The following is a 72,089-nucleotide window of genomic DNA, read 5'->3' on the forward strand; positions in this document are numbered from 1 at the left end:
TGACCTTCAAGAAGGCCTTGTGTGACTTAGGGTCAAGTGTAAACCTCATGCCCCTCTCTGTAATGGAGAAATTAGGGATCTTTGAGGTGCAAGCTGCGAAAATCTCACTAGAGATGGCAGACAATTCACGAAAACAAGCCTATGGACTTGTAGAGGATGTTCTGGTAAAAGTTGAAGACCATTACATCCCTACTGATTTCATAGTCCTAGAGACTGGGAAGTGCATGGATGAATCCATCATCCTTGGCAGACCCTTCCTAGCCACAGCAAAGGCTGTGATTGATGTTGATAGAGGAGAGTTGATCATTCAAGTGAATGAAGAATCCTTGGTGTTTAAGACCCAAGGATATCCCTCTGTCATCATGGAGAGGAAGCATGAAGAGCTTCTCTCAAAACAGAGCCAAACAGAGCCTCCACAGTCAAACTCTAAGTTTGGTGTTGGGAGGCCACAACCAAACTCTAAGTTTGGTGTTGAACCCCCACATTCAAACTCTAAGTTTGGTGTTGGGAGGTTCCAACATGGTTCTGAGCATTTCTGAGGCTCCATGAGAGTCCTCTGTCAAGCTAGTGACAATAAAGAAGCGCTTGTTGGGAGGCAACCCAATGTTTTATAATTAATTATTTTCTTTTGTTATTTTATCTCTTTTGTAGGTTGATGATCATAAAAAGTCACAAAATCCATGAAAAAAGCAAAAACAGAATGAAAAACAGGAAGAAAAACAGCACACCCTGGAGGACGCACCCACTGGCGTTTAAACGCCAGTGAGGTTAGCTGGTGGGCGTTTAACGCCCAGTCTGGCACCATTCTGGGCGTTTAACGCCAGAAAGGGGCACCAGACTGGCGTTAAACGCCAGAAAGGGGCAAGATGCTGGCGTTAAACGCCAGAAATGGGCACCAGCCCGGCGTTTAACGCCAGAATTGGCTCAAAACGTGTTTTTGAATGCCACTTGGTGCAGGGATGACTTTTCCTTGACACCTAAGGATCTATGGACCCCACAGGATCCCCACCAACCCCACCACCCTCTCTCTTCTTCACCCATTCACCAATCACCTCAACACCTCTCTCCCAAAAACCCCCCACCTATCAAATCCCACTATCATCTTCACTCCTTCATTTTCACACACCTTAAACACTACTTCTTCTCCCTTTTGGCCGAACACAAAGCCCTCTCCATCTCCTCCATTTCTTCTTCTTCTACTCTCTTCTTTCTTCTTTTGCTCGAGGACGAGCAAACATTTTAAGTTTGGTGTGGTAAAAGCATAGCTTTTCGTTTTTCCATAACCATTTATGGCATCCAAGGCCGGAGAAACCTCTAGAAAGAGGAAAGGGAAGGCAAAAGCTTCCACCTCCGAGTCATGGGAGATGGAGAGATTCATCTCAAGGGTGCATCAAGACCATTTCTATGAAGTTGTGGCCTTGAAGAAGGTGATCCCCGAGGTCCCTTTTTCACTCAAAAAGGGTGAATATCCGGAGATCCGACATGAGATCCGAAGAAGAGGTTGGGAAGTTCTTACCAACCCCATTCAACAAGTCGGAATCTTGATGGTTCAAGAGTTCTATGCCAATGCATGGATCACCAAGAACCATGACCAAAGTGTGAACCCAAACCCAAAGAATTATCTTACTATGGTTCGGGGGAAATACTTGGATTTCAGTCCGGAAAGTGTGAGGGTGGCGTTCAACTTGCCTATGATGCAAGGAGATGAGCATCCTTACACTAGAAGGGTCAACTTTGATCAAAGGTTGGACCAAGTCCTCACAGTCATATGTGAAGAGGGCGCCCAATGGAAGAGAGATTCAAGAGGAAAGCCGGTTCAATTAAGAAGGCATGACCTCAAGCCCGTGGCTAGAGGATGGTTAGAGTTCATACAACGCTCAATCATTCCCACTAGCAACCGGTCCGAAGTTACCATAGACCGGGCTATCATGATCCATAGCATCATGATTGGAGAAGAAATAGAGGTTCATGAGGTTATAGCCCAAGAACTCTATAAGGTGGCGGACAAGTCCTCTACCTTGGCAAGGTTAGCCTTTCCTCATCTCATTTGTCACCTCTGTTATTCAGTGGGAGTTGACATAGAGGGAGACACCCCCATTGAGGAGGACAAGCCCATCACTAAGAAGAGGATGGAGCACACAAGAGATCCCACTCATCATGAGATCCCTGAGATTCCTCAAGGGATGCACTTTCCTCCACAAGACTATTGGGAGCAATTGAACACCTCCCTAGGAGAATTGAGTTCCAACATGGGACAACTAAGGGTGGAGCATCAAGAACACTCCATCATCCTTCATGAGATTAGAGAAGATCAAAGAATCATGAGGGAGGAGCAACAAAGACAAGGAAGAGATATTGAGGAGCTCAAGCACTCCATAGGATCTTCAAGAGCAAGAAAGAGCCGCCAACACTAAGGTGGACCCGTTCCTTGATTTTCTTGTTCTTTATTCTTCTGTTTTTCGAATTTTATGCTTATGTTTATCCATGTTTGTGTCTTGTGATCATTAGTGTCTTAGTGTCTATGCCTTAAAGTTATGAATGTCCTATGAATCCATCACCTTTCTTAAATAAAAATGTGCTTAATTGATAAAAGAAAGAATTGCATGAATTTTGAATTTTATAACAGTTAATTATTTTGATGTGGTGGCAATATTTTTGTTCTCTGAATGTATGCTTAAACAGTGCATATGTATCTTGAATTTGTGGTTCATGAATGTTGGCTCTTGAAAGAATGATGAAAAAGGAGACATGTTACTGAGGATCTGAAAAATCATCAAAATGATTCTTGAAGCAAGAAAAAAAAAAGCATTTCTATTCAAAAAAAAAAAAAGAAAAAAATCGAAAAAAGAGAGAAAAATCGAAAAAAAAATTAGAGTGAAATAAAGAGTTGTGATCCAAGGCAAATAAGAGTGTGCTTAAGAACCCTGGACACCTCTAATTGGGGACTTTAGCAAAGTTGAGTCACAATCTGAAAAGGTTCACCCAATTATGTGTCTGTGGCATGTATGTATCCAGTGGTAATACTGGAAGACAGAGTGCTTTGGGCCACAGCCAAGACTCAATAAGTAGCTTTGTTCAAGAATCATCATACTTTACTAGGAGAATCATTAACACTATCCGGATTCTAAGTTCCTAAAGAAGCCAACCATTCTGAATTTCAAAGGATAGAGTGAGATGCCAAAACTATTCAGAGGCAAAAAGCTAAAAGCCCCGCTCATCTAATTAATACTGATCTTCACAGATGTTTTCAGAATTCATTGCATATTCTCTTCTTTTTATCTTGTTTGATTTTCAGTTGCTTGGGGACAAGCAACAATTTAAGTTTGGTGTTGTGATGAGCGGATAATTTGTACACTTTTTGGCATTGTTTTTAGTATGTTTTTAGTATGATCTAGTTAGTTTTTAGTATATTTTTATTAGTTTTTAGTTAAAATTCACTTTTCTGGACTTTACTATGAGTTTGTGTGTTTTTCTGTGATTTCAGGTATTTTCTGGCTGAAATTGAGGGACCTGAGCAAAAATCTGATTCAGAGACCAAAAAGGACTGCAGATGCTGTTGGATTCTGACCTCCCTGCACTCGAAGTGGATTTTCTGGAGCTACAGAAGCGCAATTGGCGCGCTCTCAACGGCGTTGGAAAGTAGACATCCTGGGCTTTCCAGCAATATATGATAGTCCATACTTTGCCCAAGATTTGATGGCCCAAACCGGCGTTCAAAGTCACCCTCAGGAATCCCAGCGTTAAACGCTGGAACTGGCACCCAAATGGGAGTTAAACGCCCAAACTGGCATAAAAGCTGGCGTTTAACTCCAAGAAGAGTCTCTGCACGAAAAATGCTTCATTGCTCAGTCCAAGCACACACCAAGTGGGCCCGGAAGAGGATTTTTATGTCATTTGCTCATTTCTGTAAACCTTAGGCTACTAGTTTTCTATAAGTAGGACCTTTTACTATTGTATTAGTAGACTTTGGTAGCTATCTTCATTTTTATGCTATCTTAGATCACTGGGAGGCTGGCCATTCGGCCATGCCTAGACCTTATGCTTATGTATTTTCAACGGTGGAGCTTCTACACACCATAGATTAAGGTGTGGAGCTCTGCTGTACCTCGAGTATTAATGCAATTACTATTGTTCTTCCATTCAATTCCGCTTGTTCTTTATCCAAGATATCACTTGTTCTTCAACTTGATGAATGTGATGATCCGTGACACTCATCATCATTCTCACCCATGAACAAGGTGACTGACAACCACTCTTGTTCTACAAGCGATCAAGGCCCTAGTGAATATCTCTTGGATTCCTGATTGCACGATGCATGGTTGATCGCCTGACAACCGAGTGCTCGTCTGACAAACGAGCCAACCATTCCGTGAGATCAGAGTCTTCGTGGTATAGGCGAGAACTGATGGCGGCATTCAAGAGAATCCGGAAGGTCTAACCTTGTCTATGGTATTCTGAGTAGGATTCAATGACTGAATGACTGTGACGTGCTTCAAACTCCTGAGGGCGGGGCATTAGTGACAGACGCAAAAGAATCACTGGATTCTATTCCGGCCTGATTGAGAACCGACAGATGAATTCCGCTATGCTGTGACAGAGCATATGCAATCGCTTTCACTGAGAGGATGGGAGGTAGCCACTGACAACGGTGAAACCCTTGCTTAAGCTTGCCATGGAAAGGAGTAAGAAGGATTGGATGAAGACAGTAGGAAAGCAGAGAGACGGAAGGGAAGGCATCTTCATGCGCTTATCTGAAGTTCCTACCAATGAATTACATAAGTATCTCTATCTTTATCTTTTATGTTATTTTCGTTCATCACCATTACCATTTGAGTTTGCCTGACTAAGATTTACAAGATGACCATAGCTTGCTTCAATACTAACAATCTCCGTGGGATCGACCCTTACTCGCGTAAGGTTTATTACTTGGACGACCCAGTGCACTTGCTGGTTAGTTGTGCGAAGTTGTGTAATGCCATGATTTTGAGCCACCAAGTTTTTGGGGCTCATGACCGGGGATTATGAGAGTTGTGAAAAAGTATAGTTCACAATTTCGCGCACCAGCTAGGACTTTTCTTCTTCCGCTATTGACGGGTTCTGTAGTACCTCCTGGATGAGGCTTCTGTTGTTGCCCCCTGGTTTGGTGCTGGCTAATTTTGAAAAGGCATCAGCTCGGGCATTTTGCTCACAAGGTATGTGTTAAATTCTATATTCCCCGAGTTGTCTGAACTGTTCTTTGGTTTTATCCAAATATTTTTTCATGGTCGGATCTTTGGCTTGGTAGCTTCCTGTTATTTGTGAGGTTATGACTTGTGAGTCACTGTAGATGTTGAGTTTTTGAGCTCCAACCTCCCTAGCCAGCTTCAAACCAGCTAATAGTGCTTCGTATTTTGCCTGGTTGTTTGAGGCCGGGAATTCGAATTTAAGGGAGAGCTCAAGTTGAGTTCCTTGGTTGCTTTCGATTATCACACCCGCACCGCTTCCTGTTTTATTCGAGGATCCGTCTACGTATATGTTCCACTCTATGGGGATTTCCGGGGTGTCTGTGAATTCTGCGATGAAGTCGGCCATGTGTTGTGATTTGATGGCTGTCCGCGCCTCGTATTGGAGGTCGAACTCAAACAACTCGATTGCCCATTGTAGGATTCTTCCTGCTAGATCTGTTTTCTGCAATATCCCTTTTATGGGTTGGTTGGTCCGAACTTTAATGGTATGCGCTTGGAAATATGGGCGAAGCCGCCGTGATGTGAGGATCAGAGCGTAGGCAAACTTTTCTATTTTCTGGTAGTTCAGCTCAGATCCCTGTAGCGCTTTGCTAATGAAGTAGACGAGTTTTTGCCTTGTTCGTCTTCTCTGACTAGTGCTGAGGCTATTGCCCGGCTCTCTACTGTGAGATATAATATGAGCGGTTCTCCTTCTCGTGGCCGAGATAGGATAGGTGGCCGTCCTAAGAACTCTTTGAAGTCTCGGAAGGCTTGCTCACATTCCGTCGTCCATTCTAACTGTTTTCCCTTTCTTAAAGTAGCATAGAAGGGGAGAGATCTTATCGCGGCTCCTGCTAAGAAGCGGGATAGAGTGGCCAGCGTCCCGTTGAGTTGTTGTACTTCTTTGACACAAGTTGGGCTCTTCATGTTGAGTATGGCTTGACACTTGTCTGGATTTACTTCAATCCCCCTTTGTGTGAGCATGAAGCCCAAGAATTTGCCTGCTTCTACTGCGAAGGTGCATTTTGCGGGATTGAGCCGCATGTCGTGTTTCCTAATAGTGTAAAACACTTGAGCCAGGTCGGATAATAATGTATCTTCGCTTTGTGTCTTTATCAACATGTCGTCTACATAAACTTCCATGGTTTTCCCGATGTGATCTGAGAAAACTTTATTCATTAGCCTTTGATAAGTAGCTCCTGCGTTCTTGAGACCAAAAGGCATCATGATGTAACAGTAGTTTGCTTTCGGCGTTAGGAATGAGGTCTTTTCTTGATCTGGCGGATACATGGGGATTTGGTTGTACCCTGAATACGCGTCCATGAACGAGAGATACTTATATCCTGATGAAGCATCTACTAGAGCGTCGATGCTTGGGAGAGGGTAAGGATCTTTTGGGCAGGCTTTGTTGAGGTCAGTGTAGTCGGTGCACATTCGCCACTTCCCATTTGACTTTTTCACCAAGACGACATTTGCTAGCCATAGTGGGTATTTGACTTCCCTTATGAACCCGGCCTTTAGTAGCGCCTGTACTTGTTCTTCCACAGCTTGAGCTCGTTCTGGTCTGAGTTTTCTTCGTCTTTGTTGTACCGGCCGGGATCCCGGGTAGACTGCCAATTTGTGGCTCATTAGTTCGGGATCAATACCTTGCATGTCGGCAGCTTCCCATGCAAAGAGATCAACATTATCTCGTAGGAACCGTATTAGTGATTCCTTTGTGTCTCCTTTCAGGATCGTGCCAATATTAGTTGTTTTATATGAGGTGTCTCCAATCTGGACTCTTTCTACTTCTCCATCGGGTCGTGGTCGGAATTCTTCTCGCCTCTGAACTCCACCGAGCTCGATTGTGTGGAACTCTCTTCCTTCACCTCGGAGGTTTAGGCTTTCGTTATAACAACGACGTGCCATCTTTTGATCTGCCTTTATTGTAGCTATCCCTTCCGCAGTTGGGAATTTCATACATAGATGTGGAATTGAAACTATTGCACCGAGTTGATTTAACGTTGTCCGACCTATTAAGGCATTGTAGGCTGAGCTTACGTCGACCACGATGTAGTCTATCTTGAGTGTTCTGGATTGGTTCCCCTTTCCGAAGGTTGTATGCAGCGATACGTATCCCAGCGGTTGAACTAGGGCATCTCCTAGTCCAAACAGGCTATTCGGGTACGCTCTTAGCTCTTTTTCTTCTAGACCGAGTTTGTCGAAGGCAGTTTTGAATAAGATGTCGGCAGAGCTTCCCTGGTCAATTAGTGTACGGTGAAGGTTGGCGTTTGCCAGTATGATCGTAATGACCATGGGGTCGTCATATCCCGAGATGATTCCGGATGCGTCTTCCTTGGTAAACGTGATTGCTGGGATGTCTTGGGCTTCCTTTTTTCCTTCGACGTGGTACACCTCTTTGAGGTGTCGCTTACGAGATGATTTGGAGATTCCTCCTCCAGCAAATTCGCCGTGTATTATGTGAACGTGTCTTTCCGGTGTGCGAGGTGATCGTTCAGATTGTCCAACATCCTCATCCCTTCTTCTTTTTCTTGGTTCGTCATCCCGATTAGCCAAAAACCGATCTAACTTTCCTTCTCGTACTAATTTTTCTATGACGTTTTTCAAGTCGAAACATTCGTTGGTGGAATGCCCTCGAAGTCGGTGATATTCACAGTATTCATTCCGATTTCCCCCTCCTCTTTTGCCTTTAAGTGGCCGAGCTGGAGGGATTTTTTCCGTATAGCAGACTTCTTTGTAAACGTCTACTAAGGATACCCTAAGAGGGGTGTAGTTGTGATATTTCTTGATTTTCTCTCCGGAGCGATCTTCCTTTTTCTTGGATTCTTTGTCTCGGTAGGCAGAACCGGACCTTGAGGTTTCGCCAAGTCGAGAATTTTTCTCCATGTTAATGTACTTCTGCGCTCGTTCTTGTACTTCATCTAGGGATGTCATGTATCTTTTTGATATAGATTGGCTAAATGGTCCTTCTCGCAGGCCATTTATGAGGCCCATGATGGCAGCTTCTGTTGGTAGATTTTGTATGTCCATGCATGTTTTGTTGAATCTCTCCATGTAGTTGCGAAGACTTTTTCGGTCTCCTTGCTTGATCCCGAGTAAGCTGGGTGCGTGTTTGGCTTTGTCCTTTTGTATGGAGAATCGAGCCAGGAATTTTTTGGCCAGGTCATCGAAACTCGAGATGGATTTTGGAGGTAGGTTGTCGAACCATTTAATGGCTGTCTTGGTGAGGGTTGTTGGAAAGGCTTTGCAACGAACTGCATCTGAGGCATCGGTGAGGTACATTCTACTTCTGAAGTTGCTGAGATGATGGTTGGGGTCGGAGGTACCGTCATATATAGTCATATCCGGAAGCTTGAAATCTTTCGAAATTTTGGTTTTCATAATTTCTCTGGTAAATGGATCTTGATCTTTCTGAGAACTATCCTCCGTGGATGGTCTAGTAGCTTTGGTTTTGAGATCAGCTTCGAGTTTTATAAGCTTATCTTCTAATTCTCGGCGCCACCTTATTTCCCGGCGTAGATCTTCTTCTTTTTCACGTCGATGTTGGGCTTCTTTCTCAAGTTGCTCCAATCGATTTTGAAGTGTTTCTATTACTCCTGGATTTGATGAATTTTTGTCTCCGTGGGTTTCTGGAGTAGCTTTGAGTATTGTGTCCGCGTTTTTATGCGGCGTTCTGTCTTCCAAACCTGAATCGTGGTCGTTGTCATGGTCATCCGCCATGTTAATGGGATGACTTCCAGGTCCTCGGCAACGGCGCCAATGTTCCGAGGGTTACCTGAAACTGTAGGTCGATCTCGGATGAGATCTTCTGTGTTGATCGGAGCCGACGCGTCTGGCAGGTGTACGGCGGCCGGAGCTGGTGTGTCTGACTTGTTGGACTTGGTGGTGGTGCTGATCCTTCGTCCCCAGAGGGTGGGGGGTACCTGCAAGGGACTCCGATGCTTAAGTTAGCAAGGATATTAAGCAGGTATTGAGTAGAATCAGAGTATGAGTTATACCTGGGTGCTCCAGTGTATTTATAATGGTGAGATGTGACCTTCTGTGGATAAGATAAGTTAGTTATCTTATCTTATCTTTATCTTATCTATAAATGAGGTCATCTTTAAGGGAACCGCCTTTATCTCTATGGGCTTGGGCTGTCCTTGGATTTGGGACGTGTTCCTCTATTTGGGCCCTTTGTTTGGGCTTTCCTGTGACTTGGCCGAGATCTTTGAGAAGAGGTCGGGTTGTCCTGACCTGAAGAGGTCGGTCGCTTTGTCTGTAGAACATCCCGGGTCGGACAACTCGACCCAGGGTATGAACAGGCTCTTTATAAATTACTAGGCCTGGCCTATTATTCAGCCTGGCCTGGCCTGAAGCCTGTTAAAAGGCCTGATAATTTTTTTTTACATAGATAAAAATATTATTTAAAGAAATTATTTTTTAATAAAAATAGTTATATGTAATGTGTCATATATTTAATATTTATAAAAAATTTTAAACTTTTAACGTATTTAAAATATACAAAAATATTTATAATAAAATATAATAAATTTAAAATATCTCATAATTTTATTAATAATAAAAATTATTTATATATTTAATTATATTTTAACAGGCCCAAGCAGGCCTGACAGGCCTATAAGGCTAATTAGTAAGCCTGGGCCTGGCCTATTAATGTATTAAGGCTTATAAAAGAGTCTAGGCCTGTACCTATTTTATAACAGGTCAGGCCAAACACAGGCCAGACTGCAGACCCCTGGCAGGCCGCCTGGCCTTTTTCCACCCCTAGCTATGTTATATAAGGAAAATTTTTGTTAGATATCATGAGTCTCTAAAATGGTCTGTTTGTGTTACGATTGTGGAGTGCATCGAAATATTTATCTCTCAAAAGTCTCCAAACTAATTATCTTTGGTATTATTTTCATTACAATCAAATAATATAATACAAAAAAATAAAATCTTAAATTTCTAATGAAATAAAAATATCAAAATTTATTAATGTAAACAGTGTTGATCATACAGTAACATTTAACATGTAATGTTGATTTAAAATAAAATGTTAACTTTTTATTTATAACTGATATTACTACTAGTTATACTATAATTTTCATTATTATAAAAATAAAATAATGCATGAAAATATATGAGAAACCAAATATAATTCAGTGTAATATTGATTTAAATATATTAATGTAAGAAAAAAGTTTCAAAGAATGATGAAAATGGGTGTTGAACCCAAGTATATAAGTTGGAAGCATATCATTTTAACCAATTGAGTTAACTTGTTTTTCTTTGAGATAGAATGACTTACAAAAGCTTCCATTGTCCCAACAAAGCTCCGCCAATGATTGAATCGAACCAAAAAAATGTATGTAAATAAAATAAAAACTTATATAAATATTACGATTGGTAGAAAGAAATTAAATATTTGAAATTAATATAACTCAGTGTTACTTAGTGAACACAAAAGTACACTAACAAATTTTAATAATTTTAATAACATACATCGAAATATCAAATTTCAAAAGTATACTAACAAATTTATATATTGTATAGTTGAAGTTAAAGAGGGTGACGGGACCATGACCCACTCAAATTAGGAATTGTTCCGTCACCGGAGGTGGGTTAGACCGTTAGACAACAAAATTTCATATGCGTTTGCAAGTTAGACAATTTAGACAATTTAGGCACTATAAAATTCACTTTGAAAAGATATAAACTTCATTCAATATTAGTATTTTCACCTGTAATAACATCAATGGAAGATTAATATTTTAAAACTACGCTAGCTTTATCCTGACGTTATATGATATGGTACAAAAAATGATAGAATCAAACTTTTTTAACGAAAATATCGACAGAGGGAGAACATCACGGTCTTCGTATAAAAAATAAATAAAAAAAATACGATTTTGAAGTAGTATTTTTAATAACAGAACGTCATCGGACACATTTTGGTTATAAAATTAGTTAATAATATATAAATATATAGCACATAATATAGCATATTTTAATGTTAATAAAAAATGTCATGTTGCATATTTTGATTGTCAAGTTTGTAATTAGTCATTAATAATGATATATGAGACATATAATCTGGGTGAAGGAATGAGAGAGATAGGAAAGAAAGAACGCAGGAGGGGAGGATTCTTTAATTTTGGACGATAATATTTAATTCCAATTACAATAACAAATTGAGTAACATGTGGCACATTTTGGTTGTAAAATTATTAATATATAATGCATTTTTAGGACGTTTGTATCCATCGCATTAATAAAAATGAATATTTAAATTTAAGGGTACGCGGGAAAATTTCTTGAACGAAGTTCACAGGTATTAGATGCATGGTTTTTATTTATACATTCAAATTCAAATTAAAGGCCCCAACCTTAACTCTACAACATCTAGGGTGAGCATATTGGAAGTTTGTATTTTGACATTTTAGGTGATCATGGCAGTTGGAAACTCTCCGAACAAAGAGAAAGATTTCACAAACCCTTTGCAAAATGTAGAATAGTGCCCCACTACAATATTTTTGTTTAGTTGTGGTAGTTTTTTCTTTTATTTGTGGAGGTTTATAACCCCCACCACATGGTTTGTGGGGTTTTTAAAACCCCCCAAAATTTGAGGTTCCACGAAGTCTTTTGTGGGGGGTTTTATGTGTTTAGTGGGGGTTTTATATTGAACTTTTGTGGCAGTTTAAAACTCCCACAAATTGATTTTTTAATTTAACAAAAATTAACTATTTTGTGAAATTTTTAAACCTCCACAAATCCTGTAATTATTTATTTAATTTTAATTTAAAATCATTCATTAATCTCATCTCATTTACATACTCTCAAATTAAAAAAAAATTTTAACATCAAAATTTAAAAACTAAATCTTTTATAACACAATTCCTCAATATAAGACATAACTCTATATAACAACTCTCAATATCAATAGTTCCAAACATAATTACATATGATATTATTCTACATAACTACAAGTGAATAAGGTGATCTTCGTCCCATTTAGGGTAGTACCCTGCCATCCCAATAATACAACAAATGCACCATTGAAACTATGAAAAAATACAAAGGAAGCAAAACAGGGTGCGGTACAGAAAAAACAAGAACAAACTAAAAAGCATTGAATGAATGAATGATCTCTCAAACCTTGTTAATAGATTCTTCCAAATTGAGAGTGTCCACAAGCCTTGTTGTGCTCTTCTCCATAATCAACTTGGCCACCGTTCAAATAATAGAACAATTCTCGTGCCCTGAAATAAATAAATAAATAAATAAATAATCAGAATTAAAAAAGAAATTTGTTAGAAAATCACATGCAAACCGATTAAGAAGAAAACATATGAATGAACATCAGACATAAATTATTAATTTTTTTCTCTTAAGTCTTAGAACCTCACCTATCATTGACGCTGGTTAAAGACCCCAAATCTAGAACCAGAACCTTTTCATCTTTCTTCTTTGCCCAGCAAAGTATGACAAACTATCCAATTTCTAAATGAGAAAACAACAATTATGTACAATAAGAAACCCAGCTTCAGATACTTCATCCAAAACCTCAAAATTTTATCAAACACATTGTCTACAAGAAGATAAAGAAAAACGAAGAAGAAGAAGAAGAATAAGTTTTAAAAAATTCAAAGAAGAAGTTAAACAACTAAATAAAAAATAAAATATGGTTTGAATTTTAAAAAAAAATGTATTAAGATTAAAAGCCACCATTTCAAGTTAGTTAGATGTGAACTAAAACTACTAATTAGTCACAAATCTTGTAGTGTATAAAATTATGTATTGCATTGCACTTCAACACTTTGCTATTCACTTTAGCTTTTGCACAATCAGCAAAAAATAATCTTCTGTGATTTTCATGACTCTAATATTTCCTGATTCAAAAACCAAGCATTTTAAGGAATGTTGTTGGAAGAAGCAGGATACATGTGCTATTAATCATGTGAAGAAACTTCAATATACAGAGAGAAGTCAAAACACTTGAGTTAACAAGATTAATAAAGTGATCAATATACATAAGCAATCATACACTAACAATTATATATAAAATGATCAATTTAATTTATCATAACTTTGGTCACAACCTATCAAGTCATCGTTATAGAACTTCTACACATTAATAAAGTGATTCAAGAAAGCAGAAAGAAGGTATTTAGAATAAGAAAAGAGGAGAATAAACAGCAAACGTTTACTGTATTATTTAGTTTAAGTGGATCTAACCAGTGTAATCATATATGATTCTTAGATTTACAACATTTTCTATGCAAAAAAAAAAAAGATGAGTGGATTAATAATAACCATTTATACTAACAACTAACAAGCAAGCGGCTACAAAGTAGGGAGTAAAAATTCAATAATTTTCTTCAATAAATAACTAGAAATCTGAGTATGCCCTATTCTTCTCAAAAAACAAAATAAGTAGTAACAACTTACTTGAACAAAATCAAATTGGCATATACCAGCAACAAAGTAATTGTTAAATTGACCGAAATCAACATAGCTCTAAATAGCCTTGGGCGTCAACTAACAATAAAAATTATAAAACAAGAATTTCAAGTACTAAACAAGGATTATTTACCACAACTGTATATACTTATATCAATTTATAACCAAATTGGAATTTAAAATTAAGCAAGGATCCATGACTATCGATGGCTTTACTAAATAAGTGTATGAGAATTGAAGAGTCTTACATATATTAACTTATATAAGAAACATATCAAGGTAACAATAATGTGCATGCCTAAACCTATTATTAAAAAAAAATTAAAGAGATGGATCTTTAATATTTTTTTCTTTTTTTTTCTACTAATGTTTTTCATTTTCAATTGAATAGAACATCTAAGACAATTCCGCTAGGTGGGATAGCTACTTAAAATCAAACAGTAGCTACATGTGTTAAACAATGGCATAGTGTTCTATTAGATACATATTATTAGGCCATTTTAATTTTTTTTAGCGTCTTATTGAGTTGGTGTGTTAATTAGTTTCAAGGACCAAAGTGGTGACGAAATTGTGATCATCAACAACGGCGCCAAAAACTTGGAGCTCTCAAACGTGAATCACACTTTGTCACAACTTCACACAACTAACCAGTAAGTGCATTGGGTCGTCCAAGTAATACCTTACGTGTGTAAGGGTCGATCCCACGGAGATTGTTGGTATGAAGCAAGCTATGGTCATCTTGTAAATCTTAGTCAGGCAGATTCTAATGATTATAATGGTTTTCGAAAATTATAAAATAAATAGATCATAAAATAAAGATAGAGATACTTATGTAATTCATTGATGGGAATTTCAGATAAGCGCATGAAGATACTATATTCCTTTTGAATCTCTGCTTTCCTACTGCTTTCATCCAATCATTCTTACTCCTTTCCATGGCAAGCTATATGTTGGGTTTCACCGTTGTCAATGGCTACCTCCTGTTCTCTCAGTGAAAATGGTCCAAATGCTCTATTACAGCACGGCTAATCATCTGTCGGTTTTCGATCATGTCGGAATAGAATCCAGTGATTCTTTTGCGTCTGTCACTACGCCCAACACTCGCGAGTTTGAAGCTCGTCACAGTCATCCCATCTCAGATCCTACCCGGAATACCACAGACAAGGTTTAGAGTTTCTGGATCTTAGGAATGGCCGCCAATAATTCTAGCTTATACCACGAAGATTCTGATTAAGGAATCCAACAGATACACGCTCGATCTAAGGTAGAACGGAAGTGGTTGTCAGGCACGCGTTCATAGGTGAGAATGATGATGAGTGCCACAGATCATCACATTCATCATGTTGCAGTGCAGCGAATATCTTAGAATAAGAATAAGTTGAATTGAATGGAAGAACAATAGTAATTGCATTAATACTCGAGGTACAGCAGAGCTCCACACCTTAATCTATGGTGTGTAGAAACTCCACCGTTGAAAATACATAAGAACAAGGTCTAGGCATGGTCGAATGACCAGCCTTCCCAAATGACATATGAATTTGAAAATTAGGGAAAAAGACCAATGGTCAAAAAGACACCGAATACAATAGTAAAAAGTTCTACTTATACTAAACTAGTTACTAGGGTTTACAGAAATAAGTCTAAGTGCAGAAATCCACTTCCGGAGCCCACTTTGGTGTGTGCTTGGACTGAGCTTGAGCTTTACACGTGTAGAGGCTTCTCTTGGGGTTAAACGCCAAGTTGTAACGTGTTTTTGGCGTTTAACTCTGGTTTGTGACGTGTTTCTGGCGTTTTACTCCAGAATGCAGCATAGAACTGGCATTGAACACTAGTTTGCATCGTCTAAACTCGAATAAAGTATGGACTATTATATATTGCTGGAAATCCCTGGATGTCTACTTTCCAAAGCAGTTAAAAACACACCATTTGGAGTTCTGTATCTCCAGAAAATGCATTTCGAATACAGGGAGGTCAGAATCCAACAGCATCAGCAGTCCTTTTTCAGCCTGAATCAGATCTTTACTCAGATCCCTCAATTTCAGCCAGAAAATACCTGAAATCACAGAAAAATACACAAACTCATAGTAAAGTCTAGAAATGTGAATTTTGCATAAAAACTAATAAAAACATCCCTAAAAGTAGCTAGATCCTACTAAAAACTACCTAAAAACAATGCCAAAAAGCATATAAATTATCCGCTCATCACAACACCAAACTTAAATTGTTGCTTGTCCCCAAGCAATTAAAAATAAAATAGGATAAAAAGAAGAGAATGTACTATAAATCCCAAATTATCAATGAATATTAGTTCTAATTAGATGAGCGGGACTTGTAGCTTTTTGCTTCTGAACAGTTTTGGCATCTCACTTTATCCTTTGAAGTTTAGAATGATTGGCATCCATAGGAACTCAGAGTTCAGATAGTGTTATTGATTCTCCTAGTTAAGTATGTTGATTCTTGAACACAGCTACTTTTATGAGTCTTAGCCGTGGCCCTAAGCACTTTGTTTTCCAGTATTACCACCGGATACATAAATGCCACAGACACATGACTGGGTGAACCTTTTTAGATTGTGACTTAGCTTTGCTAAAGTCCCAGTTAGAGGTGTCCAGAGCTCTTAAGCACACTCTTTTTGCTTTGGATCACGACTTTAACCACTCAGTCTCAAGCTTTTCACTTGGACCTGCATGCCACAAGCACATGGTTAGGGACAGCTTGATTTAGCCGCTTAGGCCTGGATTTTATTTCCTTGGGCCCTCCTATCCATTGATGTTCAAAGCCTTGGATCCTTTTTACCCTTGCCTTTTGGTTTTAAGGGCTATTGGCTTTTTCTACTTGCTTTTTTTTCCGCTGCTTTTTCTTGCTTCAAGAATCAATTTTATGATTTTTCAGATCATCAATAACATTTTTCTTGTTCATCATTCTTTCAAGAGCCAACAATTTTAACATTCATAAACAAAAAGATAAAAAATATGCACCGTTCAAGCATTCATTCAGAAAACAAAAAGTACTGTCACCACATCAATATAATTAAACTAATTTCAAGGATGAATTTGATACTCATGTACTTCTTGTTCTTTTGTATTAGAAACATTTTTCATTTAAGAAAGGTGAAGGATTCATGGAATTATTCATAGCCTTAAGACATAGACACTAGATACTAATGATCATGTAATAAAGACACAAACATAGACAAACATGTAGTATAAAACTGAAAAACAGAGAGATAAGAACAAGGAAGTTAAGGAATGAGTCCACCTTAGTGAGGGTAGCGCCTTCTTCTTGAAGGACCAATGGTATTCTTGAGCTCCTCTATGTCTCTTCCTTGCCTTTGTTGCTTCATCCCTAGTGATTTTGCTGCTCCTATCCTTAGTTGCTCCCAATAGTTATGTGGAGGAAAATGTATCCCTTGAGGTATCTCAGGGATTTCTTGATGAGGGAATTCCTCATGCTCTTATTGAGGTCCATGAGTGGGCTCTCTTGTTGTGCAGTCAAATGCTCTACTACTGAGCTGTGGACCCTTGATATAAATCTCTCCATCTCCTATGACTCGGAGGTGTAAGCTTTTGTCTTCCCTTTCCTCTTTCTAGAGGTTTCTCTGGCCGTAGGTGCCATAAATGGTTATGGAAAAACAAAAAGCTATGCTTTTACCACACCAAACTTAGAATGTTGCTCACCCTCAAGCAAAAGAAGAAAGAATAGAAGGAGAAGAAGAAGATATGGAGGAGAGGGAGAGAAGTGTGGTTTCGGCCAAGGGAGGTAAGAGAGGGTTGTGTTGTGTGAGAATGAAGAAGGAAGTGGGGTAGGTGGGAATCCTGTGGGGTCCACAGATCCTGAGGTGATCCTGTGGGGTCCACAGATCTTGATGTGTCAAGGATTTCTCATCCCTGCACCTTTTAGGCGTGTAAAACGCCCTCTATAGGCAATCCTAGCATTTAACACCAGACTGCAGCTTATTTCTGGCATTAAACGCCTAAATGTAGCCTATTTCTAGTGTTTAACGCCAGCTTGATGCTTGTTTCTGGCGTTAAATGCCAGCTTGGTGCTTGTTTCTGGCGTTAAACGCCAGACAGATGCTTGTTTCTAGTGTTTAAAAGCCAGACAGCTCTTCCTCCAAGGTGTGCTGTTTCTTCTGCTATTTTTTATTCTGTTTTTAATTTTTGCAGTTGTTTTGTGACTCTACATAATTATAAACCTAATAAAACATAAAAAAACAATAGAAATATAGATAATTAAAAATTGGGTTGCCTCCCAATAAGCGCTTCTTTAATGTCAATAGCTTGATAGTGAGCTCTCATGGAGCTTCACAGATGTTCAGAGCATTGTTGGGACCTCCCAACACCAAACTTAAAGTTTGAATGTGGGGGTTCAACACCAAACTTAGAGTTTGGTTGTGGCCTCCCAACACCAAACTTAGAGTTTGACTGTGGGGGCTTTGTTTGACTCTGTATTGAGAGAAGCTTACGTGCCTCTTTTCCATGGTTTCAGAGGAAGATCCTTGAGCTTTAAACACAAGGTAGTCCCCATTCAATTGAAGGACTAGCTCTCCTCTGTCAACATCAATCACAGCTCCTGCTGTGGCTAGGAAGGGTCTTCCAAGAATGATGGATTCATCCTCATCCTTCCTAGTGTCTAAGATTATGGAATCATCAGGTATGTAAAGGCCTTTAACCTTTACCAACACGTCCTCTACCAATCTATAAGCTTGTTTTAGTGACTTATCTGCCATCTCTAATGAGATTCTTGCAGCTTATACTTCAAAGATCCCCAGTTTCTCCATTACAGAGAGTGGCATAAGATTTATACCTGACCCCAGGTCACACAAAGCCTTCTCAAAGGTCATGGTGCCTATGGTACAGGGTATTAAGAATTTACCAGGATCTTATTTCTTTTGAGGTAGAGTTTGCTGAACTCATGTATTTAGTTCACTAATGAGCAAGGGAGATTCATCTTCCCAAGTCTCATTACCAAACAACTTGGCATTCAGCTTCATGATGGCTCCTAGATATTAAGCAACTTACTCTTCAGTTACATTTCATCCTCTTCAGAGGAAGAATAGTTCTCAGAACTCATGAATGGCAGAAGGAAGTTTAATGGAATCTCTATGGTCTCTATATGAGCCTCAGATTCCTTTAGGTCATCAATAGGGAACTCCTTTCTGTCTAGAGGACGTCCCATGAGGTTTTCCTCATTGGGATTCACGTCCTCCCCTTCCTCTTTGGATTCGGCCATTTTGATTATATCAATGGCCTTGCACTCTCTTTTTGGATTCTCTTCTGTATTGCTTAGGAGAGTACTAGGAGAAGTTTCAGTGATTTTCTTACTCATCTGCCCCACTTGTGCCTCCAAATTTCTAATAGAGGACCTTATTTCATTCATGAAACTTAAAGTGGCCTTAGATAGATAAGAGACTATATTTGCTAAGCTAGAGGGGCTCTGCTCAGAATTCTCTGTCTGTTGCTGAGAGGATGATGGAAAAGGCTTGCTATTGCTAAACCTGTTTCTTCCACTATTGTTATTATTGAAGCCTTGCTTCTGTGGATCCTTCCATGAAAAATTTGGATGATTTCTCCATGAAGGGTTATAGGTGTTGCCAAAGGCTTCACCCATGTAATTTACCTCTGCTATTGCAGGGTTCTCAGAATCATAAGCTTCTTCTTCAAAAGATGCTTCTTTAGTACTGTTGGATGTATTTTGTAATCCATTCAAATTCTGAGAAATCATATTGACTTGCTGAGTCAACATTTTATTCTGAGCCAATATGACATTCAGAGCATCAATTTCAAGAACTCCCTTCCTCTGAGGCGTCCCATTACTCACAGGATTTCTCTCAGAGGTGTACATGAATTGGTTATTTGCAACCATGTCAATGAGTTCTTGAGCTTCTGCAGGCATTTTCTTTAGGTGAATGGATCTACCTGCAGAATGGTCCAGTGACATCTTAGAAAGCTTAGATAGACCATCATAAAATATATCTAAAATGGTCCACTCTGAAAGCATGCCAGAAGGACACTTTTTGGTCAACTGCTTGTATCTTTCCCAAACTTCATAGAGGGATTCACCATCTTTTTGCTTGAAGGTTTAAACATCCATTCTAAGCTTGCTCAGCTTTTGAGGAGGAAAGAACTTGGCCAAGAAGGCCGTGACCAGCTTATCCCAAGAGTCCAGGCTATCTTTATGTTGTGAGTCCAACCATGTTCTAGCTCTGTCTTTTACAGTAAAAGGGAAAAGCATGAGCCTATAGACTTCAGGATCTACTCCATTAGTCTTAACAGTATCATAGATCTACAAGAACTCAGTTAAAAACTGATAGGGATCTTCTGATGGAAGTCCATGAAACTTACAGTTCTGTTGCGTTAGAGCAACTAATTGAGGCTTCAGCTCAAAATTGTTTGCTCCAATGGCTGGGATTGAGATGCTTCTTCCATAAAAATTGGAAGTAGGTGTAGTATAATCACCAAGCATCCTCCTTGCATTATTGTTGTTGTCATTATTTTCGGCTGCCATCTCCTCTTCTTTTTCGAGAATTTTTGTAAGGTTTTCTCTGGATTGTTGTATTTTAGCTTCTCTTAGTTTCTTCTTCAGAGTCCTTTCAGATTCAGGATCTGCTTCAACAAGAATGTTCTTGTCCTTACTCCTGCTCATATGAAAAAGAAGGGAACAAAAAATAATAATAGGGATCCTCTTTACCACAGTAGAGAGATTCCTTTATGTGAGTAGAAGAAAATAAGAAAAAAATCCGAACACAGGTAGAGGGGAGAAGAGGGTTCGAATTTTGAATAGAAGAGAAGTGTTAGTAGATAAATAAATAAATAGAAAGAGATGAGAGAGAGAGAGAGAGTTTTCGAAAACTGTTTTTGAAAAAAAAAGTTAGTGATTTTCAAAAATTAAGAGAAGAAATACAATTAAAATTAAAATTTGAAACAATTAGTTAATTAAAAGAATTTTGAAAAAGAGTGAGGAATTTTCGAATATTAAAAAGAGAAAAGTGGCTAGGTGGTTTTGAAAAAGATAAGAAACAAATAAAAAGTCAATTAGTTAGTTGAAAAAGATTTGAAAATCAATTTTGAAAAGATAAGTAGTTAGAAAAGATTTTGAAATTGATTTAGAAAAAGATATTTTGAAAAGATATGATTGAAAAAGATATTTTGGAAAAGATTTGATTTTTTAAAATTAAAATTGATTACTTGACTAACAAGAAACTAAAAGATATGATCCTAAAATTTAAAGATTGAACCTTTCTTAACAAGAAAGTAACAAACTTCAAATTTTTGAATCAATCACATTAATTGTTAGTAAAGTTTTCGAAAATCATGAAATAAAGATAAGAAAAAGATTTTGAAAATCAATTTTTTTAAAATTTTCAAAAAATAGTAAGAAAAATGAAAAAGATTTGATTTTTGAAAAAGTTTTTGAAAAGATAAGATTTTTAAAATTGAAATCTTGACTTGACTAACAAGAAACAACTTATTTTAAAATTTTTTGACTAAGTCAACCCAAAAATTTCGAAAATTATGAGACAAATAAGGGAAAGATATTTTTTATTTTTTTTGAATTTTTAATGATGAGAGAGAAAAACACAAATATGACCCAAAACATGAAAATTTTGGATCAAAACACATCATGCATGCAAGAACACTATGAATGTCAAGATGAACACCAAGAACACTTTGAAGATCAAGATGAACATCAAGACTTATTTTTGAAAAAAATTTTAAGAAAAGAAAAAACATGCAAGACACCAAACTTAAAGGTTTTTCATGTTTAGACACTATGAATGTAAAAATGCATAAGAAAAACAACAAAAGACACAAAACAAGAAAAATTAAAGATCAAACAAGAAGACTTACTAAGAACAACTTGAAGATCATGAAGAATGCAATGCATGAATTTTTCGAAAATTTTTAGAAAATTAAAAATATGCAATTGACACCAAACTTAAAATTTGACTCAAGACTCAAACAAGAAACACAAAATATTTTTAGTTTTTATGATTTTATTAATTTTTTGGATTTTTTCAAAAATTACTTTTTGGAAAACGAAAACAAAGAAAAATTTTGAAAGATTTTGAAAATTTTTTGAAAATAAAATAAGAAGAAAATTACCTAATCTGAGCAACAAAATGAACCGTCAGTTGTCCAAACTCAAACAATCCCCGGCAACGGCGCCAAAAACTTGGTGCACGAAATTATGATCATGAACAATGGCGCCAAAAACTTGGAGCTCTCAAACGTGAATCACACTTTGTCACAACTTCGCACAACTAACCAGCAAGTGCACTGGGTCATCCAAGCAATACCTTACGTGAGTAAGGGTCGATCCCACGGAGATTGTTGGTATGAAGCAAGCTATGGTCATCTTGTAAATCTCAGTCAGGCGGATTCTAATGATTATAATGGTTTTCAAAAATTATAAAATAAATAGATCATAAAATAAAGATAGAGATACTTATGTAATTCATTGATGGGAATTTCAGATAAGCGCGTGAAGATACTGTATTCCTTTTGAATCTCTGCTTTCCTACTGCTTTCATCCAATCATTCTTACTCCTTTCCATGGCAAGATGTATGTTGGGTTTCACCGTTGTCAATGGCTACCTCCCGTCCTCTCAGTGAAAATGGTCCAAATGCTCCGTCACAGCACGGCTAATTATCTGTCGGTTCTCGATCAAGTCGGAATAGAATCCAGTGATTCTTTTGCGTCTCTCACTACGCCCAACACTCGTGAGTTTGAAGCTCATCACAATCATCCCAACTCATATCCTACTCGGAATACCACATACAAGGTTTAGACTTTCTGGATCTTAGGAATGGCTGCCAATAATTCTAGCTTATACCACGAAGATTCTGATTAAGGAATCCAAGAGATACACGCTCGATCTAAGGTAGAACGGAAGTGGTTGTCAGGCACGCGTTCATAGGTGAGAATGATGATGAGTGTCACGGATCATTACATTCATCATGTTGAAGTGCAGCGAATATCTTAGAATAAGAATAAGTTGAATTGAATGGAAGAGCAATAGTAATTGCATTAATACTCGAGGTACAGCAGAGCTCCACAGCTTAATCTATGGTGTGTAGAAACTCCACCGTTGAAAATATATAAGAACAAGGTCTAGGCATGGCCGAATGGCCAGCCTCCCCAAATGACATATGAATTCAAAAAATAGCGAAAAAGACCAATGGTAAAAAAGACACCGAATATAATAGTAAAAAGTTCTACTTATACTAAACTAGTTACCAGGGTTTATAGAAATAAGTCTAAGTGCAGAAATCCACTTCCGGGGCCCACTTTGGTGTGTGTTTGGGCTGAGCTTGAGCTTTACACGTGTAGATGCTTCTCTTGGGGTTAAACGCCAAGTTTTAACATGTTTTGGCGTTTAACTCTGGTTTGTGACGTGTTTCTGGCGTTTTAGTTCAGAATGCAGCATAGAACTGGCATTGAATGCCAGTTTGCGTCATCTAAACTCGAATAAAGTATGAACTATTATATATTGCTGGAAAGCCATGGATGTCTAATTTCTAACGCAGTTGAGAGTGCGCCATTTGGAGTTCTGTAGCTCCAGAAAATCCATTTCGAGTGAAGGGAGGTCAAAATCCAACAGCATCAGTAGTCCTTTTTCAGCCTGAATCAGATCTTTGCTCAGATCCCTCAATTTCAGCCAGAAAATACCTGAAATCATAGAAAAACACACAAACTCATAGTAAAGTCCAGAAATGTGAATTTTTCATAAAAACTAATAAAAACATCCCTAAAAGTAGCTAGATCCTACTAAAAACTACCTAAAAATAATGCCAAAAATTGTATAAATTATCCGCTCATCACAGATGCAAATAGGAAAAAGTTCATTAGATAACATAAAAAACTTTGAGAACACAATGAGATAAGTACTTCAAACTGAAAGCATATAAATATAGAGACTACCATTTGTGATATATTTTCGACATCTTGCAGAATCGAACCGCTAAGTCAGTATCTTGCTGCACTAATGCAAAGTGAGTAATTTAGAATTCTTACGCTAGAAAGAAAACTTAACAAAGAAACAAAAGCATTCATTATATTATTGATATTCGATAACACCAATAGATACCAATGATACAACAAATAACAATAAGCCTTATCCCACTAGATGGGAGTCGGCTACATATATCAAACGACACCATTGTATACAGTCTCAGTGTAGAACTAAAAGATAGTAAAACTAAAAAATATTTGGTCATGTACATACTTGCACATCATACTTAAACATGTATCCAATCCAACTACTCTATCAAACTGATTAAGTAAGAACAACAAACCATAAATTGGATCAACAATAAGATAACAAGTTAACACTCATTGATTCTCCAAAGATGGATAAAACATCAAGAATTGGTACTACATATTATAATATCTATACCTCGTTAGACATTAGCACCATATTTGAATCAAATTTATAGACAAAATTGACATTCAAATTAACAATCCATAAACACAAAAACAAGATAACTAATTATTACAGCCAAATCAAAATCCTATAATGACCAATTTACTGTTATCAATATCCAATAAAATGTAAATCTAATCGAAATGGAAAAGCTTTTGAGTGCATTAGAAGTGAAGGATACAAAATTAACAATTATTAGCAGATACCACTTATTAGTAGTGGATTCGGAAATAGAAGTGGATGAGTGCTGAGTGAAAGAGACTCTGATCCCATTGCAGATACCTTGTTAGATGTGGTTATTTGTTAAAGTGAAGATTTAACTTGTTAGATATGGTTATTTGTTAACTATCTTTTACCTTCAACTTGTCATTCTTATCAATTAAAGAAAAGGATTCTAACAATTATATACATCAACCACTAGTTATTTGTAAAATTCACATTTTCTACAGCATGGTAAGTTATAAAATTTTCAATGGTTTCCACTAGAAACCACATGAAAGGAACAAAGTCAGACCTGACCCCAGGCATGGACTGCTGTATCGGTCCTGCTTGCATCGACTAATAGTAGATCCTTCCTTTCAAGCTTTGTTGCTTTAATAAAAGCTTTTTTCACAGTGCATTGCACAGTTAGGGAAGATTGCTGATATTGCCAGCCTGAAAACATAACCATCACTCTATTGGGGACAACAAAGAATCCATGTTTAAATTACATATTTTATATATTAGTATTGAAAAATTGCTCTTTTCTATACAGCTCAATATATTGCAACTTGAAAGAACCAATATACTCTGAAAAATGGAAAACTAATTTGTATCTTCAGGAATAGATCAAAATGTCAATTAATAGGACAAGAGAACAATTAATCAAGTAATTATAATTCACAATTAGAAAGAGAGATAGAGAATCATGATCATAACAAATAATCAAATCCAAAATAATAAAGACGCAGAGAAACGTAAAGAGACAAATGAAATTCTTCAAAATAAAATGACATTTATTAATAGAGAAGAGATATCAACAAATTAATAGTGAAGAAGAAGTACCAGTGGCAGCTCGAAGGAGAAATATGGAGGGAGAGAAAGTTACATCGAAGAAAAAGCTTGGGAGCGAATAGATCTGAAAATGCATTGACAGAGGAGGTGGCTCGATCCAGAAGCGTTCTATCACGGCAGAAATGGCTGCAGTAACAACGGCGATGAAAACTCCATTGTGGCAGCAACAACAGTATAGAAGAACAAATCTGAAAACGCGTTGATAGAATTGGTGGCTCGATCTAGAAGATCTCTACCGCAACTAACACGACAGTAGTGACGGTGCCAGCGGCAGAAATGGCAGCGAGAATGACGGCGAAAATGGCGGTAAAAAACTTATGGTTCTCTCTCGGCTAACTCAGTCCCACGTTTTGAAAAATTGGAAAAATTAGGTTTTGTTCTAAAATTTAATTTTAATTAATTATTAGTGGAAGTTTTTTAAATTTTCATAAATAAAATGTATTGTGGAGATTTTTAGAAACCTTCACCAAAATAATTCCTCAGATAAATATTAATCTTGTAGTGCCCTATGACTTGAATAAGTCCTAGTTAATCATTCTGTTAACGTGAAGATCACTTTCGCATGCAAAATCAGCGCATACACCGAGAAAGCTCTAAAAATATGAAAGGGCGTGCAGTTGGATACTCGTGACTTGCTAAATCATAGATCAGTTAATCGCACAATAACGGTCCAGGGTTGAGGAATGACTATGGTTAATATCCTTTTCTTAATGGACTTCTACTTGTGATGTAAATCACTTTAATTGAGGAAATTTGAATCAATCATGATAAAATCGATGGAAGTGGTAATTGTTGAAGGACTAATTTATTTTTTGAAGTCATATGAGTGGTATTTTTTTGTGACAGTGAAATGAGTGATATTTTTATAGCATTGTAATTTGTTCATATTTTTAAAAATTTTCAGATATTTTGTTGTTAAAATTTCTATTTGGTGTTTATTTTTTTATTATTTTAATTTTATAAAACAAAATGTGATAAATTAATTGAATTGAATTAAGGACTAAAAGTGATGGACAAATAGAATAAATTCTAGAGTATTTACCCATTTTAATCCCCAAAAAATTTCAAACTATACACTTTAGTCACAAACCAAAATTAATTATTCAATTGGTTCATAAAAATTGAAAAAATAAATAAATTTACAAACTTTTATTAAATTTTATCTTGATTGTTACGCAAAATCATAACGTAATAATTTTAGTATTATACCTAAACTAGTTCAAATTTGATTATGGTATACACTTAAAAAATTTATATCACCTATAAATTTTTTTATTTATCTAATAATTATCTAGTGTTTACTAATGTATTTAGTTTTTATCCTAAATTTGTAACTTAAAATTATAAAAAATAATTTCTAAAATTTTACATCAAAAGCAAACAAACTAATAGTTACTATTCTGTTTTAAAAACAAAACTTTAACAAAATCTCGAATATTGTATCATTTGGAGAAATACAGGTTGATCTATTCCATTTAGAAAAAGATTAAGAATTATTATAAATATTGGTAATAATAGGAGAGTTACTTAACAATGTAAATCATTTTATGAGTCAATTGTATATATTAATAATAGGTCTAATAGTGATGTCGATATAATATTATCCTTTTAAGAAGATATAATATATTTGATATTATTTTTTTTTTAATTGTTGATAAATTTTGATCATTTTAAATCAACACTCTGAATGCTTGATATTTTAAATGTCTTCTTAACATAATAAAAATAACTTTACAAGAAATTGTAAAAAATAAGTATCCATATAATAGTTATACATGTAGATATCCAAATCAAACAAGAAATGATGTCTTTAGGTGAAAGTAAACACAATGGATAGTTATAAATAAATATGATAAACAAAAATGAGGGTTGTAATAATGATATGGTGGTAACTAATTACTGTTGGGACCAATAGAAACAGAAAACATAAAATAAAAAAAATAAGATAACATAATAATAATGGTGACATAATAATTAAAATAAAAATTAATATTTTTAAAAATAATAAAATTAAATATAAATACAGATGGTCAATATAAGATTGAAGAAATAATTTTTTTTATTTATTAGAATTATGCATGGAAACAAAGAGTGTTTTAAATATAAATTTTTCATTTGGTTCAAACTAAATAGAATTGACAAAATAATAAATAAAGTTAATCACGTTTGTACATAACTAATCTCTAAATAATGTAAGTAAATTTTTATATTAATATTGTTACACATAATAACACTATAATTTTTTTTAATCTTACCTTTGTAATTCAAATTTATTTATTTTATGCATTCTATATGTTAAATAACTTAAGACATTTTTTCCATAATTAATTCTTTAATTATTGATTTTGAAATTTTAATTTAAAAGATATATAAAGTTGTTTAAACTCAATAAAAAGGTAACTCAACCGGTATAATAGAGATTGACATTAAACGTTATATGTATTAGAAAAATAATTTTAATCAAATTTATAAAATTATAATAATTTATAATATGTGTAAATAGATTATACAAAAAACATATTTATATATTTTTTTAATTAGGATGTTTGGAATATTTCACATATAATACACACTATTATTTTTTTATTATAATTTGCATATTAATATAATTTTATTTCATTATAATTTCATCCCTTCTCAATTTTTTCTATCCTAACAAAAACAATTATCTCTTTTTTTTATCTATTTTTTCTTTATTCAAACAACACAAAAAACAACCACTTCTTTTTAATTGTCTTTTCAATTAGTCTCTTTTTATTTATTTTTCATCATAAAAAAAATCACGGTGTAAATAATATAATGATCATACAACATAATCGGTATGAACTAAATTGACTAAAGTAAATTAATATTAATTAAAATCTTGCATGTTCAGAAGATACTAATGTATATGACTTCATTTACTCCAATTTTTTACCCAACAAATAATATTGCCATTTGAAAACGAAATTATTTAAAATAATTACTCATATTTCTTACATAAAGACAAAAAGAAATGTAATACTTCCAATACAGTATAAAAATTAATTTTGGGTTATTTACCTAACGTAAATAACTTCTAATAAAACGTTAAAGTATAAATTTTTTAAAATATCTTCCTAGCCCTAATTTTAAAATGAATAAGAATCCGTGTTATAGAATTATGTACATTTGTTATGTATTCAATTATCAGTTATTTAAAATTTAAAAGGCACAATCATTGCTACACCTGTATCATAATAATTTCAAGTAGGAAAAGTATAGGTAGACAATGAAAATACTAAATAATGTGAACAATGGATATATCGGATGTTCATTTCTCTAGGTGTGCAGATGTTATTCTAATATTAAGATTTAGGTGGGTAATTTGGAGGTGTAGTGTGTTTTAATTTGATTAGTGATTGTTCATGTTATTCAAAAAAATTATTGGTTACCTAGCATAACCCTTTCAAGTATACATGAATTATGTAATCCTTGGTTAATATTCGTTTAATGATTTGGCAATCCCAATGCATGTATACAGTATGTATAATAATGTTCTATTTTTATCACGTATAATATTTTGTGGAGTTGTGAGAAATCACACAATGCATACTTCAATACAAGACTGTCAAATTCGATTTTTCACATACACATTCCTGGGAGTTTCATTTTCTCAATAGAAAATTCATGACATTCACATTGTCGGTCCTACCATGTTCGAGGGAACACGATTTCCCTGCCTCCACATTGCCATCAAAAGAGACTCTTAAACCATAAAATTACAAATAAATGTGTATATGTCTACAACAAGACAATTCCAATATGAACTGCCTATACAAATATTTTACTAACACCTTTTCTACACACCTTTACATCAGCAACAATACACCATAATCACAACTAATGATATCCAACAATATTTTTTTATCTTTGTTGGATGGATACTTGAGATTTATACTTTCTCTTAGGAGATGACAGAGCAATTACATGACTAAGAAGAAATACCATAAAAATTAATAAAAATAAGAATTTATATTAACAATATTTGTTATATGAATAAAACAATACAATAAAAATAAATAAAAATCATATGAACAAAAAAAAGACTTCATAAAAATATATGCATATAAAAAATAGTTTAGTAAATAATTAAAAAAAGCTCATATGAACTAGAAAGTAATATGAACTCTAAATATATAACATTAGAACACTAAACAATAATATAAAAATTATTTATCATATAAATAAAAGATATAATAAAAAAACATAAAAATCAAAATATGAAAGAGAATACTAAAAAATTAAAATATTTACCTTGACAGTGATTGAAATAAATCTGAAAAATCTTGATAAAAAAATTTGAAACAAAGAACTACAAAGAACTAACGTAAAAGTATATGCTTACTTGTATCCTTTTTATAGAAGAAAATGAAGGGTAGGGTTGGTAGAAAAAAAATAAATTTCTCATCTAATTTTTCAATGATAACCAGCCACCATCAACGTGAACGCAGAAGCTACAATTTTTAGCTTCACGTGAACGTGGGTTCAGAGGTAGAAGCACTTTTGTGTTCAGAGGTTCCAAAAGTTTCCAAACATGAAAATGAAGTGTTCAAGACACTTAAACGCGCTTCTCTCTTACCCAACGTAAATCCTAAACACACTATTTAAAAATTTACTTCAAAGTACACAAGAGTTCCACTCATACCTCAAAGTTGTTTAACATAAGTAAACTAAGACATTAAACATTAAAATTAATTTAATTAACTAACAATTTATAATATTAAACTCTAACAATTCTTCCAGCTTTAGCTATGGTGCAACTTCATCGTACTTAAAAAGATAAATCTTTAAACAACTTCTAGAATAAAACAACTCCTCATGTTAAACTTCAGCTCCAGAATAAATAATTAAATACACAGCAAAAAAAATTAACTGCATAATAAACCACCATACATTTCATTCTATTTTTTATAACACTTTTCATTCTATTTATTGACAGCCCTTTAATTCACATCACCATTACTACACCCATCATAACAAAAAAAAAAAATACAAATTTCATGCATCCGAATATAACAACCCATGTTCCCATAATGGATTACTTTGCACTCATTAGCCTAAGATACATAACGGTTAAGGTCATTTTGTACACGAAAAAACTATTCCATCAAATCAACACCATTAACATAATTTAGATTAAATCTGTACACTATAGAAAATTGGAACAGAAAATTTTCATGTTTATACAGTGGTATACGTGATAACCTTCCTAAACAATAAGTATGTGAAACTATATTTGATTTACTTTTGTCTTGTTTTGGCAGCATAGATAGCTTTACATATTCTCTACTGAGTCATGAAATATTTGAACGAATATATCAGTTTGGCTAATTTTTTTTCTTTGGTCTTAGTTTGGCTCATTCAACAATCAACAGTAAAACATGTGTTATGAGCAATTGGGCATTAAAGATTAAAACATGTATTTACGGAGTTTGGATCTAATAAAAAAGTGAAAAAAATAATACTCTAAAATCAATCACTAAAATTAACTACTAATATATTTATGTATAAATATATGTGTAGTTTAATTTATTTTCAATATGCATTTAGATTTTAACATGTATTTTATTGGTTTAATTATTTTATCGATCCTTATAATTTTACTAAATTTTTAATAAGATTTCTGTACTTTTTTTTCCGATTGAATTCCTATACCTTATCAGATTTTATAATTAAGTCTCTGCCATAATAAAAACGTTAGAATTAATGGAATCTTATGCTTAACCAAACGAATATGCCTAATACTTACTAAATATTTTGTATTGTTCAATAGAATATTCTGTTAATTCTAATATTTTTATCACAGTATAGTCTTAGTTACAAAATTGATATGATATAAGAACCCAATTGAAAAGAAAAAAAATATAGGAACTCAATTAAAAATTAAGTAAAACTATAAGGATCGACAGAATAATTAAACATTTTTATTCTATATTATCTTTCATCTCAATAGTTGCTAAGTTCATATTCTCTTTTTATTACGAAGTAATATGTTACACTTTTGTTATAATTTTATGCATCTATAATAATATTATTTTAAATTGCTTAAATTTATAATTAATAAACTACTAACTTAATTATTATTTTTTAGGATATTAAATTTAATTCCTAATTTAACATAATATAAAATATTATTTTATATTGTTCTTGTGTACTATGTTCTTCTTGCCTTAAGATAAGGTATATATACTTCGGTCTTCTAGAAAAAAAATTAGGTAGATAAGTATAAAAGGCATTTAAATACTTAAGTTAATATAAAAAGTATATTAAAATAGTAAATAATTTATAACTTACATTATACTTGTTGAGAACCAATATAGGTTAGTCGAGTAGTTAACTCACTCGCTCGATTAAGTAAGTGTCAAGAGATTTAAATCCCTCCTTATGCATACAACAATCTATTGACTAGTAATAAATTCTTAAATAGAGTTTAGATTCATTACAGATTAATTATTAACCTGTTGAGTTAGAAAATATCTTGAACAACTAAAAAAAGAATTATATATAAATATTATAAGTTGATAAATAACATTAATATTATGACCATTTGGTCATTAAATTTATCGGTTATAAATTTTTAATTAAGAGAAACTAATATGATTTTTATTTTTTCATGTATAATAAATTTTTAATTAAGACAAATTAATATTATGACCATTTCTTTCATGTATATTATAATTTAGTAATAGATCATATACATTACTCATTTAAAAATATCTATCTACTATTAGATATTTGTTAGTTCGTTATTATTTTCAATATAATAAAATTTTCTTTGCTCAAACATTCAAGCATTATCTGTTACTATTAAATTATTTAAATAATTTTTTAATTAAAAAATTTTATTATGATATTATCCCATAAATAAAATTAAATTATACAATAGTATTATCTTATAATATCCTAATATATATATATATATATATATATATATATATATATATATATATATATATATATATATCACAAAAATAAATCTAACTGACAGCAACGGTTAAAAAAAACCATGGCTAAATAAATAATGGCGGCAGTTAATGTAGTGAAAAAGAGCGGTGTTACAATTAGTTTGATATTTAGTGACGGTTATACCGTAATCGTTGTAAAATTAATATATTACAGTGGTCAATCACTACAAAAAATACGCTAATTTGCAGGTATTTTTTATATTTGTGGCGGTTTTTAACCTCAGCAAGTTGTGTTATGGCGATTTGATAAACTGACAGAGTTAGGAGTTCTGCAGTTTAATTACGGGAAATTTTGTAAAACCGACGCTATTTCATTTTGAAGTTGCGGCGGTTTTTCGCCCTCCGCTATTTGCGGCGGTTTTTTTAATATTGCGTTGGTTTCCGAAGGCTTCTAACTACAATGTTTTGCGAAGGTTTTAATTGAGGTTGTGGGGGGTTTTAAACCCCTGCAAAATACATTGACTGAAAACTTTTTTTTTGTACTTGTGGAAGTTGTAAACTGCCTCAATTCGAAATGTACTGCATAAATAAAACTGCCATAATATTTTGAGATGCATATATATAGTTTTTTTATAAATTATTAATTAGAAGAAAAATTTTAATATTAGTAAAATTATTTAAAATATAAATGTAATTCATAACCTATTATAATAAAAAATAACTTCTTTATATTATAATTAAATGCATAACATCTTAATCAACACAGTCTTTATTTATCTAATCCTAAATATTAAACATGTTAAAATTCAATAACTTCAAAACTACCACTACAACAGAAATGGGATTTAGCTGCGATTTTTATAGGAATTTGCGGCGATTTTAAACTGCCACAAAACGAATTACCAACATTTCAAGAAGTGTTGCACTATGGGGTGTGGAGATTTGATTTTGTGGCAGTTTCACTGAACCACTGGCATAATTGCAACGAAATCCTTTGAATAGTGTCAGTTGAAACTGATGCTATTTAGCTAACCTTGAATTCGACAGGATTTTCCCGGCAGTTATGAACTGCTGCTATTTGTTGACCATTGTATTTTTTAAAATGTATTTGTTGCAACAAATAAGGAATGCTAAATAAGTCAAGTTACGACTATTTTTGACTAATTTATTTTGTAATTCATATCTACATACAAGTCAATTACACAAACAAGTCCAAACAAATAGCCTTAACCTAATTTACCTTACGCGCCACTATCTCCAAATAACTCTTCACTCAACGCGCGAATATATAACTACCTTTTTCTTGCGGATTTCGTTTTTTTTATTTTCACAGCATTTTTTGCCTCTCCACGTTCTGTTCTATCTTTGTGTTTCTCTTCCTTCTTTATGTTCTCTTTGTTCTTTGCATTCTATTCATTCAATTTGAATGCTCTTTTATCTGATTTGAAGATTTGAAATCAAGCTGTGAAATCAGCTTTGAATAGTTATTTCGTACTTGAAGATAATGAATGATTCAAGTTCATACTGTTAATTGAATCAGAGTGAAGTGGGTTATTGTTTTGAATCGAATTAAGTGGCTAAGGTATGTTCGATTCTAGTTAATGATTTTGTTAGTAGTTTATGATTTTATAGGTGGATAATGTTGTTTTTATTTGTGAAAAATTATTGTTCATCGTTGATGGTTTAAATTGAATGTAATGTAGGAGTTCTGAATCTGAATTATTATTTTGATGAATCTGTTCCATTCTCGTTTCAGTGTATTTAGAAAAAACTTCGGTGGATTTTGGAAATTTTTTGGCTTATTTTGAAATTTTTTCGGTGTATTTATAAGTTTAGACTTTCAACTAAACTAGGAGAAATTGTATTATTGTTTTGAATTGAATCAAGTAATGGTTGATGGAATTAATTTGAATGTAATGTACGAGTTCTAAATCTGATTTTATTATTTTAATGAATCTGTTTTGTTCCCAGTTTCGGTATATTTTAGTTCTAATATGGTGTATTGTAGAATTATTTTGGTAAATTTTTAATTTCTATGTCATGTTGATGAGCAACTTGTTTAAAAGGTTGGGATGACTTTTAACACACTTGAAGAAGCTAGAAAATTCTACAAAGATTATTTGAAATTGTAGGTTTTTCTACAAAAATTCAAAGCACAAATAAGAAGAAAAATGAAATTAAGAACCAATTGATTACATGTATCAGAAAGGAAAATGGAAATCGAACATATCTCCAACTGAGAAGACAAATCCTTCAGTTGGATTAAATTATCCTGCAAGAATTTATATACATATATTGATGGACGTTGGTATTTGGATCATTTCGAAGGTTGTGTTGCCTCATTCACACCCATGTTGTCTAAATCAAGCAAAGGTGCTTAAACAACACAGGGAATTAAACATGTCTGTACGACATACAATAGAGAATAATGAGAAAACCGGAATCAGACCAAGTAAAATATACCAATTATTTTTCCAGCAGTAGGGGTCATCGTGAATTAAGTTTTATTGAAAAAGATGTGAGAAATTACATCACAAGAGAAGTGCAAAATGTTTTGGAACTAGAGGGTGCAAAAGAATTTGAAAAATACATATTAAGAATTAAAGAAAAGAATCATAATTTATTTTTGTGCTTGAACTTGAGGTTGATCAGTCAATTAAGCTTGCTATTTGGGCCGACACAAGAAGCAGGGTTGTCTGTGAGTATTTTGGAGATATTATTTCATTCGATACCACTTACAATACAAACAGGTAATATGTTGTTTTGGTTTATGTGTATTTTGAAATCACTTTCGATGTATATAGAGAATCTTTTGGTGTAGCAATGATTTTGTTTTTGTGTCATTGTATTTCAGATATAATCTAGTTTTTAGTTCTTTTGTTAGGGTGAATTACCATGGTCATTCAACACTTCTGGGATGTGCTTTGATGAAAAACGAGGATACTCAATCATTCAAATAGTTATTTGAATGTTGGCTTCGTTGCATGGGAGAAAATGCTGCAAAAGGCATTCTTACCGATCAAGGCACATCGATGCAAATGGCTATTAAGGCTTGTATTCCCACAACACCAGTAGTGTATTTGGCATTTCATGAAGAAGATATCAAGTAAATTAAATGGCTACAAGTGACACAAAGAAATTGAACATAAGATGAGTCATGTTGTTTGGAACTCTTTTTCGGACATCCTCTTGGGGACAATAAGTGACTTTTAGGTAATGTTGTCTTTATTAGGATTAACTGATGGTGTTAATTTTAGTGTGTGGATATTAATGTGTTTTGCGTATGTAGTAAAGGTGTCAAACTGTATGTTTTTTGGTATATTTTAGTTCTGATTTAGGTGTTTTTTCAGAGTTTTTCGAATATTGTTATTTATGGGTTCCAGTTTATCTTAATCACCACTTCTAGCCCGAGATAAGAAGGACTCAAAGGAACAAAAGTATGTATGTTTTTTTTAACAAGTTTATTATGCACAACAACTCACTTATCCAATTTTTTAGGCAGTTTGATAATTTCTTAGGAAGTAGAGAGCAGAGAGAGAGAGAGAGAGAGAGAGAGAGAGAGAGAGAATCGGATGTTGCATATTTTTATGTCGTCATACCGTGTGTAACAAATTCCTCAATAGAAGCTCAATTTCAACATGTGTATTCTCTCGAAAAGTTTAGAAAAATCCAAGCACAATTCAAAGAAAAGATGAATTGCATCACAAGATCAACACACTCTACTCTAGGTTATACGGTATATAAAGTTGTAGAACAGGTTTATAACATCATATTTCTTTTTTATTATGTGCTCTTTAATGCCATTTATTAAGAAGTTGAGCACATGACCACCCCAATTTCGTTGACATATTGCGCCCACGTGAATAATGACTGGCATGTGAACTGGAGAAAGTTTGTTTACCGCTGTCAGCAACAAGAAGAACATCTGAATATATAGGATGAATGTCCTCTTGAATTTCATCTAATTTTTCTCCCCCATCAACATTCATCTCCATCATAGAGGTTGATAATTGTGACAAGGTCTTGCCTTGGAAGCTTCTAACAAGTTCCTTATCCTCCTCACTAAGTTCTTGAAAGTTAATTTTGGCTGGATAGAGTGGCCCTACAAAAGCAGCAAAAAATATTTCAATGACACAGAAATAATTTGATAATACACCAAAATTTGATTCACAAAATATATTAGGAAATTGATTCTACCAGATATACTCAAGCCAAGGGCAGCTGCTATATTTTCTTGGGTGATGTTGATTATACCACACCGTGTGTACAGTCTGCTATGGGATAGATCAAATGAATATGCCAAATGTTTCAATAGCTTATGTGGCACATTCATGGCAGGGATATACATTAAACCACCAAATCCTAGTTCTCGAATAATTGCTTTCTTGTCCTCGCTCATGTTTTGGAACTTTTTATGAATTGATCTTGTGGAGCATCTCAAATCATGATTTTTCTGTAAATAAATGAGAATCATGTAAATAAGTTAGATTTATACAAAATAAATTTCGTATATATATATATATATATATATATATATATATATATATATATATATATATATATATATATATATATATATATATGCTTACATTATATTTTGGTGCTACTTTTGGTGCCATTTTTTCTGTAAGAAATACAAAAAAGGTTAATACACCGAAAGAGAAACCAAATACACCAAAACACAAACCAAACACACTGTTATTGATTTTTTATTACATCATACAATGTGAGATAAAAAAAAGACACGCAACTCAATCAAACATGCTTAAAATGATACGAGAAGAACTACAACAAAATTCTATGGGTTGTTACAACAAATTGATGAACAAAATTCCTTAAAAATGGACAAAAACAGTTGCAAATCATTCAAATATGTAGATAATAACATCAGAAGCACAAGAACAATATTCTGTTGTGTAGTTACAGCATAAAAAGTACAATAATACCAAGTATACCTTAATTCTGATGAAATACATAGAAAGACAAGTCAAATACACCGAAAAAGAAATCAAATACACCAAAATACAAACATGAATACAATGATACCAGAAGCACTACAAACAAACTCATTTCGAAACATACAAAACTCAAACATGTACAAAAACACATTCAAATCCCCCAAACACATGCAAATATAAGTTAATCTACACAAGAAATACTATGTAACGTTTTTACACTGACTTAACACAGTTATCACCAAATGAAGCGTATAATGAGAACAGTAATACGTACTTCAACGCAAGAACACAAAATGAATCTACTAAATAAACAGAAATATGACTATGTAGCATTTTGCGATCAAAATGAGAAAGAGAAAAGTGAGAAAACTGCAAGATTAGTGAACATTACCTTCAATAATTGTTCGTCTTTGCTTTTTGTCTTTGTTGGTGAAGATTTCAAATTCATCCTTGAAACTTCCTTGATTTTTCGCGACGATTTTGAGAGATTTTGATCCTTATTTGAATTTTGAGCGTTATGGTTTTGATCGAAGGAGAATAACCATTTTTCATAATGACATTTGCGTTATTCGATAGTTGGACAAGCCGTCTTTACACGTACTCTAGCCTGAGAGTTATTTTTGTTGGGTTTGGACAAACTTGTTTAGACTTGTTTGCTAAAAAGACTTGCATGTATAACAAATCTATTTATTTTGGTTACCTACCGCTCCTAATAATATCAACCCTAAACCTAATATCTCCTTTTTTTTTTGGACAGAGACCTGGGCCATCAGACCAGCCCAGGCCAAAAACAAAGAACCCCTGCCCTCAAACCGACCCGGTACCCACTTAACCTACCCGTCTGTTGCACTAGAGAAACGGCTAAATTTTACATGTTCAGGAACATCTTCTTCTTCGTAGCACCGGCGTGGGAATCAGAATTCTGAGCGGTGGTTGCACCTAGTGGATGGCTCGCTGTCAGAAACTAAATTTCATGGAGCCTCCAATGTAACCCATGTAGTTACCCCTGTCTCCGTCGATGTCCACCGTTGCCCAGAAGGTCCGATTCACAAAGCCCAAGGGTCCCTGGCTGTTTTACCGCAGCCAATTCCTTTAGTATCTTCTTCTACCGCCTCGTCCTTTCCTTATATCCCATGTTTTAATCTCAACCCCACTTGTTGATATATGGTTGAAATTCAAACATGGACATTTGCCCATGAGACCGCATCGTCGTGGGGTGCATGCGGGTTCTCTGCCTCAGATCATAATGATCTGGATTTAACTCATGTTTTGCTGCCTCAAGACCGGTACGAGCTGTTACGCTTTAGCCTATATTTTCCTTTTTTCCTCGTCTTTTTCTTTTCTTCTTCTTTTTTTTTAATAATCTTTGGTATTCTTATTTCATGTTAGAATCTCACTCCTGAGGATGTGTCGTATTTCTGCAGGTGGTTGCAAGCTCCAGGTCGAATGTAACGTTTCTGATTCCGTAGCTAATGCCACTGCATGAGCAAGCCGATTTCCATTCCTAGGAGTCCAAGTCATTCCTTTTTCAGGTAGTTCTTTCATTAAAATTTGAATATCTTGGATGATAGCCGATGCTTCTCCTATAGTTGTCTTGGATTTGATTGTTTGAATGAGCTTTAAATTATCCGATTCTATTAACGTTTTACCCATATTCAAATTGTTCACTATGATTAAAGCTTGTCTTATTGCTTGGGCCTCAGCCACAGTGCTTGATTTAGCTTGAATCTTCCCTGAAAATCCTAATACCATCTTTCCTTTGCTATCTCTGATCACCACAGCTATTGCACCTGTCTTATTCTCCTTTTGAAAGGCAGCATCTACATTTGCTTTCAGCCAATTTTCAGGAGGAGGTCTCCATGTCACCGGGTAAGTTCTGCTCCTATTGGCTTCTCTTTTTTGTGTCTGTTGTTTTTCTGCTAGTTTTCCATAAACTGTCTCTAGTGTTCTTGTTCTGCTGATTGTCCAACTTGGATTCACTTCCTGTTGTTGAAATAGTCTGTTATTTCAGTTTTCCATATCTCCCACAAGAGAAATCCCAGCTTACTTATCCTCTTCTCCTGGTCTTCTCCGCCTCCTTGTCTTATCTTTCTTATACACTTTACCATCCAACTTCCAATCGAGTTCACTGTCTCCGGTGTTGGGGTCCATTGGCATTCCGCCCTGAACCATGTTGCTCTCGCCCAATCACATAGTAGTAAGGCATGTTCGACCGTCTCCATCCCTTTTAAGCATATTTGACACAATGGATCTGGTGTCATCCTCCTTTTATGCAAATTTGAGCCCACTGGTAATATGTCCTGGCAAGCTTTCCATAAAAATATTTTGATTTTTTGCGGAACCTCCATTCTCCAAATCTCCTTCCAAATCTCCCTTTTGTCTTCACTTGTTGATGGATTTCCATTTTTCAGATCCTGCTCTGTTTTTTTAGCGACATAATATCCAGTTCTTATGGAGTAACTCCCATCCTCCTTCCATGGCCAGTATAAGTAGTCATCTCTATTCACTACACTAACTGGAGTGCTAAGAATCTCTTTGCAGACTTCCTGGGAAAATTTGTTTACAATTATTTCTCTGTTCCACCCTTCCCCCTCTTTAATGAGATCTTTTACCTTCGAATCATCTGGACTGTTTGCATCCAGGGGCTTGCTTCTCCCAGTGATCCAATTGTCCTTCCAGATACTGACTTTGGACCCATCCCCTATGCTCCACTTAGCTCTTTCCCTTAGTAGTTCTCTCCCATGCAATATGCTTTTCCAAACCCAAGATGCGCCTTTTTTACATTTTGCTGTCCAAAAGTTTTCATCCGAAAAATACATCGATTTGAGTACCTGGACCCAGATTGCATCTGGATTCTTCATTGCTCTCCACGCTTGTTTTGCAAGGTAAGCAGTATTATGTTTTTCGAGATCCTTGAATCCCAATCCCCCGCTGCTCTTGCTCTCCGTAATGCAGTCCAATTTTCTCCAATGAATGCCCCGTTCTTTCCCGGAGGTAGCCCACCAGAATCGCGCCACCTTTGAGCAAATTCTCCTACAGAAACTCTTGGGAAGCTTTATGATATTCATGGCATATGATGGCATTGCTTGTATAACTGATTTTATTAATGTTTCTTTGCCTGCCTGATTCAACAACTTTTCTTTCCATCCCTCCATTTTACTCGTGATTTTCTCTTCAATCCATGTTAGAGCCCTGTTTTGAGACCTTCCCCATATGGCTGGTAACCCTAAGTATTTTCCTGGCATGTCCCATGCTGTCATTCCTAAAATTTCTTCAATCTCTACCCTTGTCTTTATCGACACTTGGCTTCCAAAGGTGATACCTGACTTGTTCAAGTTTATCCTTTGTCCGGATGCCTCTGTGTACTCATTAAGAACAGTGACGATCTGAAAAATCTCATCCTCCCTTGCTTTGGCGAATATAATGCAATCATCTGCGAACAACAAGTGAGCGAGAACCGGAGCTGTTGGAGCTATCTGTAGACCGGTTATCTGGCCTTTCTCCTGAGCCTCCTGCATTAGAATTGTGAATACCTCAGCTGCTAGAATGAAAAGGTAGGGAGATAGGGGGTCCCCTTGTCGAAGCCCTCTTTGTGGTTTGATCCTCTTAGACAGCTCTCCATTGACCTTTACCCTATAGTTTGCACTTCTGACACACTTCATTACCAATTCAACCCATCTTTCGGTAAATCCTAATTTCAAAAGCACCTTCTCGAGAAAATCCCACTCTAGTCTATCATATGCCTTGTTCATATCCAACTTGATCGCTATATTTTGAGATCCGTCTCTTCCTTTCTTATTTAGGTTGTGATACACTTCTTGGACGATCACTACATTATCTTGTATAAGTCTTCCCCCCACAAAAGCGCTTTGAGTTGGTGACACTATATCCTCCAATAGCCCTTTCAATCTCGACACTATAACCCTTGTTATAATCTTGTAGATAAAGTTACAACAACTGATTGGTCTTAACTGATTAAGTTCTTCCGGATTCTTGACTTTTGGAATTAGAACAACTGTGGTTTCACTAAATTCTTCTGGCAAACTCCCATGTCGAAAGAATTTTTTAACAACTGCACATACCTCCTTCTTAATTATCTCCCAGTGTTTTTGGTAGAATAACCCATTCAGACCGTCTGGTCCTGGAGTTTTGAGGCCGCCCATGCTGAAAACTGCTTTTCTAATCTCCTCTTCAGTGACTTCTGAGATCAGCCCCCTGTTTATATCTTCTGTGACTTTCGCTTGAACTTTATTTAGAGTTGCTGCCACGTTTCTATTGCTGTTAGAAGTGAATAACGCTTCAAAATGTTCTTCTATGTGTTTCATGATTTCTTTCCTATCTTTCATCCATGATCCATCTTCATTCTTCAATTTATCAATTTTGTTCCTCTCTCTTCTTTGAATGGTTGTGGCATGAAAGAAAGTTGTATTCTTGTCTCCCCATTTCAACTATTTCAACCTGGCTCTTTGTCCCCAATATTTCTCTTCCTGCTTCCATAGAACTGCTATATTCTCCTTTATTAATTGTATCATCTCCTGCTTTTCTTGTGTTAAGTTTGAATCTTGTAGCTTCTTCAATTCATCCTTCAATTTGTGGATTTCTTTATCTGCACGTTTAAAAGTCTTCTTGCTCCACTTCTTAAGTTCCTCTTTGCAATTTTCCATTTTTCTTGTTATTCCTTTCCAATCGCATCCATGAATATTCCATTTATCCCACCCCTTCCTTACTACATTCTCACACTCATCATGATCGACCCAAAACGCCTCAAATTTAAAGCTCATCTCCCTTCTTTGAATTTGATTGATGTTTAAAACTATTGGACAATGGTCCGAACTTATTGCTGGTAGAGCTGTGAGTGACGCTTGCTGGTACAAAGCTCTCCATTCCCAATTGGCTAACACCCTGTCTATTTTCTCCCTAGTGATGAATACATTCCTCGGATTACTAAACCACGTAAATCTTCCACCTTTTAGGTCTAAATCCATAAGACAATTCATATCCACAAACTGTCTAAACTCTTTTACCTGGCTTTGTGGCTTTGGATGTAGACCAATTTTCTTCTCTTGACTCAAGATGTCATTAAAGTCTCCTATGAATAACTGCGGCTCTCCCTCATTACAATTATTTTCTGTAACTGCTCTCCATTGCTCCTTTCTTCTTCCAAAGTGTGGGTTTTCATAGATAAAATTGCATGTCCATATCTTCCCTTTTCTATCGTCAATCCGAGCTTTTATATGATTATCACACCAAAAATAAATATCAATATTATATATTTCATTCCACAAAAGGCATAGCCCTCCGGACAGTCTCCAGGGTTCTATGTGAAATACATTCTCAAAATGCAACCTTCTTTTCAATTTCTTAATAGTTCCTTCTCTAGCTCTAGTTTCTATTAGGAATACTATTGCAGGCTTTATTTGTTTGCACATGCTGTGCAGTTCAGAAACTGTCGCGGGGGCCGCAAGCCCGTGGCAGTTCCAACTTATCACACTCATGGTTGAGTTGGGGGCATGTGTAGGCCCGCCTCCTCAGCCATTGAATTTCCCAAGTTGTCTCCTCTGATCAGTAATTCATCCTCATTGGCCATCTCTTCCATGAGGCCTCCGACCACCTTGTTCTTCTTGCTAGCTCTCCACACCTGCACAACTTTCTCTTCTTCTTCCAGGCAATTTGCTATCTGTCCCTGTTGGTCATCTCTTCTTCTTCTTTTGAGTTTCAGCTTTTCCTCCATTCTTTGAGCAAGTTCTATTTCATATTCCTTGGCCACTACAATTGCTTTGTTATTTTCCTGCTCTAGTTCTTCTTCTTCTTCTGCTAGTTCAACATAGTAGAACCCTCCATCGCTTTCTGTGACTAACTGCTTGTTATTCTGTTCTGGCTTTTCCCCCTTGTTCTGATCTTGGCTTACTATCTCATCAACTTCCATATTTTTCCTATTTTGGGCCTCCTCTTCCAACTCCTCTTCTATATTTCTCTTCCTTCCTTCTTCAGCCATCTTCTTGTTGAATTCCTTCAATAGTTGTCCAATAGTGGGGTTCTTTTCTTTTTCAGTTGGCCCACTATTAATTTGCTGGCTATCTCTATTGGGCCTTTGGTTAGTGAAAGCCCATGCCATCTTTTTTGTGCTGTCCATTCTTCTCCTGCTTGGCCCACCTCTCTCTATATACCTCATAGAAATCTTGTTACTATCCTTCCCATTCTCCCCATCCTTTCCTAATTCCCTGACATCCTTCACGTTTTCCATTGCTACTGATTCACTAGTTTGTTGTTTTTCTAGAATGCCCTTTTTCTTTTTCCCTTTTTCCTGATTTGTTGTCCCATCAGCTAGGTTCAATATATTATTATCATCATCACCGTTCATTTCTTCATCATCAGCCCCTTCATCCTGATCTTGAGCTTCCTGTGTTGCCACTTATCTCCCTCCCATTTGCTCCTTTGAATTTGCCAATCTGTCCCAAGATTTTGCAAAGGCACTGGCTTGAGAACTTCTTATACTCCCTTGATTTGACCCTTCTTCCTCTCTTTGTGATTTGTCTTTTCAGCCACTCTCTCCCTTGCAAGCTTCTCTCACGCGCCTCCCATAACTCCTCCACCCAGTTGTTGTGTTTTTCCTTTATCCTCCTAATTCCTGCCTTTCTTGCCTCATTCTCTATTGATCTCAGTCCCGGAGTTGTAAGTTCTGGTCCATATCTAGGACTTGTTGGGTTTACTAATGACATAGCCAACTCTTCAATAAATGCTTTTTTGTCATGTCCAATTTTTCCACATTTGTAACAGTAATCATACAATTTTTCATATTTGAACTCAGCCCATGAATGACTTCCATCATCTCTTTTGAGCCAAAATCCTGTTTTTAGAGGTGTTTGAACATTTATCTCTACCCTAACCCTCAAAAAGAATCTAAGCATGTTCCCTTCAACAAATGGATTCTCAGCACTTATAATTCTCCCTACTATTGCTCCTATTTTTTCAGCATTCTTTATATTAATTTTATCATAAGGTAGCCCATGTATTTGAATCCAAATAGGAAGCTGATTGTTATTTACCTCTTCAATGGACAGGTTTGGACTCCACCACTGCAAGCTCAACATATGTCCTTCTATTATCCATGGTCCCCCATCATACGCTCTTCTTGCTTCCTCCTGATTTTTGAAGTTTAAGATGAAAGAGTTCGGTCCTGCATTGGTGATCACTAGTCCCTGTGGATCTCCCCACATGTTGAGAATCGTCTTACGCACTGTGACTGTATTTAACACCTTCCCTGTTAATACTCTCCCGACTAGTTTCTGGTCTGGATTACCTCCTTATTGAGCTGGGAACTCCTCTAAGTCTAGAACGTCTCCGTCCATGCTTGCACTTCCGATACCTTCCATGCCTTGTCTTGTTTATTTGTGATCGTTGTGTTGGTGCTTCTTTGTTATCTACTTTATGATTTTCTTTTTTTTTATAACTGCACTAGATTTGTGAAGTTGGTTAAATAATGGCTCCACTTGTCGAAGCAGAACAGCTCCACTATTGGAGAATTGTGGTTTTTAATATATCTCCTTTTAAACTAAAGATTTACACACAAATTTTTTAAAAAGGGAACTCTCGAGGTTTTCATGGTTTTTTTTTTTTCCTTTTTGGCATTTGCGGTGAGTTGGGTTGGGTTATAGATCTTTAAACACAAATGAGTTAAAGAGAGTCGAATACCGAATAGGCCGATAGACCTTGGGCTTGGCAACCATTATATAGATCCACCAAAATTAAACCCAAACCCAGAACCCTTATGGCGACATAGGCTTCTTTTACTCTTGGTCTCTATTATTCTCATTTTGATCTACTCTTTTAACTGAAACTTCAGACTTCAGTAGCCTTTTCCAAGATATGTAAATTATTTCAAGTGAGATCTCACTGGCTTGTCTTCTTGATAATTGTTGCTACCGCAATTTTCTTTTCATATATATAGGAAAACTTAATTCATCAATTCCATGACTCAAGGAATGAATATTAGCAGCAAGAAAAAACTCTAGAAAAAACCATGAGAGACATTCTTATTTCATTTAGTAGAGAAAAACTTATTAAGATAGCACGCACACAAGGACATGATAACATGAATCCTAATAGTATGTAGAATTTGCATTAGTAGTAGTACTAGTATTATCATTGTGGCAGCACTTGTAAGTTATGAAAATGTCCATAACTCTAGGACAATCAGGACACTTTATAGCCTCTGGCAACTTCCCAGCAACATCAGGGATTTCAAATTGTGCGCAACGGTGCGTTTCATGTGCAACCCTCTCATGGTATTCTTTGAATGACAATTCGAACCCCTTCTTCACCACAACCTCCTTCCACCTCTCAAACTCTGCCACCGCCTTCAACATTGTGGTTCCGTGGCCACTAAGAACCACAGAGGAGCCTTTGCTCAACAGGGCCCAACCGGTTTCGTCCTTGTAACACAGCAACCTCTGCACTTCTTGTTTCACTGCATCGGCAGCCTTGTGAGCCTTTGTCACAAACAAGCTCTCTACCCGCTTCCAGAAGCGTTTGAAGATGTTTCTGTTTTCCTTTTCCACACAGAATAGCTCTATGGATATCTTTAACTCTTTTATTATGGCCTCATTTGCAAGGGATGCAGCACTCTTGCTGAATTCTTGGATCCACTCTTTGTCTTTGCCTCCATAGAACAATATGTACTTCTCCTCTTTTATCTGCTTCGATTTACACCCAAAGTCAAATGAGTTATGCTACATGTACACTAAAATCAGCTATCAAAGTTCGTTACCAGTATAAAATACATATTGTAATACAAAGAAACATTGAAAATAAATTAAACCACACATGTATTTATACACAAATATATTAGTAGCTAATTTTAATGGCTGATTTTGGTATACAAATAGCATTTTTAAATTCAAATATATATATATATATATATATATATATATATATATATATATATTGAATTGTAATAATAGTATCCAAATGATACAGGCCATCCAAATTAGTCTCAAAAAATTCTATATAGAATATTTTAGTTCAAACAAATCTTTTATTTGCTGAAAATTTTTTAGAATTATTTTCATAAAATAGATTGGTCTTCTGTTATCGCTATTAATTAAATTTTTTAATATGAGTTGGACAAACGAATCTTTAATAAATTTTATAATACATTATAAAATAAATTAGTTTCTTTTTAAAATGACAGACGAATAAATTTGACTAAAATAATTCTAGAAAATTTTTAATAAATAAAAATCAATCATAATAAATATATTATAAAATTAGTTAGTAATATAGAATACATATTAAAAATAAATTAAATTATATATATTTATATATAAATATATAATAATTAATTTTAATAATTGATTTTAGTGTATAAATAATATTTTTAAATAAAAATTTATTAAAAAATAAATTGTTTTATTTAAAATTTTTTGAGGACGAATTTGGTGTTTATTCTATGATTTCTATCCAAATATATTGAATTTCTTAAAGCGTGAGAATATGCAATTAGCACAAATAAAGTGTGTATCAAATTAGTGTACTGTGCAATATATAAATATGCTTACCCAATTGTCAATGTTGGAGTGAATGCCACCAACAACTGAGCCAACCCAATGTTTTTCTTTGTGAATTGTCTCTTCTTCAACAGTGGTAAAGGGAAAGGCTTTCATTCCATAGGCCTCAATCAAATGGAATGCGTTTTGATGGAGCACCTTGCCTTGAGGGTTTAGCAGCACGACCATAGGACTCTTCTTGAAGTGCCACTCCTCCTTGATGTACTTGTAGCCTGCTATGCTTCCAAAGTGTTGAACCACATACCATTGCATCTTGGCCTTTAGAACCTCGAATTTCTTTCGCAGATGCTCGCTCCATTCTTCCACTATTGGAACCCAAACGATCTTATATTGCACTTCTGACTTAATGGATTCATGAACCGGTCTCAGTACTGAAATCTCTTCCTCTGTGATGTCTAGAGTTGAAATGAATAGGTATACATGTTTCTTTTTCAGCACTGTAATGTCAACCTGTCATGTCGAGAAATGAAAGTCAAAATATTCAATCAACTATTCAAAAGAAAGGAAAAAATTAAATTGTAATATTATATACGTTATTTTGACTTATTTAAGATATAATATTTATTTAAATTAGATTCACATTCTATTTAACAGTTTAATATAAGGCCAATTTTATAATGAGAAAATTTTTGTAGCATAGAATGAAGAGAATTATTTAATTTTATTTTAAAAATTAACAAAAAGTAACATATTTTATGTAATAACTATTAATCATTTATAAAAAAAAAAATCGTTCTCTTCCCTATCTTTTTTCTCCAACGTAGCATCCAGCTTAATGTAGTATGAATTTATACAACGTCTCAACATTATGATATATGTGTATATATACACTCTTAATATGACTTTATATATGTTATTGGTTTTCCATTTTAATAAGAAACAATAGTACATAGATTTTTATTATCGTTTGCAAAGCTAAACGCTTGTCAAACCCCAGTAGTATAATGTCTACCTTGAATAACCTACGTAAATTCATAGCTAGTAAACTGCTTGAATATATAAATAAAACAGTAAATCAATATATTGCAATAGGAAAATGTAAAAATATATACAAACCGTAGTTTCAGAAGCGCAATCGAACAGTGGCTGCGGGGCATCCTTGGCGAAAATTAAGACCTTAAACACTTCCATTATCTCAGTTGGGGTTTGGAAAAGCTTCCTTAGCTTACGATAATATTCTGCCTCCTCTGCAATATTAACCAAATCATTTAGTTCCTTCGCATCTTAAATATCATCATTTAACCCCAAAGCAGTACTTCTACACTTCTACTCTTTAAGAAAATTAAGAGAGAGAGAGAGAGAGAGAGAGTATGTTCTACTCTTTAAGAAAATTAAGAGAGAGAGAGAGAGAGAGTATGTAAATGAAATATAGTAATAAATTTATATTATTGAGAAACAAATTATAAATATTAAGAAAAATATATATTTAATTTAAATTTTTTTATATATTTCATTATTAATAATAAATAATGAAAAATAAATAAAATTTATTACTTTAACAATAGATATATTATTATTATTATTACTATTACATAATATAAATATTTAATCTAAAATTTTTATATCTTTCATGATTAATGATAAAAATTAAAAATAAATATATTATAATAATCAATGTATTTTATATTATATTTTTAATGCTATAATAATATTAATAATAATATAAAATATATATTTTACTATTAATGTAGTAGATTTTAATTATTTTTAACGTTTTTTGTTAATCATGAAATATATAATAATAAATAAATAAAAACCATTATACTAATAATAATAAGTATATATTCTATATTTTTTTTAAAATAATAAAATAATTATCATTAATTTATATATTAAAATAATTATTAAAAAATATTTTAATAAAATAAATTAAAGTGTATATTATTTAATTCTTCAAAAAAAGGACGGTATATATATTTTAAGAATAGAAAAGAGAAAAATGTCATCTAAACAAAAAGAAAAATGTCATTTTCTCAAAATAATAATACTTAGCACTTTTATGTTGATCAAACTCAAAAATTAATAGTCACAAGAAAAAACTCAAGAATTAACACGTCTTATCGATCACTTATTAAATAGTAGTGAAGAAGTCATGTTAGCTAAGGAGGAATTAAAGAATGTGTGTCCATGAATTGTTCACTAAAATTTAATAGTATCGTTATTATTTATTATCGCATTGAAAAAGTATAAGTAGACAATGAAAATATTAAATAATGTGAATAATAGATATATCAGATGTTTATTTTACTAGGTGTATGAATGATTATTTTCATATTAAAATTTATATGGTTAATTTAAAAGTATAGTATATTTTTATTTAATTTAGTGATTATTCGTATTGTTCAAAATGATTATTGTTTACCTAGCACTCCCATCCCTGTTGCATTTCACCGGTTTCCTAATGAATAATAATAATTCTCTGTTTGTAACACATCCATATATATATAGTATGTACTAGGATCATTATTCACTAGTGACTAGTCTAGTAGTATTTTGTATGTTTTACTACTGACCAATTTGGTGTCTGCAGAGCGCAATGTGCTTCCTCAGTTTGCTGAGTACCACGTTGATCTTTTGACCATAATGGTATAATTCCTGTTTCTCCTCCCTGAAATCAACCAACAATTTTGTTTCTGTTGATGACAAAATATATATGTGTAACCAGTAATTAGTGGAAGAATTTTTAACTTACGAATCAGTTGTGAGACATTCAATCTGAGTGACGATAGTAACAAGAGTGATGATACACCAATACACATCCACTGGGATATGCTCCCTAGCAGGAAGCAAAGCTGGCACATCTTTAGTGTCATAAGAAGAGAGCTTCTCCAACTCAACTATCAACTCAATCACTTGCAATGTCGCTTTCACCAGATTGTTGACCTCAGTGATGGCTTCACGGTGCTTGTGCAAATTCGCAGGCCGTATGAGCAGTGGAACTCTCTTCATCACTGCCACTGATTTCGCCAAAACATCTGTTTGTAGATGCTGAGATAGCAGCCAGAAATCACCATATTCAACTGCCAAAGCAGCAAGTGTGAGCACTGCTTTCGCATCCCATTCGTAGTGTGAGAGCTTATGGAGAATGGCCACTGCAGTTTCGTGAGCAGTTTCCTCACCGGGAGCCTTGCAACACATCTGCCACGTCATATAACTATTCATGTAATTGCTTTTGTAAGTTTAAAAAAAGAAAATATATCCAAAAAATTTATGTCAATTCAAAAGAGATCTTGTGTGAAATAAAATATTATAGATATAACTATAAATTTTGTAGAAAAATAGTTTTATGATATATATAAATATAAATAAGAGTAAGTGACTTTGTCGATTCAACATCCAATTAAAGAAAAAAAAATTAAGTGAATTATTACCTCAAATGAAATTTGCTTGAGTGTGCAATAAGGTGAATTGAAATTGGGTTGGAGAATCTTTTCATCAATGTCCTCCATGCTTGATTTGGAACCCTGCCAGAGGATTTATCTCAAGTGGATATACATATATTATATATAGGACAATCAAAGAACGTAGCATAAAATAAACGGAAACATTGGGAAATAGATAATGAAATCTAATTAGAAAGAAGAAAATATAATGAACCTGCACAAGGTCGTCCACAATGGAGGTTGAACGGATAAGGGTATTGTGGACAAGAGTGAAGAGAGGATCGATCTCAAACTTAGTGTCACTATGAACATGAGTTGAGTAGATTAGTTCCAAGATGTGCTCGTCCGACATGGCTAATGGATTATGCTCCTTCTCCTCTTTGTGATTGTGATGATGGAGTAGAGACTTCAGTGACAGCTTATGATGATGATGAGCCATTATGGTCCTCCTTATCTTGATTGATTTGTTGCTGCACCCTGCTTATACTTGATGATTGTACTCCCTTATTAGCTTATTTATAGCATGAAAGATATGCTTGAGCAAGGTAACAAAGCTTTAGAAAGATATTTTGATTTCATTTATTAATTAGTAAAATGATATTATTAATTCATTCAAACATTCTTGATTGATTTTTTTTCATTATCTTTAATTCAAAGTCATTTGTTAAAAACTTTACTTTTGGCTTTTGGAAAAGAAATTCTGTGGATCAACTTATTTGGAGAAAAATCTTCAATCAATTACTTAAGTAAATATTACAAAAATAAGTATAATTCAATTTTCAAAAAAAATAAATTCACAGACATTCAATTGTGTATTGATGCATGCAAAATTTTAGATAGCCAATACTTTTTTTCTATTTTTGTTTTACATTTGAATTAATTCTAGCTAATTCTCTTCTTTATAACTAGAAGTGTAGACTCTTAATATTTTCAGATAATGAGTTTAAATGTTGTTAATGTTATATATTTATGGTAAACTTCAACTCTGAGACTTGATCTCAACAACAATAACATTCAATAAAATAAAATAAATGTATGAAACTGCCCCAATACGAAGCACATAAGAAACGTATAACAAAGAAGTTTAATGGAATTCTGAAGTCATTGATGACCAAGCATTAGTAAAAAAATAGGCTTTGCTAATTGCAATTATCTTATTTTATTTATTGTTTTCCTATTTTTTGAGGCCGCATAAACCAGGAATTTCTTGGGGTAGGTTTCAAGTGGGTTGCGATCAAATTTTTAGGAAATTATGATTATCAGTGATTATATAGGCTGTCATTGCTAGTTTATGTGTTTGGCTTAGTTTCCTTTTTCTTGTCTTTTGTGGTCTCTTAACGTATGTTCTTGTGTCATTACTCGTTTGTTTGAAAATTTTAGACCATTTTAAATGGTACTATGCTGAAGATTCAAGAACGAGGATTTTGAAAGAAGGCTCTAGCAGCCTTACTTTTTTATGAAATCATCAAAGCTAATGTATTAGGTAGCAGAGGAATGGAATAATACTCTTGGAAAGATCTGAATGATAATATAAGTTGCATGCATCACAAAACGGAAAATACTTAACTAATAAGTGGACAGATTATAATCTCTTACATTATATATTCACTCTTAATTACTACGTATATATGAAGTCACAAATCTATATTTGACACACTAATAAACAATGTCACAAGTCACAACGCCTATTTATAGACTATATAAATCGGTGAAATTACCTACTTCCATCCCCTGGTTTACAAATTACAATGTCTTGTGGAGTAGTCTTAGCTTATGTCCTTGGCTTTATGTGCCTGGCTTGTATCTTCTAGCTTATCTTGCATCTAAGACCTCCGCATAATAAATATATATCTACACTTGCTCCACTACCACGGTAAATAAATAAACAAAAGTTGGTTGAATCTTCATGCATGTGCAAAGGAAATTTTATTAGTTACTGTCTTGTGACTATTCATGGGTTCATTATTTATGAATCCTTTTTCCAGAGCCTCCTTAAGCTGATTCCAGCAGCAGAGGCGAGACCAAGCAATCTTTTCTTTCTGAAACACAATAATTTTATGAAATTAAAAAAGCTATGACACAAAAGTAAATGAAGTACTGTTTCTTATTAGGATCTTGATTTGTAGACACACATCTCATAACAGTATAATTAATGATATGAAAAAAACAAGGTAATGTCTACTTTATGTAATAGAAAAATTTTTAAATATTCTATAGTTTTAGGTATTATGATTGAGATTAATGACTAAAAATACTAGAATACTTAAAATTATGATATGCTTGAAATACTTCCTATGTAATATATAATGTGTATGGCAAAGAATTTATCGTAAAAATTTTTATTCATAAAAACAAATTTATTATTTTCAAGACTTAAAATATAAATTCTAATACACATTTATTAAACAAAAGGCTGAATTAACAGCAAATAAGTACCTATTAAAATATAGTATAAAGATATTTGCAACTTTAGTGTAGTAAGATAAAGATCAACCTTAATTCAATTCAGTTCCAACACTCAAGATAAGCAGCAACGTACAGAATACATTGAAAAAACACACAATTGCTCTTATTTTAAAGGACACACTAGGAACAATTTCCCTCAGAGTTGCATCTCATAATTAAGAAAATGAAAGTTTCTAATGTGCATCATTACTACTACTGATAACAACATTATTATTGTCATTGTGGCAGCACTTGTAAGTTATGAAAATGTCCATAATCCTGGGACAGTCAGGGCATTTTATGGCCTCAGGTAACTTGCCAGCAATATTTTGAATCTCAAACTGTGCGCACCTGTGAGTGGAGCGCACAATCCTCTCATGATACTCTCTGAATGAAGTCTCAAACCCCTTCTTCCTCACAACCTCTTTCCACTTGTCAAACTCCGTCACCGTCTTCAGGATTGTGCTTCCGTGGCCGCTCGCCACCACCGACGACCCTTTGCTGAGCAGGGCCCATCCGCTCTCGTACTTGTAACACAGCATTCTCTGCACTTCTTGTTTCGCACTATCAACTGCCTTATGAGCCTTCGTCACAAACAAGCTCTCTATGCGGTTCCAGAAGCGGCTGAACAGGTTCTTGTCTTCCTTTTCCACACAGAAGAGTTCTATGGAAATTCTTAAGTCCTTTATGATAGGATCATTTGCAAGCGCTGCAGCAGTCTTGCTGAATTGTTGGATCCATTCTTTGTCTTTGCCTCCATAGAAGAATATGTATTTCTGCTCTCTGATCTGTTGATTCATTCACAGAGTGATTAGCAATACATTGTCACCAGTATTGATTTCATGACAAATCATAGAGAAAACAGAAAATTAGTCCTAAGGTAGTGATTCCTATATTATTCTTTTTGTTTCTTTTTATATATTATCTGTAAACTAGAAAGAGGCGAATGCTAATGCAGTAATGCACTCCCAAAAAAATAAGGAATATAGAAAGTATCTAAGTCACTGAAATAAAATATATTAAAAAGAGAATTAAGATTTGTTTAACTGACAAAAAATAGAACTCTTCTTACTTGGGAAAAAACGTTGAAAAATAAAGTTAGGAAGGATAATATAGTAGGTTGTTGATATTTATACTATATAAATTATCAATTCTATTCTTGTGACCGATATATAAATATATGCTTACCCAAGTGTCAATGTTGGAGTGAATATCACCAACCACAGGACCAACCCAATGAATTTCATTGTGAATTCTCTCCTCTTCCACAGAGGTAAAGGGAAAGGCCTTCATTCCATAAGCCTGAATCAAATGGAATGCATTGGTATGCTGAACCTTGCCTTGAGGGTTCAAAACCACAACCATGGGACTCTTCTTGAAGTGCCATTCCTCCTTGATGTACTTGTAGCCTGCTATGCTTCCGAAGTGTTGAACCACATACCATTGCATCTTAGCCTTCAAAACCTCGAATTTCTTTCGAAGATTCTCGGTCCATTCTTCAACTATTGGAACCCAAACGATCTTATATTGTTCATCTGTCTTGATGGATTCATGAACTGCTCTGAGTACTGAAATCTCTTCCTCTGTGATGTCTAGAGTGGAAATGAAAAGGTATACATGCTTCCTTTTTAACACTTCAATGTCAATCTATCATGGGAAGTAAAAAAAAAATCATCGACTTGCAAACTGTCTCTCGTTAATGGGCTGGGCTTCAGCCCAACTTTTATATATATTTTCGTAAAAAAAGATAGTAAAAATTAAAAAAGTATTATATAATATATTTATCACTGTGTATATTTTATTTGTGTATTTTTTTACTTTTGATATTAAAATTAGTAATTGATAAAAAATGACAAAAATTAAAAAAATTATTTTAATTACCATTTCTGTAAAAGTTAATATTCTTGTTTTAATTAACATTTTTTTATGACGATATCAACTAATATACGTTTATTTGTGCTTTTATCACTACGCTTATTTTTGTAAGAAAAGGTATATACAAACCGTTGTTTTAGTAGCACAATCGAACAATGGCTGTGGTGCATCCTTTGAGAAAACGAGGACCTTAAACACCTCCATTATCTCCGTTGGAGTTTGGAAAAGTTTCCTAAGCTTACGATAATACTCTGCTTCCTCTGAAAATAAATCATAATAGAGAACTTATTTAGTTTGCTTGATGTATTTTGTCCCTGCAATTTAAGCTTTAAATGCAACGGTTTCTCCTATTTTAATAGAGAACATTTTCTAAAGAAAGAGAAAATGACAAAAAAGATAAAGGGTGGCACAATTTCACTACTGACCAATCTCATGCCTGCAGAGCGTGATCTGCTTCCCCAGTCTCCCAAGTATGAAGTTTAATTTTTGTCCATATTGATACAGTTCCTGCTTCTTCTCCCTGAAATCGAACAATTATAACCTGACCAAGCAAAGGCCACACCAAATCTTCCAAAATTAAAATGTAGATAGTCCGGGAAAAATATGTTATTTGTAAATTAGTTTATTTATAATCTATTATTTATTATTAATTTTGCAACTAAAATATATTATATCTCATTTTCTTATTACAATTAAAATCAAATCGTTCTCTCTAAAATTAAAAACTCATCTCTTTCTTTCTATCTCTCTTTCTCTATTTCTTTCATTCTTTCGTTCACTTTATCTTTCTTATATATTATTATCGATTATTAATTATAAATTTTATAATTAAAATATGCAATATAATATTCTCTAATTACAGTTAAAATAAAATTAAATTAAAATTAAAATATTGAAATTCAAATTGAAATTTTATTAATTTAACAACCAAACTATATCACATAATACTCTCTTATTAAAATTAAGAGAAAATATTTTTTTCAAAATTAATAAATTTCCTTCCTACATCTTCTTAGCTACTTCTCTCTCCTTCTCTATTTCTCTCTATAATTCTCACTCTATATATAACTTATATTTTATATTTTATATTATTAATTTAACAAACTAAAATATGTCACCAAATATTTTTTATTATAATTAAATATTATCAAAAATAATTTTGTAATATTATTCACATAAAAATATGCATACTTTTTAGTTTTTCTAAATAAATTTTAAATTTTTTATCGCTTATCTTTCTAATCTATATTTTTACTTCTCTTTCTTTAAATATTTATTTAATATAATTTAGAGAGAATATTAATGTTGTGATGAATAATTAGAATCAAGATGTAATTGTTTAAAAAATTAGATTTTGAGTTAATTTTATAATTATTAATATAATTTATTTTTATAATATCTAATTATATTTTTATATAGATAAAAAATATTATTTTTAAATAACAAGCATAAAATTAATTATTTTTATTTGTGTAATAAACTAATATCTAATCAAATATAAAAATATACACATTAAATTTTTTAAATTTAGATAATAAATATTAAAATTAATTATTAATAAAAAATTAAACTCTTTCATATTAAAATAATAACTAAAAAATTTATTGTTTATCTTTTTTATCTATGAAAATTCTAATCTTCTTGGTTGTCAGAAATTTTTGTCTTTTATAATTTTTTTATAAAAATAGTTTGATTTTATAAATTTTTGTGCCATAATCTATAATATCAAAAATAAAATTGATGTAATTTTAAAAAAATTTATATTTTCATAATGTTATTACAAACTCTAATTAACATTTATTTTTGGATGTTGATAATATCACTCTAAACTAAACTAATAATTTTCTTGGAATTCAATGTTATTAATTAAGAACACAACTTACGATTGGGTGGTGAGGCAATCAATCTGAGTAACAATAGTGACAACAGTGATGATAGCCCAGTATACATCAACAGGGATGTGCTCTCTAGCAGGCACCAAAGCAGGCACATCTTTAGTGTCATAAGAGGAAAACTTCTCCAACTCGAATATCAACTCAATCACTTGCAATGTCGCTTTCACAAGATTGTTGACCTCGATGATGGCCTGCCGGTGCTTCTGCGCGTATTCAGGCCGAGTCAGTAGCGGCACTCTCTTAAGTACTGCTACTGATTTGGCCAAAAGGTCTGTTGGCTGATGGTGAGCCAATAGCCAAAAGTCACCGTACTCGAGGGCGAATGCGGCCAGTGTGATCACTGCCTTTCCGTCCCACTCATAGTTTGAGAGCTTGTTTAGTATCACCAGTGCCGTTTTGTGAGCTGTTTCCTCACCTGGAGGCTTGCAACACATCTGCCATCATAATTAATCACTATTAGTTCTCAACTTCCAAACTTAATTATATAATCCTTTGAACTTGAACTATAAATATGTTATGTCTGCCATAAAAATTGTCGACATAGAACTAATTAACTATGCTGGTGATTGGTGAATAGTGATTACGATTGTCAGCATAGTTTACTATATTGTAGCGACAATTATTGTGGAGAATACAGTCTTCAACTGCAACATTGATCGTTGCCCTAATTCGAAAAGGAAAAATAGAGTTAAGCAATGAAAATACTAAATAATTGATAAATCTAATGTTTATTTTACTAAGTGTGCTGATGGTTATTTTAATATTAAGATTTTGTGGATAATTTGAAGATATAATGTGTTTTAATTTGATTGGTGGTTGTTCATGTTGTTCAAAATAATTATTGGTTACTTAGTATTACCCAATCAAAAAGCATCATTTTTTTTGTCACAATATATGCTGTAATATTATTTTGTTAGCACATGTCTCTATTCTTGTGACTATAAATCCTTATTAATAGTGACAAATATCTGAAAAAGATTATATTTTCACAACAATTGGATCAATTTATAATGTTAGTTGAAGAAAAAATGTTTGAAAACCATAATTAGATCAATTTAAAATTACTTTATTTCATATTTTTTAATTACCATTTGTCTTATTTTATTTTTTAAATAATTACTAGCATAACCGTTTCAAAAATTCACTTATCATATTAACTATAGAATTTTTTTTTTAACTGATAATTCAACACTACTCCGATCCGATCTTGTGAGATTCATGTGCTAGTGTCTTGCCACCAATCGTGTAAATATATACATGGTCAATTAAATTTTTTAATTGTTGGAATCCATTTGCATACAAAAAAAAAAGAAGGTAGAAACACATACACTATATATACGCTATTGAATACTAATAATAATAATAATAATAATAATAATAATAATAATAATAATAATAATAATAATGGATTTATCAATGAATGACCTCGAAAGATATTTGCTTGAGTGTGCAATGAGGTGAACTAAAATTGGCTAGGGGCATCTTGTCGTCTATATGTTCCATCATCGATTTAGAACCCTGCAAGATTCATGACATGTGCATATTAATAGCTATAAGAAGGTTAAGAATAATTCTATTAGTTACTTTTTTTCTTTTTTTTTTTTGTTGAAAAATATCGATACATTATTGAGAGATATGGGGTTTAATTACCTCAAAAAAACTATCAACAATGGAAGTTGAACGCCTAAGGGTAGTGTAAACAAGAGTGAAGAGAGAATCCACATCAAACTTAGTGTCACTATGAACATGTGTTGAGTATATTTGCTCCAAGATCTGCTCGTCAGACATGGCTAATGGATTATGCTCCCTATCCGCTGTCTGGAGTAGGGACTTCAGTGACAACTTATGAACCATTATTATCCTATTCTTACAAAACTTACAAGAAACCTAAAGCTTGTTGGTGGTGCACCAAGTTTCCTTGTTCTTCCTTATTTATATAATAGAAAATGCTTGAATGAAAAAGGATATGGAATATTTTATGGATTTAACTTTTATAAGTAGTCATTAAAAAAACTTCTATATATATCATTTAAAATAGGAAAATGATGGTTGCACCATATTTTATGTACAAGTTTTTTTTAATGATATAAAAAAATTATTATCTTTTTCCACTTCTCATGAATCATTCTAAATATAAAAAATGAAAAGTATACAAAAGAAATATATTAAAAAATGATGCATGTAATATTTCTCTTTAAAATATTTGATTGGAGTGTATTCTACCTTAAAAAAAAAATAAAATTGATTGAGTCTTATAAATAGGTAAATAAAATACTGTAATAAGACTACTTTTTTAGCAAACCAACTTAGTTAGTTTAGTAATTAATTTACTAATTCGATTAAATAAGTGTTAATAATTCGAATTTTGTCTTATATATATAATAATTCAATAGTGAATGATAAAATTTTAAATAGAGTTTAAATTTAAATAAAATTAATTTTTGACTTACCAAATTAAAAATTATCATTAAAAAAAAGAGTACTACTGTACTGTACCGGTAATTGATGATGATGAAAAACCGAAAAAAAAAGGACTTTTCTTGTGATCAACCATTGCATGCAAATAAGTTCATTTATTTTCATGATAAGAAATTCATGAAGCAGTAACAAAGATAACATCCAAATGATATACCAAACTCAAAACCTAGTAAAATTGAACCTGTACAATTGCATTAACGACTAGCACTGTAGCACATTACCACAAGAAAAATGTTAAATTGTGCTAACGTAAAATTGTGCATGAATATCATAGGAATATTTGAGAGAGTGAGAGAAAGAGGAGGGGGAATTAATAAGAGAAGTGCATTCATTTTTTTTAAGGGCAAATGGCTTATATAAACTAACTGCGAATCAAATTTATCCAAATCAGCCAAAGTAAAAAATGATATATGAATTTCTCAAAGCATGTAATTATGTAAATCGAAATAGGCATATTTGATTCAGTAGAGTTTTATGCAAATCGAAACAATCTCATTCGATTTATGCATGCATGGTTAGGATTTTTAGTAAATAGAATCAGCAAAATTTGATATATCATAATCGTCATATTCATAAATAAATCGACACAGTACAAGTCGATTTACTGTGTATTGAGCAACACATGTAAATGGATATAAGCTAATTCGATTTACTAGAGACCAAATGTATATAAATAGCTGTTGAACCTGAATTTCTCATCATAGTGATATTCAACGGCTAGCGATGTGGAGTTTTTTAGTTTTGGTGTAGTATAGAGGATCAGTTAAGAAAAAAACGCATTTTGAAATTAGGTTTACTGATAAGGATCCGCTTAGTGTTTTTCTCAAACCTTCAACAAGTTTCACCGAGTTTCATAATACTATAATCCGAAAACTGGGACTACAAGGCATTAAACGGGTGGAGAAGTTATTCTACGGAATTCTGATTTTCGTTGTGCGGGATAATGTGAAGTACGATTCGTTCGTCATAAGCAGCTACGAAGATCTGCAAGTACTGTTCCATTATTGTCGGCAATTCCCGGAGGTGAGAACCCCTGAGCTGTTGGCCAAGCTTGTAGATGTAGTCTCTATTTCAAGAGGTTCTAACCGTAATCCTCAGCCTTCAGCCATGGTAGCCTGCTCTAGTTCGAGGCCGATTGGTGCCTCTTCATCTTTGCCCATGATTGAGCCTGAGGCAGCTTTGGTTGCCTCCCCATCCTTTGCCGCTGATCTAAATCGCGCTCAAGACGGAGAAATGGGTGACACTGGACCCTTTGGTGATGTTGCAATTCCGTTGATCGGCATTCCTGATGTGGTACCAGAATCCCAATCAGATGGAGCACCAGATAGTGTGAAAGATGTATTTTAGGATGAGAATGACGATGATGATGTGGAGTTCGCCATCATTGCCGATGATAGTGATGATGAGCTAGCGACGAGTACTCCAGCTGGGCGTGGTGTAGCGGCTAGTTCAGAAACTCCATTGTACCCCTCCCCCCTACACTTTTTAACCTTGGACTTGGATGCCATGAGACAGTAGGTGTACTTGACGTGCCTGTCGGATTTGAGGCCACAGACACACAGGATACATGAGGAGTAGCTGAGTTTCAAGTTGGTCAACAGTTTCAGGATAAAGAGGAGGCTGTGCTGAGCGTGAAGACTTATAGCATCCGATGTGAGGTTGAGTATAAAGTGTTGGAATCCGATTATCGCAAGTACCACGGGAAGTGTAAGGAATTTGGCAAGGGGTGCACATGGTTGATTCGTATTAGTCTCTGCCAGCGCAGAGGTATATGGGAAGTAAAATGGTACAATGGACCGCATATTTTTCTGGCCACTTTCATATCCAGTGATCACAGGAGGCTTGATTATCATGTGATTTCGGTTTTCATACTGCCTATGATTAGAGTCGATGTTGCCATGTTGATCAAGGTACTACAGAATGCGACTGAGGGCCATTTTGGTTTTCGACCGACTTATAGGAGGGTTTGGATGGCTAAGCAAAAGAGTGTGGCTCAAATTTACGGAGACTGGAAAGAGTCATATAATGAGTTACCGCGCTGGGTGTTAGGGGTATAGATGACGATGCCGGGTAGTATTGTAGTGTTGAGGACGAGTCCTGTGCGACTAAGCAAGTGGCCAAGTCAATGAGCCATGCGCTTATTTCCACCGTCTCTTTTGGATATTCCCACTGTGTATCGAAGCCTTCTGACATTGCAAGCCTCTAGTTAGTGTCGACAGGACCCATTTTTACGGCACATATGTCGTTGAGCCTCGCAAGATGTGCCAGCCCAGCCATCTGGAGATACGGCATGATCCTATCGTCTAACGGCATACCATGCTGCCTCATCATGCTCGTGATACATCGGTGGAGTAGCATGACATTGAAAAAATTCTCTTAAAATTATAACATTTTAGAAAACAACAATCACCATAAATAGGTACTTTTAATCGAAAAATACTTTAATAAGAATTCTATTAAACTCTCAAAATCACTTATCCAACATGCATTTGTGATTTGAATACTCTAACACACTACTATCCTTATATCAACACTCTAACTACTATTTGAAATTTAAAAATTCTAACAATTATAATATTTAATCACTTAACAGTGTAATATCGCTAACCAACTTCTAACACACTACTACCCTTAAATTAAAACTCTAACTACTACTTGAAGTTTATACATTCTAATCATTCTAATAACCAAGTTCTAAATGATTTAATATCATTATAACCTCTTCATACACGCTACTAACGATATGTGCAACGCCATCCAACCGGTAGATTCTGTTTGCATTGGGTCGTCTTCCATTCCGATAACTCGCCTTGCTTTCTCTGGATTTGGTGGGGCGTGATTTGGTAAAATGTAATTCAAATGAAGTGAATTCGAACTATATACAGCGATAATGTATGTAAATCGAATGAGGGTATTTTGATTTACATTGAAGGACTAACTTATATAAATCGAATAAGGTGTTATCGATTTCATAATTGAATGTATCCTAATTCGAATTACTATGGGCAGCCACCTTGGAATAATTCAAACTAGCCTAATTCGAATTATTATAGGTGACATAAAATCGTACTTTAGTAAATCTATGGGTCTTGATTCAATTTAGTGGAGCAAGGCTAAATTAATATGGGCCTATTCGATTTATATATAGCTCAAGGATTCTTATTAAATCGATACAATCTAATATGATTTACTATTATAATTCGTAATTCGAATTAAACTAATTCTATTTACAGAAAAATCTATGTATTACTTTTTGCTTTGAGTATATTTGGATAAATTTTAATAAATTTGATACACAGTTGATTTATCCAGGTCATTTGCTCCTTTATTTTTTAGGTAAACATTTGCCCCTTCTTTTTTTAGGTAAACACTCTAACAAATGTTAGAAATAGTTTTTTTCATCTATTTTGTATTTTAATTAAGAGAAAATATTTGAGAACAACACTTTTCAATCAACATACAAAATAGTTAACAATTTATTATTTAAAAAATATTTAAAAATAAAAATACTAAAAACATAAAAACTCAAGTAAAAAGATATTTGAGAGTGAAATAAAATAAAACCAATTTAGGATACAGAATATTTAAAATTTATAATTTATAAGAATTTAAAATTTAAAAATTAGCTTAACATTTAAAATTTAGAGTAATATCAATAGCAATGGTGAGTGGCAGGATGGTGGCCGAAAGTGATAATAAGCAACAGGTGATGGGAGTGAAATTGTGTTGTTAGAAAAAAGAAAAAAAAAAGAAAAAATAATAATAATAATATAATTTTAATAAAATGTGAATGAGATAATTTTTTAAAGTTATTTATATAAAAATATCTTTTTATAAAAATAATTATAAATAATTAAATAATTTAATATATTTAATTATTTCATATAACGATTCGGAATATTATCTTTATATAAAGGTATATATATTTTTTTAAATAGCCACCCAAATCTTTTTTGCTTTTATTGAGCGTTTTAGCCGACCTAATACTTGTTGCTGAATTGTTAACAGAATTCCATTGGTTTCTAACATGGTTGTTAAATTAATACTAATGATTTTTTTTTATTAAAAATGTTAGCACTTTAACATTTTTCATTTTTCTCTCTTTTTATTTTTATTTTTATTTTTATTTATCAACAGCTACAGCTAGCTCTTATGAGAGCGACATGTGATGTGATCGATCGATAATATAATAAGAATTATGTTACGTATACATTAAAATCAGCGATTAAAATCAGTTACTAATATAAAATATATATTAAAATATAAATACTTATTAAAAATAAATTAAACCACATATATATATTTATACATAAATATATTAATAACTAATTTTAGTGATTAATTTTGATATATAAATCACATTTTTTATATAACAAATTCTGTGATCCCACTCTTAGTAACTTCAAGTGCAAATGGCTCCCATCAATGATTATCAGTATAATCATGATCCTCACGAGGAGAGAATTTTCTGTTTTATATATTTTTGCATGGGAATTAACTTGACCTAACCGGTTAGCACAATGAATAGAATTTGGAAAACCGAGAATAGGATCAGTAATTAATAAATGAATAAAGTACAGCATTAGTCCAAATATTTAGACCAATTTTTTTTATTCTTAACATTTTAAATATTTATTTTAAAATAAATGTTATTTTATCTTTTTTAAAATAATATATAAATTATTTTTTTAATAAATTATATTTTAATAAATATTTATTTATTGTAAATTTTTAATAAAATTTATTAGATAATTAATTTATCTAATAAACTAAAAAATAAAAAATTGATTTCCAGTCACTAAAATTTGTTAGAAATTTAAAAAAATATTTGAAAAATAATATTATATATTACTCTTTTATTTTTCACATAAAATCTCTGATTTTTAACAAAAATTAAATAAAAATTCAAACTTTTATAAAAAATAATTACAAACTAGTTACATTAATTTTTAAAAAATAAAATATAAAGTGTTTTAATTTTTTCTTTTTTTTTATATAATTTAAAACTAAATTTTATAAAATAAATTTTTAAATTTAAAAATCTATTTGGCAAATAAACTTTTCAAATTGAAAATTTTCACGATGACACTAATATGTGTTTTTATTTTCAATTTGTCACATTAATATTTTAGTTTAGAATTTAGTTAATATAAGAAAATTTTTAAATTAATATTTTAATAAATATATAAAAAATATATTAAAATAAACATCGAAACACATTAGAAAAATAACTTACACGTTACTTTAGAGAAGATAGAATAACATTCACCTTATTTTAATTCTAAAAGTTTTTTTATTCAGATAATTAATAAAAAAAATTTATATTAATAATAATAGATAAATCAATTTTATTTACATACTAAAATTAAAAGTTAGATTAATTTTTAAATATATGTGTATATATTATTTGTATCAAATTTAACTAAAAAATAATATTAAATTTATTTAAAATATTAGATATTAAATTATAATTTGATCTAAATATTAAAAATTAAAATAATATTTTATTCTTAATAAATAACAATCTTAAAAACAAAATTTTGATGTGACCATAATCATTAATGTGAGTTTTTAATATAATAAAATAATTTCACCTTCCATTCTCAACAACTTCAAAACAATAATTCCTTAGCCAGAGGGTCCAAAAGTCGCAAAAATAATATAATTAGTAAAATGCTCATGAATAATCCAATAGCTACCCATCAAGAAAACAGTTGGCACTATTTTTATTTTTAATGTGTAAAATTTTAAAATGGTATGACAATTGTCCAATAAAAAACAGAATATATATAGTATCAACAAATAGTGAATTAAGTGTGATAAAATTATTTTTTCTAAAAATTTAAATTTTGTTATTATCTTATCATACGTTATTTATATTTTTTTTTAAAAATGATAAAGATAAAATTTTAGATTTTTTAATTATAAAAATTTTGCTATTATATTATAAAATTATTTCTCTCAATAAATTACTGATAAAAAATATATAAATAATTATATTTTAAATATTAAAAGTTAAAAAAAAGGGAGTAAAATGAATGTTGAAACGAGATCAGGTGATGTAAAAGATAAGTTATTGAAATTTCTTGTATGGAAATGGATCCATACATACATGAATAAGCGTAGAGGCATACACCGTGTATGTGTAAGAAACAATTTCTTTTTCTTCTATGTTATTTTTAATTTAGAGATATTTAAAATCGTTTGACTGAAAATACACTACAACAAAAATTATTTTTATTGATAAATTTTTAGTGACAATAACATAATAATCATTATAAATTATATATGTTTTTTAGTTATTAAAAACGTCTTTATTATTAATTGTATAATTATACTAAAGATAAAATAAATAATCGTCAAAAATAATTTTCTAGTAGTGATAATTTATGTAAAGTAGTGTTTATCATTGGATATATATATATTGTTAGATACCAGAAATCAAGGATTACATATTGTGCAGACAATCAATGAGTAAGGGAATTGATCATTGATACCTGAAGTGGGATACATGATAACAATATATAATGACCAATCCTAACTGAACTTATAACAGAATAAGTTGGTCAAAAGTGCTAAATAGAATTATAACTACATTAATCTTGATTTTTTTGCAGACTAAGTTATCTCTGCGCATCTATGATTACTATACTCAACACCCTCCCCCATCCTAGAAAAAAACTCGTGGTCATTTTAGACAAGATCTTAAATTTGCTCTTGAAAATCAATCAAAGGGGGAGAGATAGAGTTTTGGTCAGAAGGTATGCCACCTGATCCACAGTAAAAAAGTGTATAACTACAAGCTATTTTTGATTTACTCTTTCTCGAACTGAATGTAGGTGCAAATAAAAATATTTTGTTTTATTGGGGAGATGGGATTTCACTACAAAAAAATGTCGAAAATACCGACAATATTAATGAAAAATTTGACCGTAATAATATTACTGTTGACAAAATTATGACAATATAAACGTTGTTGTTGGTAAATAATTACCGACGAATTTAATATTTTCGAAGATAATTATTATCGAAAAATCTAATAGTAAACGTTGTAGAATAGCTAATTTCAGGATATTTATCCGACGGTAATGTTGACACTAATTATTATGTTTCATGCCATGATTACTGTAAGAATTTTTTATGAATAATTCCGATAGTAATATTTTCAAAATTCAAACGCTAACTTTCACTACAAGAAAAATGTTTAATACCGTCAGATTTACTGTCGAATTTAGTGGCGGAGGTTAGCGGCGGATTTATCGGCGGATTTGGCAATAAATTTGTTGGGTAAAAAAATTACTTCTAGATTTAGTTTTCCGACGGTAAATTCACTGGTAATAAATTGAAGAAAAAAAATTTTGGCGCGATCATTACCGTCGAATTTAGGGACAAAAAATTGCAACAGTAAAGTAATTAAATGAAACGCGCCATTTTGGTAACAGATTGTGCGTTTCCGGCAGATTTTTTCGACAGTAAATCCACCGGTAAAATTGACCTTAAATTTGAATTTGTGAACCCTTCTCCTCTATGTCTGCAACATCATGAACCTCACTTCTGTCCCCTTTCTCTTTCTCTCTTGCTGTCAGCCCCCTATTGCCACCATTCGCTATCGTTTCACCGTCGTTAACCGCTTCCCACGACTCCATCTATCGTTGCCATCGAGAAGCGTCTACGTGAAGTTTGTTTCTGCCCTGGAGGAGCTTGTTTCTCCCCTGCGAGTTGCTACCTCCGTCATTCGCCGCCGCCGCCACTTGCCTCCTTTAACTGTGATGCTATCCTTCCTCTTTCATCCAAATATGTCTGCTTCCCTTCCTTTTTGTATTTTTTTTTTACATTATTGACATTTGTTAAACCTTAACCCTACACTTCTCTACCCCTATTTTTATCCCTGACAATTCAGTTTTACTTGGATGTGACATTGGTTGAAATGTTCATTCATGATCATCTAATTGTTTTGATCTTCTGATTTTGTTATATTTATATTTTATATGGAAACTTTAGTAGTTTTAATTAATAAGAATGTTGATAGTAGTTCTTTGATTGTGTTAATTTATTTACACTGAAAATTTATGGTTTATTGTCTACATGTAACTTGTTTTGTTTGATTAGTCTAATAACTTGAAAGTATAGAAACCTTAACCTTTTTATTGGTTTTCAACTCTGAATTTTAATTAGTTACATAATTTTTATTTGGATTGATTTTGTTGTTAGTGGGGCTGGAGGTGCCATGCAAAATTGATATTCCAGAGTATAAAGGTGCATAATTCAGTTACTTTCTTCACTTGACTCTGTTTTATTAATATATGTTTATATTTTTTCTTTATTATTATCAATAATAAATTTTATTTGTGTTCTTATTTGTTGACATGAAATTATTTTAAGTAAGTTTTCTGTATGTTGTGTTTTTTTGGATAACTCATCATCCTAATATTGATGTTGCTGTTGAGCTTCTTAAACATGATAATTTCTTATTATTTTTATTAAATGTTTGCTTATTAAATACTTTAGAACTGGTAATCTTGCTTGTGATTTTTATTTTTTTTTGTTATATGGTGGATTATTTTGTTAGAAGCTTTAAATTATGTGGTGGATTATTTTGTTAGAAGTTTTAAATTTTGTCTGCTTTAACATTTATTTTAATTTTACTAACACACAACCTTCTTGATGAAATTCATTTGATGCACTGATATACAGCATTTTGACCTAAATTGAAGGGTCATGGATTCAAATTTTAAATTGGCTGTCTAAATCTGTATTTTTAAATGTTAAGTAATACCCTTGATTTATCGTAAATTTGTAGTTTGATAGCTTTATTGATTTGGAATCATATGATACTATCGCAATGAAACTTAGAAGGGAAACAGATATTATATAGCTATAGTGAGTGCCTTTTTGTTTTGTTAATTCTCAATATTGAAATAATATGCTAGCAATTCTTGAGGATTTAATTTCTGGATAGTCTTGCAATTTGCAAGTATCATAAATAGTTTGGTATGGTTGATTCTTTGTGTAATGTGTAATATTAGTATAACCTAATCTCTAATGCTCATCATCAGTATTGTTCTTTCGATTTCTAGTTTAATTTTGTTCAATTTTTGTAATTGAGGGTTTGGTGCATTTCAAGTATGATTTTTTTTGCTTAATTGAACTCTCTTTCTTTTTTTTTATATAATTTTAATAATAAACTTTGATATTTGAACTTGGTTGTTCTTTTAACTAAAAACTATAGATAAATTATTATAAAAAGTTATAAAACTATGAATTTTGTTAGTTTAGAAATGATTAAATTTAAATATTTAAAATTATGTATTGGATTTTCAAACAAATTTTAAAAAATTAAGTTTACTGTAATTTAAATCCGTCAGTAATTATTAACTTAATTACTATAATAAATAATATATTACCGTCATATTTATCAGGGAAAAATTTGATGGTATCAAGCTCCAAAATTTCACCAATTAAAAGTTTATATCCGATGGTAAATCCGTTGGTAGTTAGTAGCAGACGAAAAAAATTCACTAATAAACAGTTAGCGGCAAAGTTTATACTATCAGATTTATTCCGCTGCTAAATCTGACGATAAATAGGTTACAAGAAGATTTTTTTGGTAAATCTGCCGTTAAATTTGACGATATTTAACCACTTTTTTGTAGTAATTTTTTAATTGAAAAATAAATGTTATTTAATATTTTCATCTATAATTAACATAATTATAATCGGTTTAAAATTATATAAACAATAATGGAAACTAAATATATCATTAAAAAAATTACAATTTAATAAAGTAATATCATAAAAAAAACTATATACACTAATCAAAATACTACTCTATGGGTCCTCGTAGTCATTGTCCTCCTTCTCCTGATGGTCTCGCAACTAGTCTCAATGCGACAGTGCGACTCTGGATGCTGGTATTTGAGCTGGTTGATGATTGGATTTTTGACGGTATAGAATTTCACAAATGAATTCTCGTTGCAAGTATAGTTTCTAAACCAATCAAAAATCCTTTCATACAAAAGATTGTTTGTCACTAAAACAAACCCCTAAAATTAATAACCGAAGTATTCAAACCTCGGGTCATTCTCCCTAGGAATTGTAATGAAGTGTTTTGTTATTGGTTGAGTTATTTTTGGGGTTTTGATAAGAGGCATGAAAGATAAATGGCAAGAAAGTAAACTAACAACTATAAAAGGCTCTTGGCAAGGTATGAAAATTAGAAGTCCTATCCTAGTTATCCTCCTCAATTGTGATGAGAATTGTTCATTGCTACCACTTAGTTAACCCTTACTAAATAAAGGAAAGTCAAGTGGATGAATTGACTTGAGCCACAAGTCCTAGCCAACTCCCAAGGGAAGACTAGCTTTAGTGCACTCCAAACCAATTAGCAATCTCTCCAATTACTAACCAACAAAGGAATTAGATAACTCAAGTGTCACTAATTACTCTACCTAGGCCAAGAGGAACAAAATCTACACTAAAACTAAAAGAGACATTTCAACAAACACATAAAGTGCAATAGAAGTAAACATTATTAAATGCAAGAATTAAAGAGAGATATAACTACAAAGACAAGAGATCAACAATGGAAAAGCAAAGAAGAACAATTATTATGAATTACCTCTTATTGAATTGGAAGAAAATGGAAGGAACAATAGTAGATCTACAACAAAATACAAGAACAACATAAAGGAAATTACAACAAAAGAATGGAAGAAGAATGAATCTAACAACAAGGAATTGAGATGTAGAAGTAGAAGAAAGCAAAGATTAAAACCTAGATCTAAGAACTAAACCTAATCCTAATCCTAATTCTAGAGAGAAGTGAGAGCTTCTCTCTCTAGAAACTACTTCTAAAACTAATCTTAATGTGTGTGAATGAACTAATCTCCCTTTGCTCTTCAATCCTTGGCTTTAAATAGCAGTTTAGGCACCAAAGTTGGTTGGAATTGGGCCCCACAACCCTTGAGAATTCGTTGGTCAGGTTTTCATTAAAAAATCATAAACCAGTGCGCGTACGCGTCCATGGGATGATTCGCAGGTGCGCGCAAGCGCCAGGTGCGCGCGCGCGTCCATGGGCGAGTTTAACTTCTTTGCCTTTTCATGATTTTCTCCACTTTGCATGCTTTCCCTCCTCACTCCTTTGATCCATTCCTAGCCTTTTCAATCTGAAATCACTAACAAACATATCAAGGCATCTAGTGGAATCAAAGGGAGATTAAAACCATCAAATTAAGGGTTGAAAAGCATGTTTTCACATTTAAACACAAATAAGGAGACAATCACAAAACCATGCTATTTCATTGAATAAATGTGGGTAAAAGGTCATAAAATCCCTTAAATCAAGCACAATATAACCCTACAAATGGGGTTTATCAACCTCCCCACACTTAAACCAAGCATGTCCTCATGCTAAAACCAAGAATGAAGTAAGGGTATGGCATTTATTCAATGGGAACTAACTAAATGCAATCTACCTATATGCAACTATCTACATGAATGCAATTGCTTGGTCAAAATAAATCAATTCCCAAGAAGCATATATACACAAGGGCTAAGGACTAGCAAGTCCAATCCAAAGTTGAATTGAGTTATTAAATATTTTTACAAACTTGCATGAGAAGAGATGATCGTAGGTGGAAACATGTAATTGAGCCTCAAACCCTCACCGGTAGTGTTTGCACTCTATTCGCTCAAGTGTTTAGGGTCGATTCTCTCAATTCTCTCCTAATCATGCTTTCTAAGATTTGTTTTTCTTCTAACAATCAACAAATATTTCATGCATGCATACATATATCATGAGGTCTTTTCTTTGGTTGTAATGGGGCTAGGGTCAAGGTAGGATGCATATGGGTTAAGTGAGCTTGAAATTTGAATCTTTGATAAGCTTAAACTTCCCACCTAGCCTATGACATCCTATACAATTAAGTTCTAATCTAACTACCTATTCCTCACTTTTTCACATACTCATGCAATTTCTTTTCATTTCACAACACTCATGCATTGATTTTATTGGACTATACTTTGATTTGGGGCATTTTGTCCCCTTTTTATTACTTTTTTTCTTCTTTTTCTATTTTTTTCTTTTTCTTTTCCATATTATTTTTTTTCTTTTCTTTTTTTCTTTTGTTTTTCTCATTTTTTTTCTTTCTATATACAAGAGCATCAATGCATAAGGTCTATACATTTGATCAATACATGAGCATGTACCCAATTCCCAATATTTTCAATAAAAATACAAAACTACCTTTTTATTCACCCAATGTCCCAAGATTCCCACACTTGAATGATATTCACACACACTAGCCTAAGCTAATCAAAGATCCAAATTAAGGACTTGTATTGTTTTTCGCTTTAAGGCTTGTAATGTGCTAAATTAAAGAACAAGTGGGTTAAGCGTAGGCTCAAAATTGGCTAACAAAGGAGAGTAAAAGGTAAGGCTATCTAGATAAGTGAGCTGATGAAATGATGGCCTCAATCATATAAATGCATGAATACACAAAATAATGGACATAAAGAATCAAACAAATCAAAGATTACAATCATAGAAAGAGAATAATACACACAAGAATAGAAAAATAAGTGGTTATAAGATGTAACCACACCAATAGGCTCAAAACTCGCAAGCTTGTGTTCTTAGCTCAAAAACCATGTTCCAAAATACATTCTTTCAAGCAAGTTCAACAAAAAATTTTCAAATTGGTAGGTTGCCCTAAAACGGTTTCCTGGGAAAGAAATCATCACCCTAACCAAGTAGTCCTAATAAGAAGAGGGTAGTAAAATATGTACAAATTCTAACTAACATGCAACCTAGCATGCAAATGAAATAACTAACTAACATTGGTGTTGAAAAAGAAAATTGTTACCCATGGAGATCGGTCGACGACCTCCCCACACTTGAAGATTGCACCGTCCTCGGTGCATGCAAAGAAGAGCAGGGTGGACGGGTTGCTACAATTGATGAGCTCCTCAAATGGTTGTGCGGATGACTTGTATGTTGCCCCATTTAACAGCTTTTCTTTTCTCCCTTCTTGGTGGCCAACCTAAAAGGAAAGAAAAAAGAAAGAAAGTTAAGCCTATAACAAAGATATCAAAGCAAATAGAATATAGGCGGGGGCTAATGCCAAATAAAGGTATGATTCCCTACTACATGATAGCAAAGCATGTAAAAGAGAAAACAATATAAGCCACGGCATATCAACTAACACCTGATGCAAGAGTAAAGTTAAAGCGTGAAAAACATATTGAGCATCAAGATCAAATAAAAATTGACACAAACAAGATTAGTGATAAGCATGAGGGCATTTGGTCCCAATCTAACTCAATGATGATGAAGCACAAAAACAAAGGATAATGAGTTAGGAGGGACTAAAGCACTACCTTATGTGTGGAACAAACATTTCAATTAATGTTAAACAGGTCACAAAGCACCAAGATA

General features: G+C 33.2%; 3 protein-coding genes and 1 non-coding gene across 5 annotated transcripts; 1 reads left to right on the forward strand and 3 right to left on the reverse strand.

The window, feature by feature from the left end:
* Positions 1-19,647: 19,647 nt before the first annotated feature.
* On the forward strand, positions 19,648-19,751 carry LOC112714090 (small nucleolar RNA R71). The gene has a single exon (XR_003159045.1). It is a non-coding gene; the product is annotated as a small nucleolar RNA R71 (small nucleolar RNA).
* A 21,709-nt stretch (positions 19,752-41,460) lies between these two features.
* LOC140175167 (uncharacterized) lies at positions 41,461-42,507 on the reverse strand. Its single transcript, XM_072202104.1, has one exon. It carries the CDS (start codon positions 42,505-42,507, stop codon positions 41,461-41,463), a length of 1,047 nt encoding a protein of 348 aa, XP_072058205.1.
* Positions 42,508-45,021: 2,514 nt separating this feature from the next.
* On the reverse strand, positions 45,022-51,201 carry LOC112711274 (protein SIEVE ELEMENT OCCLUSION B). Of its 2 annotated transcripts, none has more exons than XM_025763884.3 (7): positions 50,176-51,201; positions 49,950-50,042; positions 49,271-49,716; positions 49,092-49,186; positions 47,635-47,765; positions 46,570-47,028; positions 45,022-45,705 (listed from the first exon to the last, which is right to left on the reverse strand). In XM_025763884.3, the coding sequence occupies exons 1-7, from the start codon at positions 50,398-50,400 to the stop codon at positions 45,112-45,114; spliced, it is 2,043 nt and encodes a 680-aa protein (XP_025619669.1). In that variant the 5' UTR covers positions 50,401-51,201; the 3' UTR covers positions 45,022-45,111. The 2 variants fall into 2 exon arrangements, with proteins under 2 accessions (XP_025619669.1, XP_072059316.1); XM_072203215.1 differs by having other exon boundaries at positions 45,022-45,708; positions 50,176-50,900.
* Positions 51,202-52,358: 1,157 nt separating this feature from the next.
* Positions 52,359-58,086, reverse strand: LOC112709340 (protein SIEVE ELEMENT OCCLUSION B). The gene is made up of 7 exons (XM_025761231.2): positions 57,827-58,086; positions 57,602-57,694; positions 56,165-56,610; positions 54,707-54,801; positions 54,411-54,541; positions 53,595-54,053; positions 52,359-53,194 (listed from the first exon to the last, which is right to left on the reverse strand). The coding sequence occupies exons 1-7, from the start codon at positions 58,028-58,030 to the stop codon at positions 52,601-52,603; spliced, it is 2,022 nt and encodes a 673-aa protein (XP_025617016.1). The 5' UTR covers positions 58,031-58,086; the 3' UTR covers positions 52,359-52,600.
* Positions 58,087-72,089: the final 14,003 nt, after the last annotated feature.

The sequence above is a fragment of the Arachis hypogaea genome, chromosome 9, assembly GCF_003086295.3.
Source record: "Arachis hypogaea cultivar Tifrunner chromosome 9, arahy.Tifrunner.gnm2.J5K5, whole genome shotgun sequence".
Classification (NCBI taxonomy): Eukaryota; Viridiplantae; Streptophyta; class Magnoliopsida; order Fabales; family Fabaceae; genus Arachis; species Arachis hypogaea.

Excerpts from the sequence above, each read along its gene's own strand:
- LOC140175167 (XM_072202104.1), bottom strand. The coding sequence starts at position 42,507 with ATGAGTGTGATAAGTTGGAACTGCCACGGGCTTGCGGCCCCCGCGACA.
- LOC112711274 (XM_072203215.1), bottom strand. The coding sequence starts at position 50,400 with ATGGCTCATCATCATCATAAGCTGTCACTGAAGTCTCTACTCCATCAT. Across the intron at positions 47,766-49,091 it reads GCTCTGCAGACACCAAATTG|AGGAGGCAGAATATTATCGT; the intron begins GTCAGTAGTAAA and ends TTAATATTGCAG. Across the intron at positions 47,029-47,634 it reads ATTGCGCTTCTGAAACTACG|GTTGACATTACAGTGCTGAA; the intron begins GTTTGTATATAT and ends TCGACATGACAG.
- LOC112709340 (XM_025761231.2), bottom strand. The coding sequence starts at position 58,030 with ATGGTTCATAAGTTGTCACTGAAGTCCCTACTCCAGACAGCGGATAGG. Across the intron at positions 54,542-54,706 it reads GCTCTGCAGGCATGAGATTG|AGGAAGCAGAGTATTATCGT; the intron begins GTCAGTAGTGAA and ends ATTTATTTTCAG. Across the intron at positions 54,054-54,410 it reads ATTGTGCTACTAAAACAACG|ATTGACATTGAAGTGTTAAA; the intron begins GTTTGTATATAC and ends TTCCCATGATAG.